The sequence below is a fragment of the Puccinia triticina genome, chromosome 4A (genome assembly GCF_026914185.1).
Source record: "Puccinia triticina chromosome 4A, complete sequence".
Taxonomy (NCBI): Eukaryota; Fungi; Basidiomycota; class Pucciniomycetes; order Pucciniales; family Pucciniaceae; genus Puccinia; species Puccinia triticina.
This window is the reverse complement of record NC_070561.1, coordinates 1,482,709-1,553,657: the sequence shown is the minus strand read 5'-3', so window position 1 is coordinate 1,553,657 and position 70,949 is coordinate 1,482,709. Positions and strand designations below refer to the sequence as shown.

The window sequence follows — 70,949 nt, the reverse complement described above, 5'->3', positions numbered from 1 at the left end:
ACTCAAAAGTGGTAATGAAACCCTTTTGCTGAATGGTGAAGGGTATGATGAAGTTGCAAGCTCTGCCCTTCTGTTATCAGTCAACAAGACCCACCAAGCTCAGCTTGGCAAATTTTATTAAGTGATAGGTCTGGTCTGTTCCAGATGAAATCTGTTTTACTGGCAACGTGTAAGTGTTTTAATTACTTTGTTATAAGGGTTGAATTATTGTTATAAGGGTTGAGTTATTGTTATGAGGGTTTTAGGATTTGAGTGTGGATGAGTGTTGAGTGACTTGTGAGTTCTGGGTGAGGAACTGGGGAGCAGACCACTGGGGGTGGAGAGAGCTCCTTTTATAGACAAAAGTGGAGCCCCAAAGGGGCTTGTGGGTTAGGGTTTTAGCTAATCTAGACAACAGGGTGAGGGATTTTAGCTGGTGGGAGTAGATACAAATGATGTCATAACCCCTCAGGGGCGCATGAGTGGTTTCAGAATATGCAACAGAACATTCTAAACATGCCAGGGGTACATACATGATGTCAGAATATACAAAAGAACATTCTAACGCATGCATAAGGTGACAGTAGACTGCATGAGCTGTCATACAGGGTTAATTAGTGTATACACAAAGTCTGAGGCTGCAGAAACAGTGTAAATGATGTCATACTATGTATATAAAGGAGTGTATGTAGTTAATATTTAATGAGTGTAGCCTGACAGGGAGATGTATGTTTGTATCCTGTGATGTGTATATGTGTACTACTGTGAAACTTGGGTTGGGGCAGGTGACAGCTGGGTTACTGGGGCTGGCCGTGTGATAGGTGTCCATGAGGTGTAACTTCCACACTAGAGGGGGTCAAGGGGTGCTTCCAGTGGTGACTAGGGGTGAAATTGGCCTTAGAATCCATTTCTGGGGGTCCATTTGATGGTATCTTGAGTCCTAGTATGAGTAATTATGTGGCATAGCAAAAACTTTTTATTTTTCCACTTTTCCGTCTACCACACCGCATACCTAACGTACGCTGCAAAACAACCCCTCTCAAACTTTGGTTGGATCAGGAGCCCCTGGGGACTTCCTTTTACCCGTTTGGCACCAAAGCGGTCGTACACATACCCAAGGAACGCCGACGCAAGCTGGATCAAAGAGGATGGCTTGGGTACCTGGTCGGCTACCAGGACAATGAGCGTGGATGGTTCTTTTGGAACCCGTCGACCAAAAGGGTCATAAACTCAGAGTGTGCTGAGATCATTGACTTTCAAGGGAAATTGCTAATCCCTGCTCCCAAAATTCACTACCAAGATGGATGAATTTGCGATGTCGTATATTGATCAATTTATATTGATCAATTTTTTTTTTTTTATTATTCCTCTTGATACCTTTGTCTGTTTTCCATGTCTCCTTGATACTATTCTATAATCTCTCTCCTTCTGCCTGTGTTAGCTTCAAGCCACAGGATTTTTTTTTTTTCTTTTGCCTGATAACATTCATAAATTTCTACATACACCACTCAATTCTTCCTGAAAAAAATACGTTGCAAGTTTTAGGATTAATCCAGGGTAGCTGAGGGGTCTCAATTTTTTTTTCTTTTTTTTTTTACTTCAACAATTGATGTTATCAGAAGTCTCCAAATCGACTTTTTTTCAAAGGAGGAAAAACATTGACCCCTGACCTCTCTCATGATACCACCCTGCACACATTTTTAATTTGGTTGGTTGAACTTGCTCAAGATATTGCATATCATACTTGAAGTGCTACATGCATAGAAGGCCTTTTTGAAATTAGTTTACCATGGTTTAGCATATTTTTGTCAGGTTCTTTTTTTTATCTACTTTTGTTATCAACCACAGATTAATGAGGAATATTTCCACATAAAATTTCATCGGACGATTTTTCTGCATATAAAACCCAGAAATATTTTGAAAAATATAATTTATTTGGGGTCGCATCCATTAGGCAGCAGCAACAATGTGATCAGTTCCTGGTGTTTCTGCCACTATATCTCAGCGCAGCATGGGAGTTCTTCCATGATATTGGTACCAAGATGGTCAAATGCCCTCAAAGATTGATTGATTACCTCCAATGAGCACAAAAACCCCAATTGTAGCAGGCACAATGTGATCAGTTGCCAAATATCACTAATTTGGTAGTTTCTTGGTGTTTCTGCCACTATATCTCAGCGCAGCATGGGGGTTTTTCCATGATATTGGTTCCAAAATGATCAAATACCCCTGAAGATTCATTGGGTACCTTGAATGACCACAAAACCCCCAAATTTAGCAGCCACAATGTGGTCAGTTGCCAAATATCACTAATTTGGTAGTTTCTTGGTGTTTCCGCCACTATATCTCAGCACAGCATGGGATTTCTTCCATGATATTGGTACCAAAATGATCAAATGCCCCTGAAGATTCATTGTGTACCTTGAATGACCACAATACCCCCAAATGTAGCAGCCACACTGTGATCAGTTGCAAAATATCACTAATTTGGTAGTTTCTTGGTGTTTCTGCCACTATATCTCAGTGCAGCATGGGAGTTCTCCCATGATATTGGTACCATAATCATCACACGCCCTCAAAAATTCATTGTGTACCTTGAATGACCACAAAAACCCCAAATGTAGCAGCCACAATGTGATCAGTTGCCAAATATCACTAATTTGGTAGTTTCTTGGTGTTTCTGCCACTATATCTCAGGCCAGCATGGGAGTTCTTCCATGATATTGGTACCAAAATGATCAAATGGCCCTGAAGATTCATTGTGTACCTTGGATGACCACAAAACCCCCAAATGTAGCAGCCACAATGTGATCAGTTGCCAAATATCACTAATTTGGTAGTTTCTTGGTGTTTCTGCCACTATATCTCAGCTCAGCATGGGAATTCTTCCATGATGTTGGTACCAAAATGATCAAATTCCCCTGAAGATTCATTGTGTACCTTGAATGACCACAATACCCCCAAATGTAGCAGCCACACTGTGATCAGTTGCCAAATTAGTGATATTTGGCAACCATTCACATTGTAGCTGCTACATTTGGGGGTTTTGTGGTCATTCAAGGTACACAATTCATCTTTGAGGGCATTTAATCATTTTTGTACCAATATCATTGAAGAATTCCCACGCTGCGCTGAGATATAGTGGCAGAAACACCAAGAAACTACCAAATTGGTGATATTTGGTAACTGATCACATTGTGGCTGCTTCATATGGGGGTTTTGTGGTCATTCCAGGTACTCAATGAATATTTGAGGGAATTTGATCATTTTGATACCAATATTATGGAAGAAATCCCACGCTGCGCTATGGAGCTCCGCTCGGTGCTAGGCCGGCGGCAGCGCTGGGAGGGGAAAAGGTGTCGGGGTGACTGCCCTCACGGATTGGTCCGGAAAAGAGTTGTAGGGATTCGAGGTGATAGCTGGGGGGGAAGTGGTTTCGAGTCGTTTCGCCGGGGTTCGGATCCTCGGCGGCGGTTTGGTTTGCTGGGAAAGGATCTAGGAAAGGATTCTTGATGGGAGGCGGTGGACTCTTGGAAGGGACTCTTGATGATGATTCGGAAAAAGTGATGGCCTTACTTCTTGGATCAGAATGCCATGCCTCTCCCATCCTCCAAGTTCGGCGAACTTGGACTCAGGGAGGCGACCTGTCACATACATTTCATCATCTCCTTGCGCGCCATGCGCGCACACAACACAACAGACAACAGGGAGAAAAGAAAAGAAAACAAAAACACAAGACAAAAAGGAGAAACCAAAGAGATGAGGCAGAAACATACACAAAACAATCAACCACCAATGGAAAGAGAAGAAAGGGAGAAGAAGAATCAAAACCACAGACAAAACAAAAGACAAACCCACAGCACATGCTGTGTTGGGACCAAGAATTTGAAGGGAGTGGACCAGAGGGGGAAATGAAACTGGGGAAGAGGATGAGAAGGATTGGGAGGAATAAAATGAGAGCTTGAGAGGCTGAGGATCTTGAGGTCTTGATGATTGAAGTCTTGAATCTTGAAAATCTTGAAGGGTGAGAATGAATCTGATACTTGCTGATCTTGCTGGCAGCAGCGGCAAGAATGCTTCTGACTAGCGGTCAACCAAATGGGCCACCACATCCACCCACCACTTGGAGTCTGTCCCCAGACTCCTTCAACGGTCTGCGCGGCTGAGAGAGAGGGAAAAACCTAAAGAAAAACAGAAAGAAGAGGGGATCCCGCGGGTGGCTCACGACAGTGGCTGGAGTAGAGCTTACGACAATGACGGCAGTAGAGCCCGAGGTGCATACTTAAGAAGGGGACTTACTTCTGGTCTGAAATGCCCCACAAGGAACCTGTAAATACCATCCTTCATTCTCATCAAAATGCAACAAACCTAGTTTACCCTCATTGCGGAGACAACTTTCAACTGACAATAGTTTATTCTCATTGCGGAGGGGATCGGAGATCAAAGCTGACGGTAGTTTATCCTCATTGCGGAGGCGTATCGGAGACGGAGAGGAAGCCCAAGAATTGGTAGGATCAGAAGATTGGGACGACTGAGATCGATCACCTTGAGGATTGGAGGAAGATTGAGGAAAAATGAAAGATGAGGATTGGTATTTTGATGTGGGGGTAGGATCCAAGGAATGGGATAAGGGTCGCGATGATAGTGTAGCCTCATCAGAGAGGCAGATCGGAAAAGACACCAAGGGCTCCGTAGTCGGGCGGAGCTGGCCAATAGACTCGGAATCTGAAGTCAGACTGGGGGAAGAATTTAGAGATACTTTAACTTCTTCTCGGAGGCTAGTCGAAGATGGGATCAGACGCTCCACGGTCTGGTGGAGGCAGGAACTAGGCTCGGAATCGGGAACAGAGCTCAGAGATGGATCGGGAGATAGTTTAACCTCGTCTCGGAGGGAGATCAGAGGCTCCGCCATCTGGCGGAGTGGGCGACTAGAACGGAGATCGGGAGGACTGGGGCATAGTTTAACCTTGTCTCGGAGGTTTGATGGTGAGATCAGAGGCTCCGCCATCTGGCAGAGTGGGTGACTAGAACGGAGATTAGCAGTTGGAATCGGGGAAAGGCTGGAACGTAGTTTAACCTCGTCTCGGAGGCTTTCAAGATTGGAAGACGCAGCCAAATTTTCCGCCTTTGGGCGGCGCTGGCGAGTAGGAGCAACCTTGAAAACAGGATCGGGAGAGGGAGCCACTCGATCTTGGTGCGGACAGGCAAATGAGAAAGAGCTTGATCTAGAGGAACAATGTTGAGACTGCTTCTTCCTATGCTCCACAGCGACAGGAGACATAGTAGCGAGCTTAGAGACCGACAGGCCTGGAACCAAGACATTAGCAATCTTCCTGAGAACAGTGTCCACTGCCTTGGCGGACCCAACAACACGCGGCGAGGAAAATAGAACAGACGGCTGGAATTTGGATTGGCTTGGTGGCTTGCGGATCGGATGATAAGGACGGGACCGGGGAAGCGGCGGAGCTTGGGAGGACGTTGAAAGCACTGGCGGATACCCTGGCTTAAGAGAGCCTCTGTGAGCCTTATATGGTCCGTACCAAGGATGGTGTGAGGGACTTGAAACTTGAAAGGACTCCACAACGGTGCGGATGGGTCGGCTAGGATTGAAAGGGATGGGAGAGCTGCTTGGAAGGAAGAAGCTGCTTCCCTTCTGCTCAACAAGAGTGGCCTTCTTATCTCTCCGAAGATACGGGCAGCGTCTGAAGCGGTGACCGTCGCAATGACAATAATAACACCTAAGCGGACGACGGACAGTGGAATTAAGGGCGGATTCGGAGGCAGACGCGCAGCCGGATCGCGCTTCCATCTTCTCTACAACTTCGGGATGAAAATCGGATGGGCTAGGAGACTGGAAAACTTCAGTTGATTGCTTGGAAGACTTGGAAATAGCGCTCCAATTTTCTTCTTCCAACTCAGGGGCCGCACGCGTAAGCTCCTCAGCCGAGCTAAGGCCTATAGGGCGAGACGAAAGCAATTCATTTGATGGCACAAGGACTTCTGTGTGATTTGAAGCCTTGATTGATTTCTCGGAAAGATACAGCTTGGAGTCTTTGTCCTCGGAATTGAAATCTTTGTGACCTTCTTGGGCAAGGGCAGATGAATAGCTCTCAATAGAAGGTGCAGAAGCAACCGGACTAGAGCAGGAGGACTGTGGAGTTGATGCCGCGTCGGTGTGATTTGGATCTTCAATGGATTGTTCAGAGGAACCCAGCTCGGTGTCCGTGTCATCATCAATAAACTCTGTCGCCGCACGACAATCAAAAACCCAGGCCTTGTTTTCTTTCGCTGACGGAGGGAAACAAGCAGCAAGTGATCGTCGGCAGACCCGGAAGAAGGCTTGAGAGCAAAGATCCTGGGTGTCTTGTGAGTCCCAACATTCGTTCCTGAGTAGATAAGAAACAATCGGCTCGAATGATTGCCAGAAAGTTGGATAATCTCGCGGCCAATAGATGTATTCTTTTGCTGACCAAGATTCTAGCAAGTCGTCCATATCTTGAAGAGTGAATTGAGGGGTTTCATCTTGTCCCCAGTACACGAGCATCGAGGCTTTCAGATCTGACCATCTGCGATGTTTGAATCCGTCAAATGTTTTTATAACCTCGAAGACTTCGTCTGAACGGATGAAAAATGCCATTTGCCAGGCCATGTCGTATTCGGAGGCGCCTTCCCTTTTTGCTTTCGTCTCATACGCTTCCAAAAAACTCTTGACGTCTGTGCCGTCAAAATCTAGATCTAGATCTTTGTAGTTGGCTTCAATCGGAGCCGGTGGGATCGCGCCCATCATGAAAAGCTTGATTGGCTCGAAACTAGAGCAGAAAACAACAGGGTCCGAGTGGCTCACAGAGTGGCTAGGTTGCTTTTGACAATGTGTAGAAGAGCCCGGAGGTGCACTAATGGAGGGGACTTACTTTTGTCTCTCCTATGCCCCGCCGCTGAACACCTATAAAAAATAAGAAAAAGAAGACAAGGCCTGAAACTTCCTGCTCCTATGAAACGCGCGCTAGTTCGTAGCCGAGCTTCCTTTAGACCTCCGATCGAGAGAATGGAGACTTGGGCTTTTGCAGAGAACTCTGGTCCGTCCAACAGCAAGATACCCCCACCGGGGAGGTGTGCAAGCTGAAAGACGCCAATCCTTCGAGTGGAAAGAAGCCGCACAGGCTTGGTTGACAATGTGTGAGGCTAGAAGATCAAGGTCCTGAAGCGTTTTTGATCCAATGAAACGAGCGTTAGATTGTTTCCTGAAACGAAATCCAGACGAAAAATGTACGGGGCGGATGTCGGATCTCAAGGGTTTGGAGGGAAAGGAGACCCAGGACCGGTTCAACTAAGATTCTTGAATTTGAAGAGATCGAAGTAAAAGGAAAAAAAAGGAAAGAATTATAACCGCCAAACGCCTCAAAACCACAGTGCGAGACTGTAAATCTTGAGGTCGCTGGTTCGATCCCGGCTCGGGGGACCAAATATGGAGCTCCGCTCGGTGCTAGGCCGGCGGCAGCGCTGGGAGGGGAAAAGGTGTCGGGGTGACTGCCCTCACGGATCGGTCCGGAAAAGAGTTGTAGGGATTCGAGGTGATAGCTGGGGGGGAAGTGGTTTCGAGTCGTTTCGCCGGGGTTCGGATCCTCGGCGGCGGTTTGGTTTGCTGGGAAAGGATCTAGGAAAGGATTCTTGATGGGAGGCGGTGGACTCTTGGAAGGGACTCTTGATGATGATTCGGAAAAAGTGATGGCCTTACTTCTTGGATCAGAATGCCATGCCTCTCCCATCCTCCAAGTTCGGCGAACTTGGACTCAGGGAGGCGACCTGTCACATACATTTCATCATCTCCTTGCGCGCCATGCGCGCACACAACACAACAGACAACAGGGAGAAAAGAAAAGAAAACAAAAACACAAGACAAAAAGGAGAAACCAAAGAGATGAGGCAGAAACATACACAAAACAATCAACCACCAATGGAAAGAGAAGAAAGGGAGAAGAAGAATCAAAACCACAGACAAAACAAAAGACAAACCCACAGCACATGCTGTGTTGGGACCAAGAATTTGAAGGGAGTGGACCAGAGGGGGAAATGAAACTGGGGAAGAGGATGAGAAGGATTGGGAGGAATAAAATGAGAGCTTGAGAGGCTGAGGATCTTGAGGTCTTGATGATTGAAGTCTTGAATCTTGAAAATCTTGAAGGGTGAGAATGAATCTGATACTTGCTGATCTTGCTGGCAGCAGCGGCAAGAATGCTTCTGACTAGCGGTCAACCAAATGGGCCACCACAGCGCTGAGATATAGTGGCAGAAACACCAGAAACTACCAAATTAGTGATATTTTGCAACTGATCACATCCTAGCTGCTACATTTGGGGGTATTGTGGTCATTCAAGGTACACAATTAATCTTCAGGGTAATTTGATCATTTTGATACCAATATCATGGAAGAACTACCACGCTGTGCTGAGATATAGTGGCAGAAACACCAAGAAACTACCAAATTAGTGATATTTGGCAACTGATCACATTGTGGCTGCTACATTTGGGGTTTTTGTGTTCATTCAAGGTACACAATGAATATTCAGGGGCAAGTGATCATTTTGGTACCAATATCATGGAAGAACTCCCATGCTGCGCTGAGATATAGTGGCAGAAACACCAAGAAACTACCAAATTAGTGATATTTGGTAACTGATCACATTGTGGCTGCTACATTTGGGGGTTTTGTGGTCATCAAAGGTACTCAATGAATGTTTGAGGGCATGTGATTATTTTGGTACCAATATCATGGAAGAACTCCCAGGTTGCTTTGAGATATAGTGGCAGAAACACCAAGAAACTACCAAATTAGTGATATTTGGCAACTGATCAGGTCGTAGGGCTACATTAGGGAGTTTCATGGTAATTTAAGGTACTCAATGAATCCTTGGGGACTATTGATCATTTTGAAACCAATATCATGGAAGAACTCCCAGGTTGTGCTGAGATATAGTGGCAGAAACACCAAGAACCTACCAAATTAGTGAGATTTGGCAACTGATGAGATTGTAGCCGCCACATTTGGGGGTTTTGTGGTCATTTAAGGTACACAATGGATCCTTGGGGGCTACTGAACATTTTGATACCAATATCATGGAAGAACCCCCAGGCTGTGTTGAGATATAGTGGCAGAAACACCAAGAAACTACTAAATTAGTGATATTTGGCAACTGATCAGATCGCAGCTGCTGCATAATGGATGTGACCCCAAAAACATTATTTCTGGGTTTTATATTCAGAAAAATTGTCCAACGAAATTTTATGTGGAAATATTCCTCATTAATCTGTGGTTGATAACCAAAGTAGATAAAAAAAAGAACCTGACAAAAATATGCTAACCCATGGTAAACTAATTTCAAAAAGGCCTCCTATGCATGTAGCACTTCAAGTATGATATGCAATATCTTGAGCAAGTTCAACCAACCAAATTAAAAATGTGTGCAGGATGGTATCATGAGAGAGGTCAGGGGTCAATGTTTTTCCTTTTTTGAAAAAAAAGTCAATTTGCAGACTTCTGATAACAGATCAATTGTTGAAGTAAAAAAAAAAGAAAAAAAAAATGAGACCCCTCACACCAGGAAAAAACAATGATCACTTGTCTGCAAGTGACATCAAAAAGTAAAAAGGCCCCTTTGTACTTTGCTATGTCACTTGTTGGCAAGTGATCATTCTTTTTTCCTGGTGTCAGCTACCCTGGATTAATCCTAAAACTTGCAATGTCTTTTTTTCAGGAAGAATTGAATGGTGTATGTAGAAATTTATGAATGTTATCAGGCAAAAAAAAAGATTCCTGTGGCTTGAAGCTAACACAAGGGGAAGGAGAGAGATTATAAAATGGTATTAAGGAGACATGGAAAACAGAGAAAGGTATCAAGAAAAATAATAATAAAAAATTGATCAATATAAATTGATCAATATACGCTATATTGATCAATATACGACATCGCAAATTCATCCATCTTGGTAGTGAAACTTCCCCTGACATTCCATCTGCCCGTAGGACTCTCACCCTCGGTCAGGAACTGACCAAGGAGATTTGCAATGCCCAGGATGCCCAACTTGATTCCATTCAAGCAATTTCAGACACCGATATCCCCATGAACCTGAAGACTGCACTGGCATTCCCCAAGAGGGAGTCTTGGCGTGCGGCTTGTATGACCAAATGGAACCAGCTAGTCCAGATAGACACTTTTGAGATAGAAGAAAAAGAAAAGAAACACTTGAGCGGCACACGTTTTGTGTTTGACATCAAACGTAACTCAGACAGATCTGTCAAAAAATTGCAGGCTAGATTTGTTGTCCGTGGCTTCAAACAAAGGATCACACGGGACGTTGTGGTAAGCCAATCCTGAATATGGCACCAAAATCAAAGTCTTTTTCCCTCAATATAACCCTCTCTGGAATACTCAAGTACCCACCTCCCATAAGGATCAAGGCCAGGACAACTCATACCCATCAACAGGCCCCCCATTCTCTCTTCACCCTTTTTCCCCACCTTCTGGATACCCACCTACACCAACTCAGTATTTCTCAAGCACCCAGCTAGGCACAAGTGGGAGAAAGTCACCCATCAGACAGAGCCAGACTATTAGAAAAGACCCTGGACATTCACCATCTTTTCTTCCCTTCCCAAACCAGCATAACAACCCCAATTAGGATTAGCCACACATGTAATAACCATAGAGATCCCATCTTGGTTACCCCTTGTCCCCTTTGGTTTCAGCCCTTCCCTTTTCAGCCACTCATGTGATATGTAAACCCTTGTTGTGATGTTTCATTGTCTCTCCACATTTCAGCCTCATTCCAGAACTTCCCATCCACATAGCATTTTCAGCCTCAGCCCCTTGATTGAGAATTTTCACTGTTTCATCTTTTCTTCCAACCACAACTCAGCCCCATAATATTTTGTATATAGTCTGCCCTCTTTGGCCCTACCTTTTGTTCCCCATCAGATCCTGTCCCAGCAATCCAGATCACTGGTCACCATTCACTAGCCTAGCTTATGCCATTAAATCAGAGTGGACAAGCTTGATAAGTCTATGCCAAATATATCAGGTTGGACAGACTTTACATTACCTTTACCTTGCTATTAGATTAGTAGAAAGTAAACCCTTAGACATACCTCAAGAATCTCCATAGCCACACCTTTCCTTAAGAGTCCATACTCTTATATTCTTTTTCTTGTTCCCCTGAGAGGCAGCCCTTCAAGCACCAAATACCTCTCAAGCTCTATTCTTCCCTCAGAGTAGTTCCACAACGTGAAGTCCACTTTCGCGCCCACTGCATCCACAACAACCTTGTGGCTTCTTTTGACCTTATCAATTGTCAACAAGTGGAAAATTAATTCGTTCAACGTGACCAGCGCTTTCTTTCACAGCCCAATAGACAAGACAATCTATGTGGAACCTCCTATCAAACTTTTTCCAGACCTGAAAGGCAAGGTCTTAAGATTGAAAAAAGCACTCTACGGGACCCGCCAAGCCAGTTGATGTTGGTGGAAACACTTCAGAGGACTTCTGCAGGCATGGGGGTTCACCTGCAACAAAGTTGAGGAATGCCTGTACAGGTATAAGAAAGATGACTCGATAATTATCATCTGGATCCATGTCGACAACGGGATTGTTTTCAGCAATGATGATGGGGCCCTCAAGATCCTCCGTCAGAAGCTGGAGTCCAATCTACGGGTTAAGTGGGACAACAAACCGGACAAACTAGTTGGTATCAAAATGGAATATGAAGATGATTCGATATTCTTAAGTCAACCGCTGCTGATAGACCAAACGTTAAAAACATTCCAAAGCAAAGTACAGTCAAAGATAATCCCAACATACACTCCCCTCACGGGAGATAAACTCTCAACTTTCTCCAATGAACCACTTGACGCAACATTGTACTAATCTCTGATTGGTTCACTTAACTACATTGCGCTCGGGTCAAGACCTGATCTGAGCTTTGCCGTGAATTATCTAGCCCAATACAGCTCGAATCCAGATGTGACACACTGGAGCGCTCTTTGACATCTTGTGCAATATTTGGCGACCACCCACAACAAACGCCTGAAGCTGGAACATACCAATAACAAATTAATCGCCTGGTCCGACACCAACTGGGGCGGAGAGTTCCAACGTTCCACCTCTGGCTTCATGATGACATTCATGGGCAGCCCCATTTCTTGGGGTTCGCGGCGGCAAAAGGTTGTGGCAACTTCAACATGCGCGGCGGAGTTCATTTTGATTGGCTCCACAGTAGACTTCTTGCTCTTCCTAATCCCAATAATACATTCACTTGACATCAGACCGGAAACCATCCTCAAGTGCAACAATTGAGCTGCGGTACTAATATCGGACAACAACGCATCAAAAGGTAGAATGAAGAGCCTCGAGCGCAATTTCTTCTTTTTCAACGACACAATCCGAGAACACAACATCAAGCTCAATTGGGTTTTGACGTCCAAAAATCTTGCTGATTTCCTCACCAAGCCATTGGGTGCCCGTCTCCACTTGATTTAAATGTCTAAAATCTTCCGATAAGATGTGCTGGTAGCCTGTCTTTCCTGTTTTGTTTGTTTCTCTGCTTTCCAATCTCATAATCACCACTCAATTGTTCCTCAAATTTTCACATTTGTTTTCCAATTTTTTTTTATCTCATTCATATTAGTTGTATTTAGTGGTGTGGAGTCTGAGGGGGGGTATTGGAGTGTGGGGTGGACAAACTCCACATTTGGAGTATCAGGGAGTCAAGAGGAGGTTAGGGAGGATTACAGGCAATCAAGGGTTTTTCCACCTACAACAAGCTATATCCACAGGTATGAGGTGTACCAACATATACTACCTCTACATTTTTGGCTGAGCATGCTGAGCTTGGCTCAGTTCTTGGTACTTACCTCTGAGGCATTTTCAAGATAAAACCCTTTTATTTTTCCCGATACCAAAGCTTGAATCACCCTTGGGAAAAATTTAACATGTTTTTAGTGTAGTAATGGTACTTCAGATTCAAGTTACAGTGGCCCCATTGATCATACTTTCATTGGCTCCTCCTCCTACACAGCTTCAGGCTGAGGATTTTTTCTGGAATTCTGATAGGAGGTGGGGGATTTAGGTGGTAAACAGGTTGGTTTTGGGTTGAAAAACAGCGCCCAAACCCAACCCAATTCAGTACGGGTTTGGGCAAATTTGAAAATATGCTTCCAGAACCCAAACCCAACATCATACTATTTTGGGTTGGGTTGGTTTGGGTCTTGGGTTGACCCAACCTATTAGGCGCCAAAACCAAACCCGACCTGAGACCCGTCAGGTCTTGGGTCAGTTTTGGGTTGGCCCAACCCATTTACACCCTGATGGGGGAGTGCAGAGGGAATACAATCTGGTACTAAAGCAACTTATTTGTAGGAACTTGAGAATAAAAAGGAAAATTCATCATGCTGTCTTTTTGAAGTCTTGGAAAGAAGGTTTTCAATCAAAGCATCTTATTTGAACCCTATAATTACCAAGGGTGAAACGGTAAGGTACATGTATTGGTATTTCTTTTGAGTCCAATACACTGTATTGGTATTGGATCAAGTCACCAAACCAATACAATCCATGGTATTGTATTGCCAATACATTCTGATACAATACAATACAAGTGTATTGCTGGGAGCGGCCATTGGATTGAGCGCCAATTGCCCAGAAAAGGTGTTGTTTTTTTAGATACAATACCACTGTATTGTATCTTTTTTTCAATACAATGCATGGTATTGAATTTTGATTTATCAAAAAAACAATACTATGTGTAGTATTTTCCAATACCGGTCCTGTATTGTATTGTTTCACTGTTGTAAGTACCAATCACTTAAAAAAATCTTTATCAAGCAGATTTGGCACAAGCTTAAAAAAAATAAATGAAACCAGGATTTGGCCTCTTGAAGACCGGAATAGACTGTTCATCAAGAGGGATGTGTCCTCTTGATGACCAGTCTATTCCAGTAATTGAGAGGATTGATTCCTCCATATGGCTGGTGCCTCAACCTGGCCACCTGTTGCTGCAGGGCACCCCCCATGTGCAGATAGTTTTCTTAGGGGGGCTGGTGGCACAAACAGAGGGGATTCTGATGTCAAGTGAGTCCAAGGTAACAGAAATTACCGTGCACAACAAGTTTCCCTCCATGCACAAAGTAAATCCGTATTTATAAGAGACAGACTTTAATTTTGAAAGAGTTGAGCTGTGTTACATCCATCCACCAATGCTGTGTAGGAAATTTAGGTTTTACCTATTCATTATGTGTGGCTTTTTCATCACAATGCATTGGTTTTGCCTGAACTCCTTTTTGCAGGCTCCCCATGCAAAGTTCAATTGATTAGAGCATCCACCACCGTCTAGGTAAATCTTTAGGTAGCCAGCGAGTCTCGCGAGGCTCGGTTGCTTAGCTAAAGAAATAATCCACCCTCGCCAGCCGGTATCGGCTTGGTAGGCAACGTGGATTTAGATAACGACACCAACTAGCAGCAACTCCACCCTTGTGTTTATGTATGTACATACATACACCCCTTGGTAAGGAACACGACACCGCTGATGACACCCTCCAGTCATACAATAGGTGGCCGGTCGGCTTATCGACTGGTCATACTATTGGTGACCGGTCATTGTACCATCAATGACCGGCCATCAACTCGTCTGACCGGTCATCCAATTGAATGACTGGTCATCCAGTCGACTGACCGGTCATCTAATTGAATGACCGGTCATCCAGTCGACTGACCGGTCATCCAATTGAATGACCGGTCATCCAGTCGACTGACCGGTCATCCAATTGATTGACCGGTCATCCAATCGAATGACCGGCCATCTAATCGGATGACCGGCTATCAAATCGTATGACCGTGACCGGTCATCCAGTTGACTGACTGGTCATGCAGTCGACTGAACGGTCATCCAATCGGATCAACGGTTATCTAGTCGAATGACCGGTCGTCCAGTATCCGATTGATGAATGAGATGAATGACCGTTCATCCAGTCAAATGACCGGTCATACTATCAATGGAGGCATCGAATAAAACTTCTCTAATTCTGTTACGTTGCGGTGATCAGACCAAAAAAAAATGTATCGCGAGGATACGGATGAGCCTTGGGGGAACTCCGGATGAGGTGGTGGAATCCCAGATCCCATGTTGACTCATAGATTGGGATGGGAAGTCTATCACAATGGAGCTCTTGGTGCACAGGAGACACTCAATTTTCCTTAAGTCACACAACACTATGAGGATGCTTGATCTCATAAAGGGACGGAGTTGTTCCTACTCGCACTTCATTGTTACCTTTCATCAATTAGGCCTGGAGCCTCTTCGCTTAATTTGCAATCATTCTTGCGATTCAGAACATTTCATTGCTGAAACTTATTATTTGAACTTCATCGCACCCATCAAAACAGATTTCTTGATATTAACTTATATTTCTCATTTTGCCCTTATCACTTCCGTCAATTTACAATGCAACCAACTAAACAGCCGTTGAAACTACCACGTGTCACCTATCAGCAAAGCAAGATGTCTTTTCCCCTCGTCGAAGATATCTATAGCATTGTACCGTTGCCATTTGTGCAGGAGGTTCCAGTACCAGCCAGCTTAGAAGACCGTCCCAACGCTTTGCGTCTTGTCCGATATCTTGGGGGCCGTCCCCCCCCTCTTCCGTCCAATCCATATACGTTTACAATTCCCGGTCACACTCTCAAACATGCCCAAGACTTTGCCCATGCCATGGAAGGAACCGTGCGTTGGACTACTCAAAAGCAAAAACCCGACAAACACTTGCCTCAATCCAGTTCAGCCGTCAAGGCCGGTCCGGGCAGGCCCACCACGAATCGCTTCAAACTCGAGTTCAAATGTCCCCGCGCTGGACATGCAATAAGGCCAGTAAACTCACGGAAGACGCACGACTCCCAAAAGATTGGCTGCACCGCACGTTTCACGATATCCCATCACATCACCACCAACACACTCCGGGTCTTTTGGCTGTGGGAGCACAACCATGACCCTTTCTCTAAAGAGGAGATGTTAATTTGCCGCGCTCCAAAAGCTGTTGAGAAGTGGCTCAATGATTGAGTGGTCGATGGTTTAGGGTGGGATTCAATTGACCGTCTTTTATATGTGCCTGACTTGTTTGACGATGTGAGTAACTTTTACATTCACTTCTCTTTTAACTATTATTTTGGTAATGATTATTGACATCAGCTTCTATCTCCACTTTCAGCTCAATCCTGATGTCTTCATACCTGAAGCCTCTCGACCCATGTACAATAAAGTAAGAAACTTGCTTCACAAGCGAATCAACATCCTGTCCAAGCGGGACCCAGATGTCTTCAAATCCATATCTTTGTGGAACATTGCGCTCATCAAGCTTGGCTGGGACACATATCTCCCTTCACGGCTGCAGAGGCAGTCTCAGAATTCCGCAATTTGCTGTATTGTTGCTCACCTCATCCGGAGACGCGCTGGCGAGCATTTTCAGAAAAGTGGAGGGTTGTCAGCCCTGCTTTTGGAAAGTATTTTGAGGACCAGTGGCACTCTCACTACGAAAACTGGGCCATTTTCTACCGGACCGTATGTCGTATTCACCTCCCTATTTCCCTGTGTATCATTTCTGCAGCCCCGCTAATTTGAATGACATCGTTCTTCCATACATTATAAATGTACACAAAACTCATCACATAGACTTCGCATCAAGGGGTGCACACAAACAACTATGTAGAAAGCTGGCACAACATATTGAAATCTAAGTACATTCCAGGACCCAAACATCGTCGAATCAATGCAGTCATCCAAATTTTCAAGGACGAGGTGCTGCCGAGGTATCAAAGGGAGCATGTTTGTGTTGAGATGGGCTTTCGAAAGCAACAGACCAGCAAATTTCAGCTCCATGCAAAAGTGCTTGGCAAGGGATACACGCGGTCATTCTTAGCTTTCATTGGGGTTCAATTTTTTGCCTTTCCTACCTATGTAAGCAACCTACAGGCTTGCTGAACTGCTGGTGGCGCACTGTCGCTGATCACTGACTTACGTGCATCGATGCAGTATCAAATTGGTTCCTTCACCAATCCGACTCTTCGCTCGTACACAGTTGCTTATGAACCAGGAGCAGGTTCAAGGAAAGGGAGACTTACTGGTTGCACCTGCCTCCACTTTGCACGGTCTGGAAGTGGGTGCAAGCACATGTACTTCATTTCCAAGGACCAACAGTTACTAGTTGTTGAACGAGTTACTGCGCTGGTACAAGAGGAGTACCCACGCGACCGGATGGGCATGGAAATACGACCTGCCCTTCCAATAACGCTCGATTCGGATGTCGAGGTGATGCAGGATGGATCTGATGTGGAGGTGTTGAATCCCACAACTTATCGGCAATTGCGCGACCAACCCAACATCTTGTACACTGATGTGGAGGTGTTGAATCCCACAACTTATCGGCAATCGCGCGACCAACCCAACATCTCGTACACAATGGCTCCACATCCGAGCATCCCTGTTCCCATCGCTTACCCACCGGTCTTGCTGGGTACTCACAGCGGTACAATTCCCTGCCACAAGGTTGAGAGGATTGTCAAACTTGACAAATACTCGGCATCTTCAGCGCTGGAAAAGGCCGACCTAATAATGTCGACTAAGAAAAACCGTTGCAGCATGCTAGAGAAAGCATCAATCATGGAAATCAATCTTTTCAGAGCTGCGTGCGAGGAGGTACTAAATATGGTTGAGTTGAGGTGTCAAGGAATCCGTACCACCAAATTATCTCCGGCGATGCCAGTCGCAGATGTGGCAGTCTTGGGGCGCGTGGAGATGGATGGACTTCTAGCCCGTTGGCAAGACAAGGGATGCAAGTTTTTGAAGCGGACGATAACACTCTTGAACAATGCCAAGCACCAAAAGCAGTTTGTCGAGGGTTCTTCTGTGGAGTCGATTGAAGTATTCAAGAAGAAATCATTTGCGATAATTGGAATGGTCGAGAACACCTGTAGTGGCATGAAGACAAGGGTACAGATACGTTGAGGAGCTATGGTGACATGAACTGATGAGCGGCCCTAGTATGAGGAAGGTGCAAAAGAATGAGGAGCATGGCGGAGGGTAACGGGAGCGTGAACATGAGTTGCTTATATTGCAAAGGTGCTTATCACGGTGGATTGAACTTTGTATTTTTCCTTGCATTTGTGTGGGCAGGGCTCATCCTGGCTCATCTCATCTTCATGGCTGTTGCCTGCCGTTGCTGTCTTACGATTATCCAACAATTGTCAATCTCTAGTTGTTAAGCCACTTTTTTCTCCTACTTCATTTGCGTTGCAAAGATTGCCAATTTCTATTTAATTCATTACAATTAAAGAAGTTTTATTCGGGGGTGCCTATCAATGGCCGTTCAGACGGCAGTCTTTCAAGTGCAGTGTGGTGGTCTTAATATTTGACCGGTCAACCTATTGAATGACTGGTCATGACTGGCCGTTATGAGGACTGGTCATCCTATCATGACCGGTCATCCCATTGATGACCGGTTGATCGATGACCGGTTGATTGATGACCGGTTGAGGGGTGGAGAGCTACTGGCATGTATGTATTTATCTGCTGTGTATGTACATGTGCTGGGTCTTGTGGCGAGGGCAGTTGGCAGGCTCGCTAGAATGGTCTTACAGAGGCTCTGTAGCCGTTGGTAAATCTAGCGAGCCTTAAAGATTTACCGAGCAACTATTTAGCTAAAGAGCCCTAAAGAGGGCACGGGGGTAGAAAATTGCTTACATACTCGGTAAATATGCCTTACCGAGCGGGTTTACAGAGACGGTGGTGGATGCTCTTATGTATTGAGCAAATTTTTTATCCCAGTGGAGATGGAAACTGTGGTGTTTGTCATATTGCCAGGTCACTGGACTTTGAGATGAAATTGGTTGATGACAGGGGAGATCAGAGGAGATGGTGAAAGAGATAGCAGATAATAGGGTAACTTGAGGTCATACAAATATAGGAATTGGATGTTCAACCCAACTTTTCTTTGGAGGGTTGCTGCTCCGATTAAAGGGGGCCTATGTGTGTACAGGAACCGTAACCAAGCCCCTCCTGGTCTGACTCGGCGAATTTCACACAACCCAGCATTGCTGACTGAACCCAACCACCAAGCTCAACCAACAACGATGGCTCGATTCAAACTAGACGTACAGAAGCGACAGCACAGGGAGCGGTCTCAACCCTTGGCGAGACAGCGACTGGGATTACTCGAGAAACATGCCGATTATGTCAAACGAGCAAAGGATTACAACTCAAAGAAGGATCGTCTCCAGAAACTTCGACTCAAAGCTAGCCTCAAGAACCAGGATGAGTTTTACTTCAAGATGATCAACTCGAAAACTGTCAAAGGTGTCCACTATAACGATAAGACCAATACCCCTCTCGATAATTCACTTGTCAAGTTACTGAAGACTCAAGACTTTAATTATATTAAAACCTGTCGAGCGATCGAAGAGAGGGTAAGCATATCTACGTAGATAACACAACTTTCTGGGTTTTGAAACACGGTCTTGGATTTTTTGTTTTTAGAAAATCACGAAAATCAAAGACAGGCTAGGACCAATGATCATCCGAGTCCAGTCTGAAGATTCCGGTGGATCCTCAGACTTACAAGAAAAAGCTATCCAGTTGATCAATCAAAGCATCACAGCCACACACGCCAAGAATACCGCCAACTCAGACCAAGCAGGATCAGAACTCGATCATGATGATCAAGCCTTAGTCAAACCCGGGAAAAAAACAATTTTCGTGGATTCAGTTGAAGAGGGTAAAATATTTCATTTTTTCATCAGACTCATCCTGCAAAACTAAATCCTTTGCTCGGTCTCTTTCGGACACAGTCAAAAACTTCAGCATCACTTCTCTAGGAAAGAAAACGAAGAAGGACAAAGCTCAATCGACCAGTAAATCTATTACGAAGAAGGAATCTCAAACCAAAGGAGCTTTTACCGAAGAATTCTCGGATGGGGAAGATCAACTGACGCCAGATCCAGAGGTAAAATCATAAATCCAAATCTTAACAAAGAAAGAACCCCTACCCGAGTCAAATTATTGATGTACATGTTCTCGTCCGTCTGATTTTCTTTTACAGAAACACATGCAGAAATTAATGGTTGAATTACAAACGAGGTTAACGAGACTGAGAGTTTTACAGACGGCGGAGAGAGAGATGGAGTTGAAGAGATCGCTGATGGGCAAAGGGTCGAAGTTTCTGAAGTTCCGGCCCTCGAGTCAGAAGCTCAGACAGGATGGCTTGGTCAACGGTCGCGACCTGAGCTGGTACGATAAACTGGATAGGAATCAGATCGTCGAGGATGAGCTCGAGCGCGAACGGCTCGAGAAGGCGAATTCGGGTATCAAAACTGGCGCTCAAGTCTGGGTTCGTCTCATCCCAATCCGCCCCTCCTGTTTTCATTCTGCTAACACACCTCCTTTGTTCCTGTCTTTTTTTTGTGAACATCTAGAAATGGAAGCAAGAACGTAAAAAATAATTCAACGACTCTCTTCCATCTTTTTTTTGTTTACGTTTGAAGTGAGAATACCTGAGTTTGTAAAGTTGTATTTTTGGACTGCAATGTCAGCTTCTTTAAGCTTGTCATTTATCAAGCTTAGCAGCCTCTCTGTAGCTGTTGCGGGGCAACGGCTTAATCTTTGGAATTTCTGCCTAAGGTCATGCGACCGGTAATTTATATAATGGCAACGATCTCCGGTCTGTCTCTCGCGCGACTCCGCCTGCGACTGCTCTCAAGCGTAAACAACGCGAATCTCGGATTGCGAAGGCACACTCCTTAAGTAATTACAATGTCAAAGATATATCAAAACTCAAAACGAAACCCCCGGTACGACGACTCCGACAGCGCCTTGGAAAACCCCCGGAGCCGACGACTTCGACTAATCACAGCTGACCTCGCCCTTCTGGAGAAAAAAGATAATCTGACGTGCCATGTCGTACTCAGAAGCACCATTGACTCGGGCAGCCGTACAAATCGAGAAATTCTTCCACCGCCGTACCATCAAAACAAAGTTCCCGGTCTTGAGGAACAATTCTGACCATTCGAAGTAACGTCCGCCATGACCAGTGTACTGGCTGGGACAGCCGGAAGAGCCCCTATAAATGGAGGGGATATTGTACACACTCAACCGGTGATAAAACAATTCTCTGATCGCCCTCAACCGTTGATGTGGCAGCAACTGGACTCGCCGCGCTTGGCCCTGGTTCTATCTCCCTTCTTTTTCTTGCGTCTGGTTTCAAGCTCACCGGGAAAAATGAAGTGTCGCTAGATGTCAAGTGGCATCAGGTCAAGTTCATCCCACTGTCCAGCATCTGCAATGCTTTGTTGAAGCCACGGCTATTATGCGAGGTGGCCAAAGAAGTCCTCAAGGAGGGCTAAGAGCTGCTAGCTTCGGTGGAAAAGCACACACGGCATAAGTGACTGAGGACAGCTCACATAGACAACTTGAAGGCTGTTTCACATTTGCTACTTAAACACTGATTTTATCAAATCTTATCACAAATTTTTGAGTCATTGGAATTAGTGGTTTCAGATCAATCTGAAGAGTTTGAAAAGATTGCAGAATTTTAATGTTCAATTTACTCATGGTATATTTTCTCAAGCTGCAGAAGATGGCAAAGATGGAGAGTAAAAAATTGGCTTGAGAAAACACAACAGTACAACCAGTAGCACACAACATAAGTATCACACTTATTCATCAGAATTGATAAATTCATTCTCCATTTATTTCCTTCTTTATGTACAATTTTTTCTCCTTCCTTCTTCATTTCTTCACCCTTACAAATCACTTTGCTCCTTGCTCTATTATTTTTACACCTCAAATTCTTAGTAGATTTTAATCAAAAATTCTCCCTGATATTGTATTGAGATTGTACTGGAATACCAATCCAATACATTTATCTGTAATAACATGTATTTATGGTGTTCAAAGTTGGAATTTATGCATGCATAAATTCATAAATCATAAATTCATAGAAATATTTTGGCTGGGACACCAAATATTAAATAAGCAGTCTCCTGCAAACAAAGTTTTATGAATTTATGATTTACTCATTTATGCATGCATAAATTTCAAATTTGAACACCATAATTGCCTCATCAAATGTATGTATGTGTAGTGGATTGTTGTTATTTAAAATATGTGTTCCTCATGATAGTATGTATTAGGGATGGCTATTGGGCGGGCTTGGGCCGGCCCGGGAGGACCCGGCAGTTAGCTGGACAGGTTGGGCCGGGCTAGGTTCTCTAAAAAGTGAGCCCGCCCCGAACCCGTTTAACAATTGGGCCACCCATGGGCGGCCTGTGGGCTGCCGTTGGGCCCCAGCTAAATTTTGGAATCATGAGGAAATGAAAATTTTGAGGGTTGGTCATTTAATTTAATACCTTTTTAACACTCCCTACCTCATGGTTAGGGAGGGGACATACACAAACAATAGAGAGAAATCATTCTGAGGCTGCTGGCTTTGCTGCGAGGTTGTATCCACTGCTGGTGCATGCAATTCAAACCTCATAGAACAAAGAACACCGCTACTACCACATGACGCTTTGGACCAGACACGGATGTGCAAAAGACTTTGTCGATCAATCAGGGGTTCAATCTACTTGCCACGTTATTCTGCGCCCAACCACTACTCTGGCCTTCTGCATTGAAGTGTGGATCCCCCCGCCCCCCAGAAAAAAATGACCAATTTCCGCTTCTTTACTTGAGTCTCATCCTGTGATTTGCTTTGGCTATCGGCAGGTACTGGCGTCTGAGAGTCTGCTTGACTGAGATCTTTGGTTGTATCAGCTTGAACCGGAATGCCGGTTTTGTCACGGGTACTGGTAGACTCCATATGGGCAAGACCCATGGTCGTCAGGCGTGGTGGTGGTCACTGGTGGCCGGGTGGCAGTGGGTGTGGATTTGTGGCAGCCTGAGCCTGCCCTCCTGCCTTGGCCCTGGCCCCTCACCCATGATCCCCACGCTTGGGATCACCCCGGGGGATGAAAGGGGCCTGCCCAATGGGCGCCCATCGGGCTACCCAAGTGTTGAGGGGAACTTGGGTGACATGAAGACTAAGTGAGAGATGACAAGATGTCAAGGACATAGTCCAGGAGCATTGAGTCAATGTATAATAATCATTCAGTGAAGTGAAAGAGAAAACAACTGAGACAGGGACTGGACTACATAAGATGGTACATGATATGGGCCAGCTTGTGGGTGTATATGAGTAGAAGCATACAAATCTAAAAGAATATAATACACTATCTTAACACCAAGCCCGCCCGACTAGGCACCCGGGTCACTTGGGCTGGTCCAACTTCACGAATTTTCCTAATAGGGCGGCCCAAACCCGACCCAAAACCGGGCGGGCTTGGGCGGCCCGTCGGCTAGCCCACCCAATCACCATCCCTAGTATGCATCTGCCAAAAATTACAAATGCATGCATTTAATTTCTGCACCATTAGTGTTAGAGAGCTGATAATCTGCATGCCCCTGGGGTGTCACAACCCCTACAAACCTAGACTACACCATGGCTGCAAGAAAAGTTTCTTGAGGCCAAGTTGTAAAGTTTCCAGGTTAAAGCATGGTTACAGAAACATTTCAAGGTTAAAATACCTTGGTTTTGGGCCCTTTCTCACAGAGCATTTTTGAGTATGTTGCAAAAAACCTATGACCACGGCACCACTGACGTTGCGTTAGTTTGCAGCCATGGTGTATATACAAGTTGTTGCATAAACCTCTACAGGTACCTGCACAGCTACCCCATCTACCCTTGTGAGTTTGTATAAATTCTTACAAAACCATATTCCTAGGAATTCCCATAGCAACACCTATAGCTCCCTGAAAATATTAAAAGAGAACATAAGAGTGTCGGCATTCCAAGCCGGCTGTGGTCCCCACTGGCAGGTTGTGGTGGAGTTGCCACAAAGAACACCCTTGAGTACATATTAGTGGGGTTCACTTAAGGCGGGTTTCAAAACCATCACCTGCAGCTTTTGGTTATCCTGAGAAAGCTACAAGGTTCTGGTGGGCAGCTCCCCTTTGGAAGAAATTTACCATGTATAAACCTTACTGAAAGGTCACCACAAGCAGACAAAATCAGCAGTGGACCTTGGCCAAAATGAAGTGCCCTGTTCATAATGCTCTTATGTATATACATACCGGTCTGTATGTGTGAGCAAACCCATAAATTTAATCCAGCTGTTTTGGTGAATAAATTTGATTTGAAAAAAAAAACAAAGTAAGGAAAAAAAATGATGACATGTTGGCCCAGAGCCTCCACATTTGGGGTTCTCAAAGTTGTGACATAGCGGCATATGTCATGAAAACATACCACCTTATTTGCAGGGACTGTCAAATGCTTCCCTGCAAAAAAGGTGTGTATGGCAGTATGTCACATTTTTATGTTTTCAACTTTGAGAACCCTAATTCAAGCTACATGTTATGTATGATTTTGTTTTGGTTATGGTTTAGTACATTCCTTTTGATAAAATGCGAAGCCATGACTTACCTCCACATATACAATCCATATGATTCTGATGGTTGTCTGACCATTATTGATTCAAGAATAGAAATAAATATGTTGCGGATATGTATGTCACAGAATGATTTTGAGTTTTGAGAAGTATGAAGAGCCTGAACTGTGGTAATCTGTATCTACCAGTGAATAGTTACCACAGTGCTGGCACTCTGATTTGGCACTCTGATTTGGCACTCTGTCTGACCGATACATACTCATACATAGCTCCGGAGCTGGGCGGACTGATACCTGACGGCCGTCTTATAAGGGGTTTTTGGAGGACAGACGGAACTGAGACTACGTCATACCCCAACAAGGCAAGCTTGATTCACGGGGCCGCCTTGGACAAGGCTGGCCGCGGGGAGTGACTACATAAAACGATAAGCTTATGACAGCAGTGGACATGGTTTCCGATTTTCTGACTGATCGTCTGGGGGGATATGTGGCGGGTTTGAGTGAGAGATACATGGTCGATCGAAATCTGTTTAGCCTGTGGTTACCAACGATCACCCTGGTGGTGATGGGTCTCATCGTCGTTGCCTGGCTGGCATGGATTGGGTGGACTGGGAGAGATGTGCGAGTGTGTGAAGCTTGCCAGGCGACAGCCCCGAGGCTCCTGTTGGGCGATGGCGGCGACTATGGCTCTGGGGATGAGGGGGTGCCTAGTTATGTATGTGAACTCGAGAGGGGGAGCTCCCCAAAGAGAAAAGTGCTGGATCTGGGTCTGGGTGGGTTTGGAAAGTCCAGTGGCCATCGCCATCGCCTCGACCTGGCAATGGCATCGCTGCTGCTCCCCATAACCCCATACTTCAACACACATCCCTGAAGCTCCCCTGGCGCTGGAATATGCACTTACTGCCAGATAACCCCATACTTATGTACTTGTCAAACCCAGATAAGATTTGTGAAGTCAAAGTGACGTGCCCACTGTTTCTGCGCCCGCCCAAGCTGGTCCAATCCCTTCCAGTTCAGTTGCAGCTCTCTTTTGTTGCGGTTGCTAATTTGTAATTTTCTTCTTCTTTTTTTCGCAGCTGACACTTCGCCGAGTCCATCCTATTTAAGCCCAGCCACCACTGACACTCCGCCGCCTTCTCCTCCCCTGACTCAACCCCAACCAGCACCAACCACTCTCAACCACTCTCCAGGCGTGCTCGAAATACCATCCAGTTTACCACAACCACTTCAATCCACAATGGGCCTCTCTCCTCCCGACCTTCATGTGACTCGTTGGTGGTCCAATCAGCCACCAGCAGAAGGCTACTGGGGTCCATCGTAAGCACATCTTGACACTCCAGAATATTTATCCTCAGAAACATAAATTGATTCCTCAAATTCATTGATTGATTGCTTCAGAACTTCTTCCATCGATTGGTGGTCAGTCCCCGCCCCCTTCAGCTTATGACTTGACCTCCAGCATCTCACTCACTCTCTTTTTCCAAATACAGTGAAGCCAACTATGCCATCACAAGATTTATTGCTGAATTTACGAACACACTCTCAAATTTGGTTTTTGGTAAGCCATTTAATCTCATTGAGCGGAACATGCTCGCAAGAAAACTAAAACTGATCTTGTCTTGCGACTCTGGTTTATGTGTTAGTTTCTTGGGCCCTCTAGTGAGTACATCTTGTTTCTAGATAACGGGTTTATGGCGCGCTGTTCTAATTAACTGAATTGGATGTCGTGTGTAGCGGAGTGAAGAAATGCAGAGACGAGAAACTACCACTTCCATTGGCGTTGTGTCAAGTAGGAATCGCACTCGTAGGCTTCGGAAGCTTCCTGTAAGTCACCATATAGCCCCGGCCCACCAGAAAGCAACAAAAAACACATCAGGTGCTGATGGTCTTTGGGCTGCTCAGGTTCCATGCCACATTACGGTACGAATGGCAACTCGGAGACGAGCTGCCGATGATCTTCTGTTGCGCATTCATCACCTACGTCGCATTCGATACCGGGAGCGCAAGCCTTCCCCGGACCCCATTCGTTCGCTGCCTGCCCTACCTCCTCTCCATCTACTCCTTCGGCGTCAGCCTTATCTACCTCCGCTACCCCAACCCGGTCTTCCATCAAGTCGCATACGCAACCATCCAAACGTCAGCCCCGGTTGAATATCCTTTCCTGTATACACACCTGCTCATCATTCTTATTCTTCTTCTTTGCGCGTTCAAACACAGACTCGCCACTTTCCGCTCAGCTTACACCGTCCGCGCCGCGCCTGAAGGAACCTACAGGGAGCAGAAGAACAAGGCCGATGCCATCCGCTATCTGTCCATCGGATCTGTCACCTTTATCACCGGGTTCCTGATCTGGAACATCGACAACCTGTAGGTCTTCTTCTATCGCGTTCGCCTGTACTACCTTTCTTATTCTTACCTCTGTTTTACTCCAATCTTTCCATGCAGATTCTGTGATAAAATCTCACACTTGAAAGAATATTTGGGCACACCCCTGTCGTTTGTCTTGGAAGGACATGCTTGGTGGCATCTAGCCACAGGCACTGGCTCATATCTGGTAAAATCTCTCTCCCTCTTACCCAAAATCACAATCGATCATCAATTGGACGAAATTGCTGACCATAATTTTGTTTTTGTCTTATGTTACTAGATTGTTGTCGGATTGCAATTGATGTCCTTGAGCTTGAAAGAAGGCGCAGACGGCTTCGAAATCAAGCGCGGCGGGATCTTCGGGCTCTGTCCTTACGTCGCCCGCATTCCTATCAAGATTGACCCCAAACTCCATTAACCTTTCCCCCCTCCAGTCCTTCTCCCCCGTCGAACTCCCTTTAGCATATCTTATCTCCTCCCAACATTTCATTCCCTGTTCCTATTCGATATCCTTTCTTGTCCAGCTTTTCTTTCTCAATCATCATGCCCTGCAAATTCCCGTCTCAAACTACACAAAAAAAACACTCTAGAAAATGTCTGTCCATACATCTCCTTGTCTATTCCACGTTCTTACTTTTTTGATTCTTTTTTGTTTTACATAGACCCCGCTTCTTTTTTCTGCTGGAAATTCTTTGATTACTTTGCCTCTCTCTTTTTCCTCCCCCTTTTTTCCATTGTTGTTGTTGCCGGATTCTCCGCAGATGTTCTTATATCCCGCATATACAATGTAATGTAACCTTTTTTGCATGTCGTGTTTCTTTTTTCTCGTCCTTGAGAGTTATGGTCTTACAAATTAGCTACTTTCAGATGAGCGCATACTACATCTGATCAAGACATCTTTGTTTTTGCGTTGCGGTCGTTGGATCTCCCTTGCTATGAAAATCCTGGATCAATCTTATGTGACTCCTTCAAAATGACACTGTATTACTATCATTTTGTTGGTGTTTCAGTTAAACATAATAATGCTATTCTGACAGTTTCGAAATATCTCATGCAGATCTCATTCCTGTTGTACCTGGAGGCTCCAGTCTATGCTACCCACCCCTTTCTCGCAAAAAAGCAAAACAGTGTCCAATCTGGTTCCTAACTTTCAATCAAAACTTCACGTTTTATCTCTCCTCTTTGTCTTCACAGATTCCCATGTAACTGCGATTAGGGTACACAATAGCCCGGTTCACGTTGGTGACTTTGAACCTATTTTTATCTGATTTTATCATAAAATTTTGACAAATTTTTCAATCATCCAAAAAAGTGGTTTCAGAAGAATCTGACCAACTTGAAAAAAATGATAAATTTTAATGATAAAATGGATAAAAATGGACTTAAAACTCCAATGTGAACCGGGCTAATAGGGGGGTTCACAATTGAAATTTACAAAACTTTGGGACACATTTTAAGGTGTTTACGAACATTTTTTAAAAAAATTGATAATTTGCACTGACTGATCAGTATCACCTGCTGCTGTGCATTTTCCCAAAATTTTAAAATTTTGTTCACAAGGGCCTTAAATTTGGCTCCAAAGTTTAGTAAAATTCAATTGTGAACCCCCCTAATGTAGGAAGGACTCGTTTATTTTACATCTAACTCATCACAAGCCCTGGTGGGTGCTGTGGCTGGCAGCGGCAGGGAGGGCGGCTTGGAGAGCGCTCCGCGCGGGTCCCCGGACCTCCATTCGAGTGGCTTTGTTTAAGCTAGATTTTACACAATTTTTTCATGGTCGGTCGGCCCGCCGGGTACTCGCGAGCCGGCGAGTGGGTTTGAGCATCGTGCCGACCCGGCCCGCAATTATGTGGGTTAAATTTAGATCTTAATCTACATCTTACAGCTGGAGACGACATTGGTGTTCAACGACTCAAAATAGCACCAACCCAACATTTTTTACCTTCTCACCGGAAAGAACGGAGTTGATTGTTTGCGTCGGAACTGCTCCGGGACGTCATGAGGATGCAGCTTGCTGGATCTTGAGGGGCTTTTCTACCATCCAGGTTGGGGTGCGTAAGAGCCTGGCTGCTGTCTAAAACGATGAAAGAAAAGGGAGCTGCCGACTGAACAGGTCGTCGGCTTGGAGGGCAAGTGTCGGTCTCTTGAAATATGTACAATCTTTCACATAATCACCAGCGTCATGGGCGGGATGGGTTACACCGGGTGGTGGTACTGGTGGCTCCCCCTCCGATCGAGTAAGAACGAAGAAAGCAACGGACCAAGTATGAGCACCGAGCCGGTTGTTAAAGAGCGAAAGAGCGCCCATGGGGGGGGGGGGGGGGGGGGGGAGGCACGAGCAAAGGTGTCAGAAAATCTTCCCTCCATCGAGGTCTGCCGGCTCCTGCCGGCTCTTAATACTTGAATGTTGTTTGGGTCGGAGTCCGACTGTTCCCCCATTTTCATTTTCTCCATTCACTTTCTCGATTATTTCTTTCATTATATAACAAGACCCTCCACTCATTAGCATAGATTAGGCGACAGTCATGCACTCTCTTACACTGACAATCTTCTGCGGACAACAAGAAACTCCATTCCTTACTTGATCCAAGTCCACCCGATCCCCAATACCCTCATCATAGCGAAATTTTCCAACAGGTCTGTTTTACCAAAAGTACAGCTGATTTCCCGTCATAATCATCATGATTTTCACAAACGAGAACACAATCTTCCAGACACATGCAGTGCAGATTCTGCTATTGTATTGCATCTTCCTCAATCCAGTTGGTAGCATGTTTTTAACTGGCGGAAGGAGTGCAGACGGGTTGGGTGCAGTAGTTAGAGGTATGAGAGGGGGAGACAATCTGAACTCGGCAACCGGCGCTGGAAAGTTGGGCGGTACCCTGGATACAACTAGGCTAGGTGACACCGGCACGACAACTTTGAATACTCAGGACCTCACGACCATGAGAGACGGTAGGACAGCCATGCCATTAAAAACAGCTGAAGACACCTCGGGAATTGACAAGGACGCCACGAAATTTAATCGTCTCGATGCGGATGATTCAATTCCTAAGTCGAGAATTCCAGCCGCGACCACTATTGACCAAGCGGCCGAAAAAATCCAAGTGGCCACTGTCCCGAGCACCAAGAAGGTGAAATGGGCGGATGAGGAGAGAACAATCTCGGAGGCACCATTAGCCGTTGCGCCAGTGTCAACCGGATTACCAAAGCAGTTACCAAAGTCTGTCCTCCGGAACAAACAACCTGGACCCCTTGCGCAGCCTTCGCGACCCAGGTGGACCTTCAAAGCAATGAAACAGTATTTCTTGAAGATATTTTTTCCATCAAAGAAGACTCAACCGGGGCGATCTCCAGTGAAGAAATTGACCCGCTCGCCCAGATTCAAGATACAACCGGAGTCATTAACGGCAGCTCTGGACAACGCTGTCAAGGCCACTTGAGCCACCTCGATGACACAAGTGGCTTGAACTTCCAGCGACTGGTATGCCGACACCTATTTTGCTCATGTAGTCAAGTTTCCATTCATTTGTAGCTGAAGACAATGTCTATGTTGCCACAGGTGTGTTTGCCAAGAGTGGCCTATACAGGGTCCAGGTGTAGGGGTTTTATCTCCCAGAGCTATCTAAACCCTTAAAAATTTGTCTTTTCTTGTCTCATCCTCAACTCAGCGGTTTTTCTCACCATGTATACCTCGATCAATCCCTACCTAGGCTGTTTCAAGCCCCATTGTAACCCATATTCGTCGATTTGTGGCTTCTAATGTTGCTGATTTCTGTCATAGATGAGGCAGCCCATCCTCATCAGATCCTTTGCTTACAATGTGTAATCACAGCCTCAGGAGATTGCTCCTTTCATTCAGACAGTTCTCTTTTATCTTTATTTATATAAACATTCTCATACATAGCTAGTCACCCAAAGAATTAGACCTATTCAACAGTCCAAAACTGAGGGCAACTCATCCCAGCGGAGGAATGTTAAGCATCAAATAGGGTCGCAAGGCCACAGCGGAGAGGACTCCGCAACCCTTCTTGAGATTATCAATTCAAGGGTATACTTCCCTTAGGAAGCAATAAACGGGAAGACCTCCATGATCTCTACTGTGATTATGAAGTGCAGAATGGTCCTATCATACACAAACCTCAGCCCTCGTAGAAAAATGTCAAGGCTTTGGTTACATATAAGACACTCACAAGAGATCCAACTTTTCCGATTAGGATTTGTGAGGCCAAGCATGTCAACTTGACTTCATGATAAAAGGAAGAGTTCAAAGCCTGGATTTTTTGATTGAGAACAAGGGTGATATCAATCAGATCAACCTGCATGTATTGGGGGAGTTGTAACTTGTAATTGAAAATTTTGGAGCAACTAAAAGTTTGTTTTTCTTTGTCTCAATGCCATGTATTTACAAGTTTATAGTTGAGAGAGAGAAAAACAAAGTTACCTAAAAGCAGCAAAAATGGGTGCTTAGCTTTAAGGCTGATGAGTTTCTTGGGTTGCTATGTTCTGAGCACGTGGCTGGAGAAGTGTCAAGTATGAGTCTAGGGAATGCACCTTTGTTAGCGCCTGCTCTCATTATCCAGGTGTGCTTTGAGTTTGTGCTCTGGGCTTACCAAAGCAGGAGCCAGTCAACAGGACCCTGGAAAGCGCGGCCAGAGGTTAGTAACCAAAATGTATGAATGCTTTAAGCCACTTTGGCTGGCAACCCAAAATGATAGCCCAATTCTGAAAAGACGGGCACATGTACGCTTGAAGGGAAAATAATGTACTGCCATTTCCTCCCCAGCATGTTGCAAGATTTGGCAACGAGAGCAAGAAAACCTCTTTCAAAAATGTATGAATCCCACAATTTTGAATTGATTTTGGTTACTAACCTCTGGCCGCGCTTTCCAGGGTCCTCAGTCAACTAAGGATTCTGGTCTTATCCTGTCTATACGGATTTGCTGGATCTGGGCCTGATTGTCAAACGGAGTTTGTGATAATTTTAGCTTTATGATCTGTCTGCATATAAGAGATGCGTTGACTCACCGCTTGCGGTGCTGGCCGTTATCCTATCAAGTAGGGAGGCTGGGGTCTGATTGCTGATGCGTTCTGCAAGGAATCTGCAAGATTAAAGTTAGTCAGCTTTGTTATGAACTGCAGCTTTAACTCTCCTTGAGCACGTACTTGTAGTCTGAGTATCTTTTTCCTTTTCACATTGCGGGTGCCAACGCTGTATTCAATATGATCCATGTATTTGTATTAGCAAGTAGCGCATTGGAATACATTTGGAGATCCGTGGATCTGGATTGGAGCGCTTGAGCAATGCGCAGCGCTTTTTTTTTTACAATTGTGTATCTGCCCCCTGATGCAATACAGGTTTTTTGGGATCCATATATTGGCTTGCCCAATCCTATACAGAGACAATACCCAATGCAATTGGGTGTATTGGGTAGGGTGAGTGTATGTATGGATTTAAATTGGAAATCTCAAACCTCAACCTGATAGCGCGCTGCTTTCATTCCATCGATCCAGCCCAATCTCTTTCCTTCCCTACCCATCGATCCAACCCAATCTCACCAACTCAAACCTGATAGCACACTGCTTTCCTTCCATTGATCCCATCAATCCAACCCAATCTCACCGACTCAGAACCATCAAATAAGTAAATGACTCCAACACATCCAGCTCAGAACTCACCCTCTCCACAGTGCAGCACCTTCCGTTGACCGCTGGCCTCAAGGCAATCGACTTGGAAACTACGGGTTTGACCAAGGTCAAAAAAAGTACCCTTGACTATGTTCCTGGCCTGGAGACAATTGGTGAAGAACTTGAATTACCCAACAAGGCCAATTGGTTCAACCCTGATGTGGATGAAGATGGCGAGGATGTTGATCTGGATGATGATGAATCGGAATCTGATACTGATACCAAGACCCCCAAAGCGATGAAGATGAATGATGTGGCTCAGCTCAACCCGGCTTATTGGCTCTCTATATTCCAGGTGTGCTTCCCAGACCATCACGACTACTCCCAAGGCCTTCTTCAGCTGCATTACGACCAGCGAAAGCTAGAAGAAGAATCCAAGACTGGTTCAAAGCAAGTGGCCCCACCAGCTCAGAGTCAACCTTCAACTAAACATTGACAAACGGTATGAGAAATTGATTTTTTCCCAGATGCAACCAAGGCTGAAAATGTGGACGAGTTGGCATTGTATATTACTGGAAAATATAAACTTCCAGCGGATAATGCAGACAAGTGCCTTAATTGGTGGAGGGTAAGTCCATAGATTCATCACTTGATCAATAAAATTGATGAATTGGCTAATATCATTTTACAATTATTGATTTGGGACCACCATCAAGAATTTCCCATCTTAGCGTCAATTGCAAGGGATTACTTGGCTTGCTCGGCAACCTCAGCAAGCTTCGAACGTTCCGTCTCAGCTGCCGCTGATGTATGTGGACACGACCAAGGAAGTTTGGCAATCTGAACCATTGAGAGATGTGTCAGCTCTCATCAATGGTTACGACAAGGTTCCAAGGCTGAAGGAGACTTTGCCAAAGCTCAAGGTGTTATTGACCAAGCCTTGGCAGAGGCCGCGGAATCAAAACCCAAGCAAGCTAAAATCAAACCCTCCAGCAACGCTTCAAGTAGCAAGACAAAGGAACAACCCGACTAGAATTTTATTTTATTTATCTTCTTATGTGTTCTTATCCTCCCCCGCTTTGCTGCAGTCTCAGAATTGTTTTTATCCCCCCCTCCACTCCTTTCTGAGAAATGTGAAGAAATTATGTGCCAAGAACAATCCTCCAGATACGGGATTGGTATATGATTGGATTCCTGATCCTATACATGATATCTGTGATTCATGTATTGGGTAACTAATACATTGGATTGGGATCGCATCGCCTGCGCGATGCAATCCGTAGCTTAAAAGATATCATGTATTGAGCATTTGATACTATCCGATGTATATGCATATACAATACATGGATTGTATCGAATACAGCGTTGCGGGTGCTGTATCTGCAAGTGAGCGAGTGAAGCTTGTCAGCTAGAGATTGGGTTAGGGCTGGACTGCTAGAGGGCTTACCTCTTTGCGCAGCTGGGTCTGGGGTTCTGGGAAACCGCGCTCTACGAGCAGCTGGTTCTGGGGCCAACCGCGCTAGCTTCCTTGATGGTGTAAGACTCAAAAGTGGTAATGAAACCCTTTTGCTGAATGGTGAAGGGTATGATGGTGTTGCAAGCTTTGCCCTTCTGTTATCAGTCAACAAGACCCACCAAGCTCAGCTTGGCAAGTTTTATTAAGTGATAGGTCTGGTCTGTTCCAGATGAAATCTGTTTGAATGGCAACGTGTAAGTGTTTTAATTGATTTGTTATAAGGGTTGAAATGTTGTTATAAGGGTTGATTTATTGTTATAAGGGTTTTAGGATTTGATTGTGGATGAGTGTTGGGTGACTTGTGAGTTCTGGGTGAGGAACTGGGGAGCAGACCACTGGGGGTGGAGAGAGCTCCTTTTATAGACAAAAGTGGAGCCCCAAAGGGGCTTGTGGGTTAGGGTTTTAGCTAATCTAGACAACAGGGTGAGGGATTTTAGCTGGTGGGAGTAGATACAAATGATGTCATAACCCCTCAGGGGTGCATGAATGGTGTCAGAATATACCACAGAACATTCTAAATATGCCAGGGGTGCATAAATGATGTCAGAATATACAAAAGAGCATTCTAACGCATGCATGAGGTGACAGTAGACTGCATGAGCTGTCATACAGGGTTAATTAGTGTATAAAAAAAGTCTGAGGCTGCAGAAACAGTGTAAATGATGTCATCCTATGTATATAAAGGAGTGTATGTAGTTAATATGTAATGAGTGTAGCCTGACAGTGAGATGTATGTTTGTATCCTGTGATATGTATAAGTGTACTACTGTGAAAATTGGGTTGAGGCAGGTGACAGCTGGGTTCCTGGGGCTGGCCGTGTGATAGGTGTCCACAAGGTGTAAATTCCACACTAGAGGGGGCCCAGGGGTGCTTCCAGTGGTGACTAGGGGTAAAATTGGCCGCAGAATCCATTTCTGGGGTCCATTTGGTGGTATCTTGAGGCCTATTATGAGTACTTATGTGGTATAGAATTTTTTTTTTCATTTTTTCCACTTTTCCGTCTACCACAACGGTTGCTGTGGGTGGCCTGAGCTTGTATTTCTACAGTAATGATGTGTGATATGTGGAGGTGTTGCACTATCAAATCTGATGGATGCTTGAATGGAGGAGAGTGGAGGTCATTTAGAGAGCTCTAGATGCCTCTCTGAATCCTAAAATAACACAACTATCAGACCAATGACCAGTGCACATGAAAATGATGAATCAGAGGGCTAGGAAAATATTTTCCTTTTGACCAAAAATTAACAAGTAGTTTGTGTCAATTGAAATCTTCTGTGAAGCCCCCGCCCTTGACAGGGTTTCACACAAAGGGTCACAGTATTACATGACCCCTGGCGCAGATGAACACTTATACTCGAGTTCCCACTTCCCTAGTCCGGCAGGGACTCATTCCCTCCCGGCTAGGTAAGCAGTCTTTTCTGATTCCTCTTCCTTTTCCCTTGTCCTCCTTCTTCCTCTCCTACATAGTTGTACTTACCAATTAAGGGACTCATTCCCTCCCGGCTAGCTTGCAATACAGATTGGACCTAGAACTTCCGGCTTCCGCCCGCTCCACGTGCCTTTTCCTATCATTTTCAGTGAGGGTCCACCGGACCCTTATATCTGAGGGGCTTGCAAGTTGCAGACCCAACTGGGAATCCTCCACTATGGCAAGGGCCGCTGAGCACCTGGCCTTTCAGAGGAGCCAAGGGACAACAGAAGCACATTTTAGTTATTTAGAATAGGAGAAGTGTAACTAATTTTCTGGGAGGCTCCAAACTCATCCTGTATCTGTATCTTGCCTCTAATTGCTCCAATTTCTAAAGTTATCCAAGGGTTAAAATTGTGGAATTGGATATTTTCAGTCAAGCTTGGAATGGATATCATAAAATGAATGTTGAAATTCCAGTGTCCCAGTTTCTCTTCCCTCATCTGTCCCTTCCCTGTCGCTCATTTCCTCTCCCTGTCACTCTCTCATTCCCTCCAGATGCATATTCATTGTTCACCTTCTGTCCCACAAATCAGCCCCAAAGTCGTGATAGATTCAAGTCCCTCAGCTTAGATGGAAATGAATTCATCTTCTTCTGCGCGTATTCCCCTGAGGCCTCTACAGGATACAATCTTGTAGCGTGTGCGCTCCCCCGCCACGCAAGCTAGCAGCTTTTTGCCCTCTTTGAGGGCTCCCTTGGCCCCTTTTGTTGTCTCACTCAGAGTATCTCTGAGCTTGTTGTTCCTCAGGCCCTTCCTCCCTTCCTCTCAACCTCGACCTCAGTTCACAGCTTCAACAATGAAATTTTCTTAGTTGACATAAATTGCAGTGTACCAACTGCCTGATTGTGGAACTTAACTTTTATCCTACAGCCGTATTTTTGCTAATTTTTCCGACGGCTTGAAAAGCCTCGGACCCAACATTGTTGACCTTTTTGCCACAAAAGGACGCGTTGATTGCTTGACTATTGGGCTGGAGCTGCTCCCTGGCGTCAGGAGGATGGAGCTTGCCAGATTTTGAAGGGCTTTTCTTCCCGACATGTTTTGTTACGGAAAGGACCTGGCCATTGTCAAGTGACAAGAACAATGAGAAAAGGGAGCCGCCAACCAACCATGTCGTTGGCTTAGAGAGCAGTGGTCGTCTTTTGGAAGAAGCTTAAATCATTGGCATAATCACCAGCTTCATGGATATGAGTTCAGCCATCCATGTTACACGGGGTGGGTGGCGCTGACAACTCTTTCCCCTCCGACTCCGAGTAAGAAAAAAGAAACCAAGTACAAGCGTGCACCACGGGTTGCGGTTGATTGGGTGCCGACGTAATGAATTGCGTTGGCCCAACCCCCCCAACCCCACCCAAAAATTTGGTTGGCCAATCTAATGTTTCATAGCGGGATGTATCGGGGTTTTTCATTGGCGGATCTTCCGACGGCGGGCCTACAGCATGCCGGCTGTTGGCTGATCTTCCAACGGCAGGCCCACGGAAGGGCAGCTGTCGGCGTATCTTCCGACAGCGGCCGCACAAAACAGTGGGTGTTGGCTGGTCATCGAGCTTGCCCATCAAAAAGTTCACTCATTGGGACTCAAACGTCAGCCACAACCCTCGGCCAGGCCGTAACGTCACCACTAACCGCTACGGCACAAAGCATTGCCCCTGGCACTACGGGCAAATAGGTGTTGTTGGGGCCCGCAGCATCACCTGACGTTGCATTTGGGGTCGCGGCCGCAGTAACTGCGCCTACTTGTGCAGTCACGCGGGCTTGCAACGACAGGGTGACGCTGCATGCCGCAGCAACAGCTACATGCCTGTAGTGTGACTTCCCTGTTTGTCGTATATACACAGCAAAACATGTATTCCTGTAAAGTTTGGAGGCTTTCCTTCTTGACATGTTTGTTTGTTTTACTTTTTTTTTTGTAAAATTTTGAACTGTGTACACCATGGGTGAAGCGCGTCGAAATTATTTTGATTGCCCACCGAAATGCTTTTGGTTGGCCCGCCTGCAAGGGCGGACCGTCCATTGACGGTCGGCAATTCTCCAGAAAGCAATCCAGCGGTTTACTGGATGGGATTCCGAATTTATTTCGGATTGCCAACCCCATTCCGAATTGCTTTTGATGGGTATTCGGAATGGTGACGGGTTGGCGCGGGCTGCTGAAGGCTCGAAAATGCGAGTGGGCAACTGGTCAAACAAAAGGGGGGGATCGAACCAGCACCATTTGGCTGATCCATCCCACAGGAGCTGCTTGACCACTATCACCACCGGCAAATGGGTGTGGTTTCCTCCGCAGCCACACCCAGTGGTTTTCGTGCGGCCCCCCGAAAACTCGTGCGGCCCCCGGACCCCCTAGCTGCATATCATTCGGGGTGCTTGTGGGGCCGACCGGTCATCAAGGCATACACCTCGATGACCGTCTCAATCAAACGGTCATCAAGGTGTATGCTTTGATGACCGGTCGGCTCTTGATGACCGGAGCCAGCCGGTCATACATCTCGATGACCGTCTCAATTGAACGGTCATCGAGGTGTATGCCTTGATGACCGGTTGGCTCCGGTCATCAAGGACCTCGATGACCGGAGCTGGCCGGTCATCTGAATACCACACCTCAATGACCGTCTCAATTGAACGGTCATCGAGGTGTATGCCTTGATGACCGGTCGGCTCCGGTCATCAAGGACCGGAGCCGGCCGGTCATCTGGATACCACACCTCGATGACCGTTCTCGATGACCGTCTCAATTGAACGGTCATCGAGGTGTATGCGTTGAAGACCGGTCGGCTCCAGTCATCAAGGTACCTAAATATGTACCTCAAGGGCCAGCCAGCTGGCCGGTCATCGCGGTGTATCGATGACCGGAGCTGACAGTTCATCAACGCATACACCTTGATGACCGGAGCTGACCGGTCATCGAGGTGTGGTATCCAGATGTCCAGCTGGCTCCGGTCATTGAGGTCCTTGATGACCGGAGCCGACCGGTCATCAAGGCATAAACCTCGATGTCCGTCCCATTGAGATGGTCATTGAGGTGTGGTATTCAGATGACTGGCCGGCTCCGGTCATTGAGGTCCTTGATGACTGGAGCCAACCGGCCATCAAGGCATACACCTCGATGTCCATTCAATTGAGACGGTCATTGAGGTGTGGTATCCAGATGACCGGCCGGCTCCGGTAATTGAGGTCATTGAGGTCCTTGATCATGACCGGAGCCAACCGGTCATCAAGGACCTCAATGACCGGAGCCGGCCAGTCATCTGAATACCACACCTCGATGACCGTTCAATTGAGATGGTCATCGAAGTATACAGATGACCGGCCGGCTCCGGTCATCGAGGTTTATGCCTTGATGATTGGTTGGCTCCGCTCATCAAGGTACTATGTACCTCAATGACCAACCAGCTGGCCGGTCATCGAGGTTTATGTATACCTCAATGACCGTTCAGATGGTCATTGAGGTACATTTATACAACCTCAATGACCAGCCAGCTCGCCGGTCATCAAGATTTATGCTGATGACCGGTTGGCCCCATAAGGACCCCGAATGATATGCAGCTAGGGGGTCCGGGGGCCGCACGAGTTTTCGGGGGGCCGCACAAGTTCCGCAGGAAAACCACTGGGTGTGGCTGCGGAGAAAACCACACCCATTTGCGGGTGGTGTATGCTAGACACACTATGCAGTCAGGTGTGTGATTAGTGGATATAAGGCTGCATTTGTGGGGCTTGCCCGGTCGTATATGAAACTATTCCGGGGAAAATCCAGGAAAGAAACCGGAATGAGATTCCGGTCTGTTTCCTGGAATGAAGTCGAATGAATTCCGACTTCATTCCGGCGCGGACCCATCTTTTCAGGTTTGGGTTTAACCCGAATTGCGATCGGAATGATTCCGGTCCTTTGACCACACCGGAAGCATTCCGATCGCTTTTCGGTTTTTCTTGCCCTCCAGTATTTTTACTGGATTCAAACTTTAAAACTTCACCTGTGGTGTAGCCTCTTTCTCACAGCAAAAGAGGCGCATCCAGGTGACTTGATTAAAAAAAAAAAAAAAAGAAGCCCAACCAATCGTTTAGCTAACCCGGACGGCGAGCCGATCATGACTGAGGCTCGACACAGGTCCAACCAGCTGGCGGCGTTGGCTTGCTCAATGAGACAAGCCTTCGTCCGCTGCGGAGTCCTGTTGGACTTGGATTTGACAGGTGATCAAGCTGACGGAGCCAATCAGGCATGTCCAACCTGATGACACTGTTGGTCTGCTTGCCAGGGCTGGATGGGGTCGGCTGGGCAATCCATGACCCCTGATCGACCCACGTGTCATGCCGACACAATGTGTCGGCGGTGTTGGCTTGACATGCGGGTCGGATGGGTCAGACCCACGTAGTTCTGACCCATCGCCGGCGTCGAACCGTCTCCGTCGTGAAAAGCAGGGAGGAGAGGTCATGCCAGACCTGTTCCTGATCCCGCAGCCGAGCCCACGCGCTGATTCAAAATTTATCGAGCGGTGGTGTAAGAGCGCCCTTGAAGTTGCAGGTGTCAGCGGATTCTCTCGCCATCCAGGTCTGGTATCCTGGCTCTAACTCCTCATGATCAACCCAGCCTCTGTCTAATGGGTATTGACTGAGCCGTGCTTCCCCCTCCTCCAGCATTGTTTTTCCTTCATTCACTTTCTCAAATATTTCATTCTTTCCAAGCTCCCACTCATTTAGCTCAGATTAGGCGAAAGCTTATCATACACTCTTGGACACTGACAAATTTCTACCGATAACAAGAAAACACATTGCTTACCTCATGCAACTTCAAGTCCATACAAGTCCACACAATCCCCAATATGATACCCTTATCACAGAGTCACAGAGAAATTTTTAACAGGGTATTTTGCGCAAAGCGCAGTCTATTTCCCATCGTAATCATCATGGTTCCCACCAACAGCAACCCGAGTTTCAAGACACTGGCAGTGCAGGTTCTGCTATCGTATTGTATCTTCCTCAACACAGTTTACGGCATGATGTCCTTCAAAAGCGGAAGGAGTGCAGACGCTTTGGTTGAAACAGCTGGAGGACTAATAGGGACAGACAATCTGAACTCGGCGTTCGGCGCTGGAAAAGGATTGGGGACTTCCATGCAGGACACAACCAAGCTAGGTGGCGCCGGAACGACAACTGTGAAGACTCAGGATCTCGCGACCATGAGAGACGGTAGCACACTAAAGAAAGATGAAGATGCCATGAAATTTCGTGATCTCAATGCAGATAAAACGATTCCTCTCGAGCGGCCAGACCTTCGATCCAGCGAGGAAACGATTGCAGAGCGCATGAAGCAAAGTACAAGTGACGTCCGAGGGCAGGGTGCTCCCCCTGAAATGGCACCCTCGTCCCAGGCGCAATTGGAAAGTTCGAGAATCCCAGACGCCGCGAGTGTTGGCCAACAAGCCAAAATGCCCCAAGAGGCCAAAGTCGCCAGCACCAAGAGAGTAACTTGGGCGGAACAGGATAAACCGGACCAGAGGGTGGCTGAAGCACAAGTAACCGATGTACCAGCGTCAACCCGTAGTTCGAGAGGAATGAAGCAGGATTTATCAAAGATATTTTCTCCATCAAAGAAGACTCAAACGGAGCAGTCTACAGTGGGGAAATCGACTGGATCAACCAAACTCCAGATACGACCCCAGCGCTCCTCGCTGAGTTTGGATCCAGACTCAAAGGCAAGAAGGACCCGAATGAACCAATTGAGGGCCGCACTGAGCAATCCTGAAGAGGCTTAACGACTGGCTTGGTCTTCCCTCATTTACTAACGATGATTATGAATTAGATTTTTCATGAGTCTTGCCGATTGGTGTTCATCAATAGTTTGTGAAATTGTGATGGCGTAGATTTTGTAGCTGTGAATGATGTGATGACATGCATCAGTGATCGGACGGGTTTACCGGTATTTAGATTGCTTCCGATCTGGATCTTTACGATGATTATCTTTCAGCTTGATTGTTGTTGTGATCAATGACTCCTCGGCTCTGTTTCTTCCTCTTTGTTTTTTGTCCCCCCTCTTTATGTACTCCTAATCGTGAGATTCTTTGCTATCGGTTCGTCATTTACTCAAAAATCATAGGCCCCGTTTGTCAGCGGTATATGGCAAGGCAAGTGTAATCAGTAATATAGTGCATCAAGTGTGTCTCAAGCCCAAGTTTGGGGGTAAAAAGGCCAAACACGCTGGGCACTCACCCAAAGCCCGCTTGGCCGAGCCGAAAGCGTGCGTGGCACACCCAAAACCCCCACCCGGCACATCGCCAACTTGGCCGGGTTCGAGACAAAGCCCCGCTGGGCCGAGGCCAAGGGAGGGTGCCACACCCGCCAAAAGCTGTGCGGGTGCCGGCCATCGAGGAGAGAACTTTCCCCCCTCGATGGTCAGTTTGGAAACGATTCATCGAGGGGGAGAGACACCCTTTTCGACGGCTGGTTCAAGTATCAACCACCAATAAGGGAGTTGTCTCTCCATGGCTGGTTTGCAGATCAACTGTAGAGCCCGGAAAGAGGGGCTCTTCACTAGCCAGGACAAAGGAGGACTCTATAAACCCCCGAAGGAGGTGGTTAACCTAAATGTATGAATTTTTACATTTTGTTACAAAATGTTAGGCACCAAATTGGTATGAATGGGCTCTGAAACCCCCAAGGGTATGCAACAAACATACCATAAATGTATGAATCTCCGCGGAAATTCAGTTGAATCCACTAAAAGCCTGCAGAACCCCGCTTGTCATTGGGGTTTTTTGGTTCCCCAGGGGGATTTTGCCCCAAGCATAGGCACAAAAATGTATGAATCAGCCAAAATAATCATTCCCTGGTGCCCCCCAATGTATGAATTTTGCCAAAATCTTGGTTACCCACCTCTATAGGGGGTTTCCAGGGTCCTGACAAGGGGCACTATGACTGAGTAGAGATGGCCACGGGTACCCGCCTGGCGGGTGTGGGTGCAGGTGTTGCGTTTTGACAGGAAAAAAAATTGGCGGGTACCCGCCTGATCTTGCGACTTGCGAACTTAACCCAAGTCCCTTGCTGCTGCGGGCGTCTGGTCTTGCGAAGCAAGCCTCCGATAGCCCTTGGCAGGAGGGACTTGCGCGCTATTGCCCCTTTTTGGTGTGCCAAGATTCTGAGTTTGGCTGGGTGGTTTCTCCAAACCATCACAGTTTCTTGCCCTCAAAACTTAAAAGCCTAAAAACTTGCTTGGCAAAAAGCCTTGCATCTTGTGTGTCATCCCACACAATCTGAGTTGTGTTACATCACCTCTTCAAGGTTAAATAAATTATCAAATTAAATAGAATCTTGGAGCTTACTGAAGCCAAGTAACAGAAGGGATCTGTGCTGATCCGTGCTCAATGACTTAATACATACATATTTTTTTTGACTTACAGTCAACGTACAACGCCCTGGATGACCGGTATAGACCGTTCAATAAAGGGATATGTACAACCTCTCAATGACCGGTCTGTGCCGGTCATTGAGGGGACTCGACAATCTTGGTGGCCGGGATCAACCGGTCATCAAGGGGATACAGCCCTCTCAATGACCGGCACAGACCAGTCATTGAAGAGACTCAATACTATCAATGGCCAGTACAGAACGGCCATTGAGGGGACTCAACACTCTTGATGACCGGGATCAACCAGGCATTGAGGGGACTTGACACTCCCAATGACCGGTATGTACCGGTCATCAAGAGAGAAGACTCAACCCTCTCAATGACCGGTACTGTACCGTTCATTGAGAGGGTTTTATCCTCTCAATGACCGGCACATACGGTCATTGAGAGTGTTGAGTCCTCTCAATAACTGGCACATACCGGACTAGCAAGCACGGTCCTCAAGCTAGCTGCATGTCAAACACGCTATGTATTAATCAGAGAGTCCGTGCTCTCATTTTGTGACTGATTTCTGCAAGTCTGGGTTATAGACTTGGTAACAGTCTTAAAGTTTATTTGTCTTGTTTAATTTTTCAAGAATTACTTCTATCAGTACATAAAGAAAAAAAAATACAAGGCTCAGCACTTGCATGTTGAGCTGATCTGTAGCAAAAAAAAAACAAAAGCTTTTTATGGAATCAGGGAGGTACAAGGGGAAAGGTGAAAAGAGGGGTGAAAAACCCATTCTCCGTGCGCCAGAATGGGGAGGTACGGTGCAAGTCCCTCCTGCCAAGGGCTATTGGAGGCTTGCTTTGCAAGACCAGATGCCCGCAGCAGCGAGGGACTTCACCAGGAAAAAAAAATAGTCACTTGATGACAAGTGACATTGTGCCAGCTCCAGCGGGCTACCCACCATCTACCCATCATCTAGCCACCATCTACCCACCATCTAACCAGTTTAAAAATTTCCACAGGAGATCCTCAGTTTTTGCTGGGCACCACTGATCCCCATTTCTGGTCAGCTGATACTCAGCTTTAGCTCCCAGCTTATGCTCAGCTTTGGTGCCCAGCTCATGCTCAGCTTTGTTGCCCAGATCAGAACCAGTCCTGGCCCAGCTTATTTTCAGCTTTATTCCAGTCATGGCTCAGCTTAGACTCAGATTAGGACTATCATTGTGCAGGAATTTGAGATCAACAACTTTATTGCAGCTAATACCTAATGCTAATAGTAGTAGATAACTAACAATAAAGGAAGAAATAGAAAATGAGTAAGAAACATTATGATAAAAATGAATGAAATCACAATGTACCTTTGGATATTCTAGACCTTACTACGACCCACTGAATAGACAAATATGATTGTAAAGGGAGAGAGAGATAACAACAAGCCTGGGAGAGAAAAAGAGGATCAACAAGAGAGAATCAGGAGGAAGAGAGAGAGAAGACAAAAGAGAAGGGAGGGTTCGGCAATACCTCCACTTGAGTTAAATCCAGGCTCCTCCTGAATCGTCTTTGTCTAAACGGGCGATGAATGGGATTCTAGAATTGTGCAGTCGGGCTGAGATCGACAGTGAATTAAGGGAAATGCGGATAGTCGGCAATTTTTCGGAGTTCTTCTCGAGTCTAGAGAATATTCACAAGCTCCGCTGTGGAACTACTCTTTGGGGGAATAGAGCTTAGAGAGGGATGAGTGCGTGAAAAGCTGCCTCTCAGGTTGGGAGAGTAATATGGGACAAGAATAAGAGTATGGACTCTTAAAGAAAAGTGTGGCTGATGAAGTATTGAGAATAGTGCTTTCTAGACGAAATCAAGGGGGAAAATATACTGTAAAATATGTGGTAAAATAGGCTATGTAATTCTTATTCTGTGACCAGGGATGCAAAGTGACAATCTGATGGGGGACAAACAGAATGGGCCAAAAGGCTCTACATTTATAGTGAGGGGACAACAGGTGGTTCTGAGACGAAGAGAAAGATGGGAACAGGGTACAAAAAGCCTCCAACAAGGTGACAAGGCAACAAACCAACAAGGCATCTACTACATGGCTTGGGATGACATAAGAGGAAAACAATAACCATGGCGCATCAGCCGCCATGCATCTGAGAAAGAGTTACGCCTTGCTGGAATATAGAGGAGTTAATTCTAGTGAACACTCAGGGTCCTTCCTAATAGTCTGGCTCTGTTTGATGGTGGACTTTCTCCCACTTTGACCTGATTTTGTACATATTTTATTACCCATTGTGGAGGGCCATCCATGAAAGTGAATACTGAGAAGTTGAGGCGCCTTGTAGAGATGGTTCTAGGCTATTATGAAGTGTCTGTGGGCGTGGATTACATGTACCAGAGTGATTTCTAGAGGGCGTTTGGCGGTGATTCCTTCCTGGTGAGTGTCTGAGTGATGTAATAAGGTTTTGATTAGGCTCACCACACCGCGGACGTGGACTTCAAGGCTGAGCTCATTTTGCATATTGCTCCCCGCACATTCACTATGCATACATCTTCACCATTACTGACCCGGAGCACCTATTTGACACATTGGCCCAGCCAATGCTCAGCTTTGGACCAGTATTGGCTCAGCTGATTTTCAGCTTTGGATAAATCTCGGCCCAGCCAATGCTCAGATTCTGAGTCTGACCACTCCTGTAACAGCTTATGCTCATCTGTGGACCAGCCTTGGCTTGGACCAACCTTGGCTAAGACAATACTCAGCTGTGGACCAGCCTTTGCTCAGCTGATGCTCAGCTGTGGACCAGCCTTTGCTCAGCTGATGCTCAGCTGTGGACCAGCCTTGGCTCAGCTGATGCTCAGCTGTGGACCAGCCTTGGCTCAGGTGATATTAATCTTTTGAATAGTCTCAAAACATCTGATACTCAGCTTTAGAACAGCCTTGGCTCAGCCAATGCTCAGCTTTGTACCAGCATTGGCTCAGCTGATGCTCAGCTTTTGAAAAGTTTTGGCCCAGCTGGTGTTAATCTTTGGAACAGTATTGTCCCAGCTGATCCTAAGCTCTGCACAAGCCTTTTCCAAGATGATGCTCAGCTTTGGACCATTGTTGGCTAAGCTGATGCTCAGATTTGGAATATTCTTGGTCCAGCTGACACTTGGATTTGTTTCAGGCTTGGAATATCCAATGCTCAGCTGTGGCCCAGGATCAGCCAATGCTCAGATTTGGCCCAGGCTCAGTCAATTCCTACTGCTCAGCTGTTCCTGGGAAAAAATTAGGATCAGCTGACTGTGCCACATTGAGTGCTCTGGTGCAGTCCTGCAAGCTCTACAAGTGCTGGTGGAGCAGACTTGGAGCAGCTCTGGAGCAGAAACCAAAGCTGCATCATGTCACTTGCCATCAAGTGACTATTTTTTTTTCCTGGTGCTTGGGTTAAGTTTGTGCGACTTGCGACTTGGGCTGGAAACTCCGAGACCCTGTGCCGCAGCTGCAGACAGCCATGCTTGGGGGACCCGGACAACAGGAGAGCCTGCAGGAAGGCTTCCTGCCGCCAGCCCAAACCCACCAACCCATCAGCAACCCACAAATCAATCAATCAATCACCACCACCATGGCAAGGGGCCAGAAGCGCCGCAAAGCACGTTCCCCACCTACATCATCACCCTCCAGTACTCGGGCTCAATCTTGAGAACACATTCAAAAAATAAGAAAAACAACTCAGAGTGTTGCTGACGATTCCGGCAATGATATTGACCTCAAAAGGGCCACTCTTGGAGGGACTCAAAAATTGAATCAGTTGCATATTCCGGATGAACAGGAGCTTAGTAAGTCTATCTGAACCTCCAACCTTGCACACTTCTGAAAACTAAAGAACATTCACCATTTTCAGAAAAGGCACAAAGTTTATGTCAAAAACAGATGAGCTTGACTTACGCATACTACAACCCCCCACAGTTGTCTGACCAACTAGACAAAAATGGTTGAAAAATGATTGCCTACCTGTGTAAGAAGTATGTCAATTTTCATATTGGACTGTTATGTTTATCTTTGTTGATCAGGTTGGTCTCCTCTTTTAACTTACAGCTGCGGAGTCAAAATTCACCGCCCAATTTATGACAGCTCCACAACCAACCTCTTGAAACATGTGGCCAGTTGCCTCAAAAAGCAAAAACATCAGCTTGAATCCCAAAAACTTGTCTCCTTGGGGATATCTGGCACCGGAGATATCAATCCGCGCAAGGTAAGTCAAGACCATCTCGTCCCCTCATCTTTGAATGAATGGAGACTGAAATTTCCAAATTAACAGGTGCCCTAGCTCTGCGCTATTTGGTGTGCTGAAGGGGCTCGGCCTTTTTCTGCTCTTGTTGAAGAGGCGCATCGAGGTATATTGCACCCAGTTGTCTTGAAGAATTTACCCTCAAGAAAGGTTTTATTGCGGTACATATGTATGCTATATAATGCAGTGCAGCCATCTTTAATCAAATTGCTTCAGGTTTGTATATTTTAAATTCTTTTTTGATATTGTTTGTGTGATTAATTTTTTCTTTTTTTTCTCCACTAGAATCAGATATCGAGGTGGGATGTATTTAGGGCTTGATGTGTGGCAGTTGCCAAACGGGTTTGACATTCTAGGAGCCGTGATCTACCGGTTGGTTGAAGGGGAGCTTGGCGAATTTCAATTGGAAGCCATGCTGCTGGATTTTGTTAGGTTGAAAGAACAACATACTGGTGTGTATTTGGCAGAAGCAGTCCGTCTCATAATTGAAAAATTTGGAGTGCAGAACAAGGTAAGCACACAACAGTCACACTTTCAAATTTTTATTGCTGATGGCTACTTTGTTCTCATAGATACTTGGTATTGTCACCAACAACGCCTCCAACAACAAGACAATGATTGATGAGATCAAAAAATTTAGATGGCCTTGATTCAAAGGCGAGGCACCATGGGTGAGGATTTTTGCACACATCTTGAAGCTAATTGTTCAAGTTATCCTGCTTCCCTTTGGAAGCCATCGTGCTAGCTCCAGAGATCAGTACATCAACTCAGATGATGAAGAAGAATTTGATTTGGAAGATGTACAAGATCAAATTGGGATGTATGTATTTGCACATTTTTTTCTCCAGTAATTGATTGATGAAATTTTTGAATGGTCCTTATACATAGTCTCCCAGACGCCAACAAGGAGTCTGAAGATGAAGACAATACAAATGGCAATCTGGCCGCTGATCTGATCAATGATGACGAGATAGAAATGGAGAATGATGACATCTATGAGTTAAGTGACAAAGAGGAGAATGATAAATACACTTCTCAATCCTGCAAGGAGACTTTGTCAAAGGCAAGTTTCCCTCACCTTCCATTTAATTGTTGAAGCTATTAGTTCCCATTAATAGCGCGTAAGCTGAACAAGTTGCCCAACTCCAAGGCACTTTTTGTCCAGATTTATCAGGAGGAAGAATGCTCAAAGCCGCATAACATCAAGCGTGATGTGAGGACACAATGGAATTTGACCTTAGTGCAACTCGTGAGCATACAGAGATGTTCAAAAGCCATGTGAGTGAACATAATTCCCATCCAAGCCATTGGTCCATGCTCACATCCTCTATGAAGTCTTGAGTGGCAGAAAAATAAGAGTGTGAAGCCCCGCACGCCTTGCGGGGTTCACCAGGTGTCACACCACCTATCACATAAGATCATCAGCCAAGTTATAGTCTTGACTGCTCCCCCTCCTTCCTAGCTCGGCAGAGACCCCAGACCCTTCGACACTCTCTCTGCCGTGCTAGGTGAGTTCCTTCATTTCCCTTCTTGATCTCTTCCGATCTTCCTCAAGACCAGTTGTACATAGACTAACAGAGAGACCCCGGACCCTTCGACACTCTCTCTGCCGTGCTAGCCTGCAATACAGCCCCCCCGAGGACGTTGGAACTAGAACGTCCCCAGGCTTTAGGCCTTGTCTCTCTGTGCCACTTGTCTCCGAACAGTGAAGGGTCTCCCGACCCTTACACTTTTTTTTTCTAGTCCCACCAACCTCTAGGCATTTCCGGTACACCCCGCACTGTCCCTTTTTTTTTTTTTTCTCTTTCCTCTTGATTTGGGTCAGTCACCTTAATCCGCGCTCCCCTCAAACCGTCCGTCCGCCCATTCATCCAAACCTCTGTCCATTCCGTCCGTCCGCCCGACATCCGTCCGTCCGTCCGTCCAACATCCGTCCGTCCATACTCTTCCCTCCGTCCGTCCGAACATCTATCCAGTCGAGCTGCTCGGTCCGCCGCAGTTTTCCTTTGAGCTTCAAACTACTTGGACCATCGGCGGCCACTCAATCTATCATTCAGTCCATGTCCACAAGAAGAAACACGGCTCCTGAAGATATCACCCCCATTTCCGATCCCGACGCCATCATCCGGGCAGCCAACGCAAAGAAGCGCCTTCTGAAACAGCTGGCATCGTCGAGTGACGCGGCCCTCAAATCAAGCGACTCCGACCCCAGTAGCTCATCGTCGTCCGACGACACTGTCAGACCATTCATCCCGCCGACCGTCGAACAACCAGCGGACGAGTCAACTTCATACGGCGCCAACACTAACCCACTCCCTCCGTTATCTGCACCACCCGCCCCAAGCGCACCCCCGCTCCCTTCTTGCTCGCCACACGAAAAACCACAGCCCAGTAATCCCTCACTCATGGACCAGCCGCAGCGTGACCAAGGGGGAAACCCCCCGCCAGACTACATGAAGATGCTGGTTGACGCGCAGTTGGCGACAGTCGAGCAGGCCCGCAAGGATCGGCATGCAGCCCGGGAAGAGCGGGAAGCCAACGCAAAACGTATGGCACGAATGGAGGAAGCCACTCTTGCACTCATTGAATCGGTTCGACAGACCCCCGCCCCGCCGGCCCCAATGGCACGATCCGCTGAGACAGAACTTCCGCGTATCAGGACTTCCGATGGACCCCGATATGTTGGTCCGGCCCAAGCCGTCGAGCCCTTCCTGAAATGGATCCATGGGGTACAAGTTTTCTTCGCCACGAAGGCGATCGAGTCTGACATCAACAAGATTCAAATAGTTGGGAGCTTCATCGACAAAACCAACCTCCTGTCAGTCTACGCCAACGAGGTCGACTCGTACGTTGGGAAGTCATGGCAGGAATTCAAAGACCGCCTTTTTGAGGTGGCGATCACTCCAGAATGGCGGGAGGAACTATACGAGCAGATCGTCCAGCTGAAGATGCTCGACTCTGAGGACTTTCTAGGCTACAGCATCCGCGCCCAAACGCTCCAGCGCATGGTTAACTTTGACAAACCGCCCCACTTGGACCCATCAGCCTTGGGTGACCTGGAGCTTGCTTGTCTTGTGATGTTTGGTATGCCAGACGACCTCAAGGCAATGGTGAAGAACTTCAAGCTCCTCAAGGCGACACCATTCAAATACGGGGATTTTGAGATGAGTACCAACCGGTACTTCCAGTCACTCCCCAAACGACAAACCTTCCGCCCCCGAGTCACAACACCTTTGGTCAACCAAACACCCTTGGGATCCACGAACGAAACAGTCTGGCGGGTCCATGCATTCTTGGACTCGCAAGGCCGCTGCCATTTCTGCAAAAAACGCTGCGGGAGCGCACCCGGGGCGTGCACCAACCCCATCAACAGATCATTCATCCAGATCCCCGACTCCTTCGTTGCCCCGCCGAAACCGGCGGATTACCGCCGTCCAGCGGCTTTGGGCCCCTTGGGTCCAACCCCGGTATGGAGCTCCGCTCGGTGCTAGGCCGGCGGCAGCGCTGGGAGGGGAAAAGGTGCTCTGGGAGCTGCCCTCACGGAAGGTCCTGATGAGTCGTAGGGGATTTGAGATGATAGCGTTGGGGAAGTGGTTTTGATTTGTTTCGCCGGGGGTTGGATCCTCGGCGGCGGTTGGTTTTGTTGGGAAAGGATTCTGGATGATGATCGGACTCTGGGACTCTGATTCTTGGGACTCGGAAAGATTCTTGAATTGATAACCCCTGACTTGGATCAGAACAGGTGCTATGGCCTCCTATCCTCCAAGTTCGCCGGGAACTTGGATTCCTGGAGGCCTGTCACAAGCATGTCATCATCTCCTCGCGCGCCGTGCGCGCGCACACACCAAAGACAACAGAAAAGAAGAAAGAAAACACAACACAAAAATGAAGCAGAAAACAGACAAATATGTGAGACATGATAAATGGAAGAGTGAGAGAAGAAAATAATCCAGAAATAAGAAACTTGACAGAGAGGCAAAGAGAGGGAAACAGAGCCAGAAGAAACAAAACAAGCAAATCAAATCAAAAATAAAAAAATAAACCCACAGATAATCTGTGTTAGGACCAAGAAATGTGAAGATAAGTGAGTGAGAAGAGGGAGGAGTTGGAAGTAAAAATGAAGTGAGTGGGAAATGAGGAAGAAAGGGAATCTGAGAGAAACTGAGGGAATCTTGAGGGTTGAACCTTGAAGCTTGAGTCTTGCGCTTGAGGGTCTTGAGGGCTGATCTCGAAATTGAAGCTGACTACCGTTTTGGCCGCCACATCACCCCACCATTTACAGTCTGTCCCTAGACTGCCCCGTTCCTCGCCGTAAACTGAAAGAAGAAAAGCAAACGGGTCCCACGCATGGCTCACGACAGTGGCTAAAGTAATGCTTACAACAAACGGAGTAGTAGAACCCGAGGTGCATACTAAGGAGGGGGACTTACTTCTGGTCAGTAATGCCCCCGCGCGGAAAGTACCGCTTGACCTGATCCGCCGCGAACCGGCGCTTGAGTTCCGTTCCATCGAGCTCCGAAAGAACATGAGAGCCGCCCTCAATCTGCTTGACGATCCGATAGGGCCCGTTCCATTTATGGGCAAAGAGCTGGCCCCACTGGACCTCCAACGACCGATTGTAAGCGAGGACTAGCGTTCCAGGAATGAGGGAATCGCGCAGCCGATCCGAGTTGCGATCCTGCCAGTATCTGATAGCTTCGGCCCGAGACTTCATCATTTGGTCATAAGCAACTCGCCGGGAATCTTCACTGCGCTCGAGTTGCTTCGACCGCGCCACTAGCAGGTCAGAGGTATCGCACACCTCCTCCCAGTCCACGCCGAGGAAAGACTCGATGTCCAGATCAATGGGAAGAGCGGCGCGCTGTCCAAACACCAGCTCGTACGGGGAGTAACCTGTTGTGCGCTTGGTGGAGATGCGATCCGCGAACAGCACCAACGGTAAGAACTTTCGACAGTTCCTGCCGGACTCTCCTGCTAACTTGACAAGGGCTGCCTTGAGTGGCGCGTGCCCTCGCTCGACCATGCCCTGCGCTTCGGGATAATACGGCGTTGAGACCCGATGCTGGCCCGGCAAAGAACGGAGCATATCCGCCAGAGCCCCACCAAATTCGGACCCACCGTCAGTTGAGTACGAGCGCGCCAGACCGTATCGCATGGTCCAGTGCTCTTGAAGGAACGCAGCGACAGCCTCAAAGGTGATGTTGTTCAGGAATTTCGCCTCCACCCAGCCCAAAAAATCGTCACGCGCGACGATAAGGTACTTCGCGCCGCTAGCCTTGATGTGTACGACGTCCATGGAGACTCGACCGAACAATGTGCGCTCACCCGTCGGGTAGCGCATTTCCATTGGCCGTTGCAAGTCCCTCTTCTGGCAGGACTCGCAGCTTCGGCACAAGAACTGAACCGACCTCTTCAACGCCGGCCACCAAAAACGTTCTGCCACCCGCCAATAGGTTTCCGCCGAGCCCCTGTGGCCGAGATCCTCGTGTAGACGACGAAGAATCTCTTCCTGCTTGCTCGGGAGGGTGACCACAATCCTGGGCAACGGGCTCCCTCTTTTCATGAGACGTCCCGCCTGCACAAAGAAATCGGAGGCTTTCCTCCTCAGCGCCTGATAAGCCACTGCGTCTAGCCCATCAGGTTGTTCCAACGTTCTGAGATAGTCCTCCAACTGCCGCCAGAAACCCTCTTGGAAGCCAATGTAAGGTGGCGGCTTGGTAACCGAGAAAGACGACACAGGCCGGATGACAGGTGCCTCCTCGTCGAACTCTGACAAAGGTGGGTTGGAATCGCCGTCGCCTTGCGGTCTTCGAGACAGTCCGTCCGGCATGGTAAAAGATTTGCCCGGACGGTGAGAGATGTCAAAAGAGAAAAGGTGGATAAAAGAAACCCAGCGCGTCATCGGCGCGTTGGGTAGACTGGGCGCGTTGATCATTTGCACGAGGGACTGCGCGTCGACGAGGAGCTCGAAGTGCTGCCCCCACAAGACAATCTGCAACTTCTTTAGAATCCGCGCAACGCCGCAAAGCTCCAGTTTAGGCTGGGAGTAGCGCGATTCGACGTCGGAGAACAGCAGAGATTCGTAAAGAGCCGGCCTGTCGGCGCCACTTGCATCTTGTTGAGTAAGAACGGCCCCTACGGCGTGATAGCTAGAGTCAACGGCAAGTTTGAGCTTCCCTGCGTCGGGTCTGTACGCCACCTTTGCCAACACAATGTCCCTACCCACGAGCGCTTTAAGTCGCTGGAAAGCGACCTCGCAATCCTCGGTCCAGACAAATGGAGCGTCCTTACGAGTCAGCCGCCAAAGGGGAACACAAATTTGTGAAAGCGCGGGGATAAATATCCGCACGTACACAACTACTCCCAAAAACCCACGGACCTCAGTCGCGTCCGATGGAGTTGGCCAACTCAGGATCTTGTTAATCTTGCTTTTTGCCATTCGACGGCCCTCCTTGCACACGACGTGGCCGACAATCTCCAGAGCCGGCACGCAAGCCGCTAGTTTCGTGGCGGACACCGTCAACCCCGCCTCCTCAATCCAAAAGAGCACCTGTTCCAGGGTAGTAGCGTATTCCCACACAAAGCGCCGTACCCCAGGATGCCATGACAGAACTTCGTTATTGTAATCTGAAACTGGACCCTTGATGCCCCCATCATCGATGAATACCCCGGCGTGATCCGGAATCTCCTCCTGCAGGACCCACATCATCTGCGCTTGATAGACAGCGACAGAGTTGGTGGCGCCCTGCAGGAGGCGCGTCAGCTGGAACCGGCCCAGAGGCGTATCAAAAGTCGTCAAAGGGCGTGAGATTGGATCAAGGGCGCGCTCATCGTAACCACCCAAGATATCCCCGAGGCCGTAGCAAACCCGACCTGAGAAAGACTTGACAAAATCTTTGGTAGCTGGGGGAACTCCGGCGTCCTTCACGGTAACCTTGTTCAGAGGTTGAAGATCGTGGACGATCCTGAGCTTCCCGTTTGATTTGAGGACGCAGAACACCGGGCTCGAATACGACGAGGTGGATTGCTCGTACAACCCGGTGCGGACTCGCTCCCTCAGGATCCTGGTGTACTTGTCCAGCTTCGCCGCGGGTATCGGAATGCGCTTCTTCTGCCAGGGCTCGTGTTCGACGACCGGGATTATGTAGGGAAGGCCGTACGACTCCTTGAGCAGCCCACGCTCCAACTCATCAAAAGCAATCGACCGGTTACGCTCGGCTAAAACGTTCTTGATGAGGTTCAATTTGTCCGGCCAAAGCCAGCCATCCGGCCCAAAATTCACCACTTGAAGACGATCGGCGGTGACGCGCCCCTTTGGAAGGAAAGGGCCCGCCAACGAGCGAGGAAGGGGTCGATAAGGATCTCGAGATAGAGGAGGCCTCCGGAGTGGGGGGTTGAGAGATTGAGGCATCGGCTGATTGATAGGCTTGACTTTCCGAGAGACCGGTTTGTACTTTGTTGCGAATACCACGAATTCTCCGGCTTTCCAGGTGCCCAAAAGCACGGATTGAGAATGAGCACCCAGGCCGCTCTGGAGCAAGCTCCACGTCTGTAGCTCCGAAAAATCCTCGAAAGGAACCTTGTCTGCGTAAGAAAACCTGGACGGCGGAGAACGGCTCACAAAAGTGGCACGAGGTAGAGCCTCGACAACGTTTGGAGCATCACGCCCGGAGGTGCATAATCAGAGAGAACTTACTTCTAGTCTCCGATTCCTCCACGGTACACCTTGTTCCTCCACATTCATCCAAATTTCCATACTTGAAGCGAATAGTTTCGCCTCATTGCGGAGGATCTTTAGTTTATCCTTGTCGCGGAGGCTCGGAAGTTTAGCCTCATTGCGGAGGGTCATTGCAGACAGGCCTAGTTTAACCTCGTCGCGGAGGGCCACAAAGGACGAAACTAGTTTATTCTCATTGCGGAGAGAAGGATCGGAGGATAGTTTAGTCTTGTTTCGGAGACAAGGTTGATGCAACGAGATGGTGCGGGAGGACGATGTGCCTAGAGAGGGGAGAAAGCGAAATTCCGACCAGTCGCTCACGTGTGTGGCACATGGTAATGTTTTTGAAAGTGCGGTAGTATCTACCCGGGGGTGCATACAGGGAAGCGGACTTACTTCTGGATTCTGTGCCCCCACGGAAAAACCCTGCTCACCAAGCCCCATTGCACTAGAATTGCGGGCGTGTCGAGCACTTCTTGAAGGATCACATGAGACGGATTTGGTGGGTAAACGGAGCGGAGAACGGAAATCGGAAAGTGAGATGTTTTCGGTAGTTTTTTCGTTTTGCTGATGTTTTTGGTTTTTAGTGTTTTCTAAGAACGGAACTGAAGTGCACGGCGATGAATCGGAAAAAACAAAACTTGGGTTTGGAATTGAAGTCTCTAGAGGGGGAGTTGATCCATCGAACAGAATTCGAGACGCCAGACTGCCGACCAACGGATCAACTCCTCTCATAAAAAAGATGGATCAGGCGATCCCTTGGGCAACTCCACAATTCCCCCACAATGTGTCATGACCGCCTTCTTCCCATAAGCCGGAAATTCCCGCTCCCATCGTCCCTTCTCCGTTGGACAAAGCAAGAATTCGATGTTGCGGCCTTCGGGGTCCGGAAGAATGATCCTCTCCCCTCCCGAGGGAGAGAACAATAAGGTGGCTTCGAAGTCAATCAAGAATGGCCGACCCAGAATAAATGGGCTGTCTTGACGCGTGATCCAAAAATGGCACGAGCCCACAATGCTCCTCCCTACCCGAATTGGGACGTCCTCCGCCACCCCAATCAACTCACAGGCTTGATTGTTGATCCCGTAGACGGCGGAGGAAAAGTTGACCCGTGGCGTCAGATTGAAACGCTTTGCCATTGCATCCGAGATAATGTTCAGCTGGGAGCCCGAATTGATCAAAGGAGACGCCGGGTGCTCCCCAGCTCCGACCAAACATGCGAGGTAACCCAGCGGGCAGGAGTATAGGTTAGGATCCGGTGTCGACTCCGCGAACTCGGTTCCTTCGGCCAAAGTCCCAGAGTGGACCTTCAAATCCTCCGGGCCCACCTCAACACGGCGTCGAGCCACCCACTTCTTCATGCCGTCTGCTACGGCCGGGGAGATTGAGCAGATTTCCGCCACCGTCATCAAAACTGGTAGATCCGAAATTTTCCTAAGGACGGCTTCCACTGCGTCAGGGTGATCTCGAGAAACCTCCCGTTCGAATCTGACCTTGGGGGGTGCCGCTGCTTTCGGCGGGGTGGCCGGTCGCACCGGCACATCTCTCTGCGAGGAATTCGGCGGGTCCGGCTCGTTCATGATCCAATCGAAAAGCTCCGCCTCTTCTTCCACATTTGCCTTCTCCGGGTCCGCCGGAGAACCGGACGCTTTACGTAACGGCCGCTTCGAGTGACTAGACGGCACCAGGGGGGCCTTGTGAATTCGAGGCTCCTCATGTCGCTTCCTTCCAGCGGGATCAGCCTCATAAGCCCCAGCGAAAGACTGGGAAGTAACCGCGGGTGGGTACCAGGGCTGCAGTGATCCGCAGCTCGTCTTATAGTCAGATGACACCGCGTTAGAAGCACTCCGAGTGGGGGTCGTTGATCTGGGCGGCGCTGTTGATGACGACGGCTGATATGAAGCAACTACGTGCCGAATTGGGCGACTGCGATCAAAGGGGATAAGGGCTCCGTTTGGAAGGAAAAAGTTGGTTCCTCTTTGCTCCACCAAGCCCGCCTCCTTGTCTTTGACCAGCTCCTGACAACGCGCGGTCCCATGATTCTCACGGTGGCAGTAGTAGCAGACTAACGGCGGGCGCTCAGCTGACGTCGAGGCCTTTCCACCCTCCTTTTTCATGTATTGTTCAAACGCTTTGAACATCCTGGTGAGTTCTTCCATCGAAGGATCACTCTTAGGAGCGGCAGGTGGAATCGTGGGTCGTTTCTCTTCTCCCATTTTCTTCATGACATCGTTAGATACTTGGAAGGGAGACGAAACTGGAGCCGACGACCTTGTGTCCTCAAAGGTCAGGGAAATTTGACCTTTCATTACGGTGTCCACCGCGTTCCGAAGAATCTTGAAAGATGGAAGGCGGGCCCGATTATCCGAAGTTACGATCAGGGTGTTGTCTTTGATCAGCTGATCCCGGATACGCGACTGAAAACCATCAGAGAACGCCTGATAAAATGGTTTCTTAAGTTCTTCGGCCGACTCGACGTGACTTTTCAAGACGAGATACGCTTGAACGGGATCCCACGCCTTGCGAAAAGCGTGATAATCCGAAACCAAAGATACACCTCCTTTCTGAACCCACTGATCCACCAATGTTCCAACGTCGCGCTCGGTAAGAAGGGCTTTATCAACATCCACCCAGTAACTCAACATTGCGGCCTTGAGCTTCGTCCAATCTGGAGGCTTGTAGCCATCAAGAGTCGCTAGAATCGTTCGGGTCTCTCCAGACTCGACGAAGGCGCCGATTTGCTGAGCCTTATCATAGTCGGGCACACCGTCCAACTCTGCTGCCAGTTCATAGTCATCGAGAAACTGCTCGACGTCCGAGCCCGAGAACTTCAACGCCTTATCTTGAGGTTTGATTTTGACCATCCTCGCGCGAGGAGGATCTGAAATGACACCGTCCATCTTGAGGGCGGTTCTGATGAGAGAAAACAAGCGGAAATCAAGGGGCGGCTCACAGCGGTGGCAATAATGCTTTGACAGGAAAGTAGTGCTTCGGAGGTGCTACTAAGTGGAGGGGACTTACTTCTACTACTCCTCTGCCCCGCGACTGAACACCTGAAAAAAAAAAGAAAAAAAAGAAAGGGATAACGAAATGGGAGCCTGAAACGTCTTGCTCCTTTGAAACAAGAACTAAAGCGGCTCGATCGATCGGGATCGTCCTCTTATGAATGTGCGGGATACCAGTCGGGTCTCGTGAGTTGGGAGAGGAAGGAGACCCAAGTTGGTTCAGCTGAGATTCTTGAGTTTTAGGAGATTGAAGTAAAGGAAAAAAAAGAATTATAACCGCCAAATGCCTCAAAACCACAGTGCGAGACTGTAAATCTTGAGGTCGCTGGTTCGATCCCGGCTCGGGGGACCAAATATGGAGCTCCTCTCGGTGCTAGGCCGGCGGCAGCGCTGGGAGGGGAAAAGGTGCTCTGGGAGCTGCCCTCACGGAAGGTCCGGATGAGTCGTAGGGGATTTGAGATGATAGCGTTGGGGAAGTGGTTTTGATTTGTTTCGCCGGGGGTTGGATCCTCGGCGGCGGTTGGTTTTGTTGGGAAAGGATTCTGGATGATGATCAGACTCTGGGACTCTGATTCTTGGGACTCGGAAAGATTCTTGAATTGATAACCCCTGACTTGGATCAGAACAGGTGCTATGGCCTCCTATCCTCCAAGTTCGCGGGAACTTGGATTCCTGGAGGCCTGTCACAAGCATGTCATCATCTCCTCGCGCGCCGTGCGCGCGCACACACCAAAGACAACAGAAAAGAAGAAAGAAAACACAACACAAAAATGAAGCAGAAAACAGACAAATATGTGAGACATGATAAATGGAAGAGTGAGAGAAGAAAATAATCCAGAAATAAGAAACTTGACAGAGAGGCAAAGAGAGGGAAACAGAGCCAGAAGAAACAAAACAAGCAAATCAAATCAAAAATAAAAAAATAAACCCACAGATAATCTGTGTTAGGACCAAGAAATGTGAAGATAAGTGAGTGAGAAGAGGGAGGAGTTGGAAGTAAAAATGAAGTGAGTGGGAAATGAGGAAGAAAGGGAATCTGAGAGAAACTGAGGGAATCTTGAGGGTTGAACCTTGAAGCTTGAGTCTTGCGCTTGAGGGTCTTGAGGGCTGATCTCAAAATTGAAGCTGACTACCGTTTTGGCCGCCACACCGGGGAGGGCAACGCAACCGCCGGCGGGCCGTCCAGGGCCTCGGGCGGCATCAGTGGCCGCAGCGTCCGAGGTAGAGGGGGGGGGGATGATCACCCGTCAAACCTCTTTCCGGATAACCTTGAACTCAACGAGGGCCAAGTGTCGGCTTTGGCGGAGATCCGAGAGGAGGAGCTCCTCGAAGAGTGGGATAACGGGCCCCAGGCACCCGAATTCGAAGCAAGCTCGGTGGCATTGTATGCGCAGCTAGCCGGGATGAGTTTAAGGTGCGTTCCGACACCGGTGCCAAAACTCAACCATTTCCGGCCGGCTGCGTGCTTACGACGGTGGATTGTTTCAGCTTTGAAGATGAATCTGACGACGGAGCGGTTACTCAAGCGGGCCCGATCCCAATGGACACTGCCAATCCGGGAGACTCTGCCAACCCAAGATTCTCAGCAACCACCAACACCAACTCCCGAGGCGCTAGCGACATCTGAGCCCCCCACAAACGGCCACGATCGCAAGCTATCGACCGCCTCAAAAGCTCCACCAAGACAATCGACCCCAGGGACAAAGTCACACGACCACCACCGGCCAATGAACCCTTCCCCATTGTTTTCCCTGCTTGTCTCGTCACTTCTCCCCCAATCCACATTCCAGTTTCTGTTACTTCTCCCCCTTCTTTTATCTTTTTATAGGGGGGGAGACTGTGAAGCCCCGCACGCCTTGCGGGGTTCACCAGGTGTCACACCACCTATCACATAAGATCATCAGCCAAGTTATAGTCTTGACTGCTCCCCCTCCTTCCTAGCTCGGCAGAGACCCCGGACCCTTCGACACTCTCTCTGCCGTGCTAGGTGAGTTCCTTCATTTCCCTTCTTGATCTCTTCCGATCTTCCTCAAGACCAGTTGTACATAGACTAGCAGAGAGACCCCGGACCCTTCGACACTCTCTCTGCCGTGCTAGCCTGCAATACAGCCCCCCCGAGGACGTTGGAACTAGAACGTCCCCAGGCTTTAGGCCTTGTCTCTCCGTGCCACTCGTCTCCGAACAGTGAAGGGTCTCCCAACCCTTACAAAGAGGCATGGCACCTTACAAGCACATCACATTGATCAGGCCAATATTGACTTGGCGGGAGACCTTGTTAACATACTGCAGATTTTTCAAGATATCACGCTTCAAGTCTCAATCCGTGGTGGGGCTTGAATATCCAAGGTTGTGGTCTTTATCAACCAGATCACCAGCCTATCATCAGCCATTGGCGATCAGCAACATGGTTACCCCCCAGATTTACAGAATGCTTGCCGTGCAGGACTTCAACTGACAAACAAGTATTACACCCTTACCGATTGCTCACCCTTGTACCAAGTCTCTATGGGTGTGTGTTTTTGATATTTATTTGTTGCTGTATGAGAGACTGATTTTGCAATGATCAAGTTCTCCATCCCTCATTCAAGGATGACTACTTCAAATTTGCAAAGTGGAAACCAGAATGGATAACCAAATTGATCAGGCTTACCTGTGAGATGTGGGAAGCTTAATCTAAACAATCACCTCAGCCAGCACCCGCCCAAGAGTCTAATCCCCGCTCAAAGGTGAGATTATTTGAAATATTTTTTTTCACCTCCTACCTTTCCAAATTCAAACTAATGTGCCAAAAACCAGCCTCACAAAGTTATTCTTGCTGGGCTTATTGGGGCTTCCGAAGCACGAGCAGGAAATATGTCTAGCGATACGCTCAATGTGTGGCTTGCAGGAGGATTGAGCTTGGATGCTGAAGGGAAGCCAGTCAACCCACGCAAATGGTGGATTCAACAAGGGCATGCTGGTAATAGTCACGGCGGTCTTCTACAGATGGCATTGGATGTACTCAGTTGCCCAGGTTTTTATTTTAAATGTACAATTTTTTATTGTTGACCTCATACTAACAAGATGATTTTGACAACAGCAACCACAGTGGACATTTAAAAATCATTCAATTTTGGACGAGATTATGTGTCCATCAGAAGACACCGCCTCAGTTCTGCATCCCTCACCAGAGGGATGACCGTTGCATTTTACTCTCAGAATGGTAAGATACCAACAGGAGTGCTTTGGAAATGGAATTTGGATCAGGGCAAAAAAAAAAGGGGAAAGGGAAAGAAGATGAGATGGAGATAGAAATAGTTGGCTGAAATTTTGTGACCAAAATTCACCAAGAAATAAAAGTGAGACACTCATGTGTCATTTTTCTGAGCAAAAATGTCCACACAACATCATCGTCCTGTCCCTTTGCACACAAACAGACAGGACAGACAGCCACACCATTGCTGTTGGCTGACACCCGCGGGTACAAGACTTCTGCACCCGGGTCACCTGGGTACCCACTTGGCGGGTGCGGGTGTGGGATTTTACTGAAAAACTAGAGGCCAAGGCGACTTCGCCGCTGCACTCCCAGGTCCCAGTATCTGAGCTTTATGGAATACATGTGGTACTCCTGGAGTACTCTCTGGCTTGTCTATTTATTATCATGCCACAATTATACTCCTAGCCTAACTCTGAAAATTGAAATCCTCTTCCTCAGGATATACATACATACTTTGGAAAAAGATTAATTTATTGTAGACCTTGATCTGATCAGACTACTGTTTTCAAAGTTTTATTTAATCCACAAGGAGGTTGAATATATTTCTGTGATTGAGAATCCAAAGTTTTCTCAAGCTGGTCTTTAGGCTGTACAGTTGCGTGCAGCATTCCTCTGTACAAAGGTTTTGGCTGGTCCCAAATGTTGGCACCCAAAACCTAAAACAATACAGTTTTTTCAAGTATTTTTGGGTGGCTGGGACATGGTATGGTGTCCTAGCTATGGTTTTAGATCGACCAGACACTCCTGGAAACACTGCATGACAGTTTCTGCCCTTATGTGTGGGTTTAGTGCCCAACCAGAAGGCATAAGTATGGATTTAGGAGCCCGTACATATGTAATTATGCCCATATTTGGGAAGTGGGTCCGAAATATGGGTTGTGAACCAGAAAAAAAAATTGGCTGGACCAAATTGGTTGCCACTTTAGATTTGGAATCTACACACTCTGTAGACTCCAAAAACATACTCTGTTAGATTGCTGGAACCCCAACTAACGGTGGGTAGTTACGTTACGTTACGTTATTCACGTAATTTGGGTAGCGTAACTACCCTTGCTACCCGCAGCTGCCCGTTACATTATTTGTAACAAGGTCTTTGCAGGCCTTGCACATAACGTAACGGGCTCTTTCTTCTGGTCGTTACTGCGCGTTATCCACTAGATAACGTGTAGCCGGCCCCAATTGGCCGTTAGCAGGCGTTATCTGGCGCTCCGCAGGCGCCAGTAACGTAAATAACATCAATATTTTTCTGTCATGTTGCAGTGGTACTGTAACGCACTGCCGTTACAAATAACAGTAACAATAACGGCTGAGAAATTGTTACGTTACCATTGTGTTACCGTTATTGGCAACATAACTGCCCACCATTGCCCCAACCCAGTCAGGGCTTCAAGTTTTGCGAGTAGCTCTGTAAAGTAGAATGCCGCACACAACTGTAGATGTACCTTTGAATTGATGTCAAATTAATATTCTCTAAATCAAAAGTAGGATGAGCCTAAATGTACTCCAAACTTGTACTAATTCTTGGCTTTGGGGGGGGGGGGGGTGGGTTAGGAAGGTGGCACTCCAAAAAATCTGGAGGTATTTTACTCTTAACTACATTTTGTTGGAGCGCATGCCTGGGCACTCCAAAATACACCAAAATGGGATGCATTCCACCCTGATTTGGGCTTTGCACTCCAGTGTGCAAATATGAACTGGAGTGGCCACAGTAGTTATCAAGCAGGGTACACCCCACTTTATGACCAGCTAATGTGCAACTCTTCTCAATGAGCAGCACAGACCAGTCATTGAGAGGTGTGAGACCCCTCAATGGCTGGAACAGATCAGTCTTTGGGAGGTGTGAGACACCTCAATGGCCTGTCCCACTGGTCATTGGGAGGTGAGAGAACCTTTGATGGCCGGTCAGACCGGTCATTGGGAGGTGAGAGATCAATGGTCGGCACCTACCGGTCATTGAAGTGTACTGTACTGCGGAGTCCCTTCAATGACCGGTACCGACCGGCCATTGAGACCTATGAGACCCCTCAATGGCCGGTCCGATGTGGAACTACTCAAAGGGGAGAATAGAGCTTGGAAGGGAAATGGATAGCAACAATAGTACTAATGTAAGCTATGCAAGGGTGCTGATGAGGCTGCCTTCCTGACTAATGCTGAGGGGATGAGAGTAACACTAAGAAAAAGAAGAAAAGGTGTGGCTGATTTCTGCTTGATCTTAGGAGCTAGTACTATGAGCTTAACTACTGACTACTGAGGGTAAGAGAGTTGGAGGAGTGATGAGAGTGGGGAATGCAATGGCAAGGTTCAATAGCAATGAGTTCAGGAGCAACTGCACTGATATCAATGGGTGATGAGTAATTTCTAACTTATAATTTCTGTATATAGAATTCTGCATAAGGTACAAGTGAGGGGGGGAAGACAGTTCTTATAGTAAGGAGGGATGAGCACAGACAGTGGAGGCATTCTGGCTATGGGAATAAAGGAATGTACAAATGGGGAAGAGTGATGTGAAAATAGTAACAGTATGTAATGATGAGCAATGCTGAAAGGGGAATGCTGGTTATGGGAATAAAAGAATGTACTAATGGGGAAGAGTGATGAGAACATAGTAACAACTTGTGATGATGAGCACTACTGAAAGAGGTAAGCACAGATCCAATGATGTAATGTGTACAATAGGTATAGTACATAATGAGAAATGTATGTAAAGGGTTTAGTATGTGAGAATAAATATGTAAAAAGAATGCATGATGTAATGATTCAACTAAGTTACTAACTAGAGTCCAAGGCGGCTGCGCCGCTGCAACCCCCCAGAGCTTGTTTTCATAGCTTGCTTTGTATTTTAGCTGCATAACTTATGTTACGTTGTTGCATGAAACAACTCAATTTCTACTCCTCAACAAAAATTTCATGCAATTAATCTGAATGTGTTGTTTTTGTCACTTGGGATTCTCAATGTTAAAAGCATAAAACCTCTCACATTGGGGAATACTGCTAATTTAATCACCTTTTGCAGGGAAATAAACAGATAATATATGCAGATATTTTGCATTCCCTGAAAAGAAGGTCTTAATCTTCTTTGAAATATGCTAATTGTCAAAGCATTGAGCACCATAAAAAGGTAGACTTAACATGTCAAATGTTTTCTTCAATTATACTGCAAGATTTATTAAATAGTCAGGGGAGATATGGTCCACTGTTGGTATAAGGAAGCCCACAGAGTCTTGATCAGGAAAGCTATGTACATATTCAGAGGAATAATTTTCCTGCAAGAAAGATGAAAATAAAATCATAGTGTAAGAGTCCAACTGGGACTCTTCACTGAAAGGATCAAATGGGGGGTGCTGAGAACTTGTCTTGTGAGATTCAGGGCCCAAGTCACTAACATTTAAGATGAAGGGAGGAAGAACCTAGTGTGGAGAAAATGATCTCTCTTAGTATCTACAACTTTTGGATGAAGAGAGAGAAGAGAGAGAAGGAGGAAAGAAGGCGACTTACCTAGCGTGGAGAGAAGGATGTTTGCCAGGCTAGGTAGGGGGTGGAGGATCCGGGACTACATATGAGCCTCTTGGTACTGCTGGTACTCAGCAACCAGATCCTGCATGTTGGATTCTGCTTCCGTCAATTCCATCTCGTCCATTCTGATGAGGGAACAAGCGCCAAGAGAGAGAGATGAGCAACTCGTTGACATATAAAACATCTGAGGAATGCCTAGACGCACCCTTCTCCAGTGTACCAATGCAGGAAAGCTTTACGTCTGAACATGGCCGTGAATTGATTGGCCACCCGCTTGAACAAATCTTGGATGGCAGTCGGGTTACCGATAAATGTCACAGACATCTTGTGTGCACGAGGTGCGATGTCACAATGAGCGGTTTGGACGTTGTTTGGAACTGCCATGAGATAAAGAGAGGACCGCGATTAGTAGAGTACACAGAGAGGCGTAAAGGGATAGTCATCTGCGCAAAATATGACTTACTCCACTCAACAAAGTAGTTCGAGTTCTTGCTTTGGACTGACAGCATGTTTTCTTCGACTTCTTTCATCGAAACCTTACCACGGAAGTAGGCGGCGACGGTCAAGTATCGGCCGTGTCTCGGGTCTGAGGCAGCCATCATGTTCTTGGCATCGAACATATGCGAGGTCAACTCAGGCACGGTGATGGCACAGTACTGCTGGCTCCCACGGGCGGTAAGTGGAGCAAATCCGACCATGAAGAAATGCAATTGGGGGAAGGGGACCATGTTGACGGCCAGTTTACGCAAGTCGGAGTTCAGCTGACCGGGGAATCGGAGACAGGTGGTGATACCACTCATGACGATCGAGACCAAGTGGTTGAGGTCACCGTAGGTGGGTGTGGCCAACTTCAGGGTGCGGAAACAGATGTCGTAGAGGGCCTCGTTGTTGATACAGAAGGTCTCGTCAGAGTTTTCAACCAGTTGGTGGACCGACAAGGTCGCGTTGTAGGGCTCAACGACGGTATCAGAGACCTTGGGCGAGGGGACAACGGAGAAGGTGGCCATCATACGGTTGGGGAATTCTTCTCGGATTTTGGAGATCAGCAAGGTTCCCATTCCAGCACCGGTTCCACCACCAAGGGAGTGGGTGATCTGAAAACCTTGGAGGCAGTCGCATCCCTCGGCTTCCTTGCGGACGACGTCTAGCACTGAGTCGACTAATTTGGCACCCTGAGTGTAATGTCCCTTGGCCCAGTTGTTACCGGCACCGGACTGTCCAAACACAAAGTTGAGATCGGTGGTACCCTTGTATCTGGATGATGGATCGAGTGGTTCTGATCAGCGGTCTCGATCATATATGGTGGGGAGCTAAGCTCAAGAAAGATCGACGTACTTCCCATCAGTAGCGATACCGTGTTCGTCGGAGACCACCTCCCAGAATTTGGCACCTGAAGAAGACGAATGTTATGTCAGATTGGGTGATTCCGGGTAAGCAGTGAGCCAAGGATTAGTGAGGGGAGCAGTGCTTACCGATTTGGAAGCATCCGTTTGGCATTGCCATCCTCGCCGGGTATCGGATGGAGTAGGAGATTGCTCACCTGGGCGATCAACAGTTGCATAGGCTGGAGAAAGTAATGCTCGAGGTTGAGGCCCTTGACTTTGAGCCCATTGAGCCGGTCAGCAATGGAGTGTTGGAGCATCAAGTTGGCGAGGATGGGGAGGCTTTAGCCGAGTTTCTGCAGCAGTTTCTGAATACCTTGATCACGCCCTGGATGTAGTCAAGCACGATGTTGCTGTTGACCTGAACCTGGGCGCCGGCTGTCTGGGCCTGCCCTCCAGGAGTCCAGTGCGCTCACGAATGTTGTCCCAAACAGCATGATCTCCTCAATGTTTGCAAAGATGATTGCTGCCACCCACACACCAATCAGCGGCTCAAGCTCCTGGCGAAACACCTGCAAGAGGATCTTGCAGATCTTGTCAAAGCCCACCTCTTTCTGGATCAGCTTGTATATCGCTTCCTGTGCTAGTGCTTGACAGACGGTGTGGCAGTTGAGGGTGCGGATGGGGCAGGCGACACCTATCAGGGCCCAAGAGCCACAAACGGAAGGTGTTGCTAGACTCTAGTCGAGGGGAAGGTTGAGTCGGAGCTCAAGGGCTGGTGGCGTGGATTTGAGTTCAAATCTTGGCCCTGAGGCTGGTGATGGGGCTTGGGTTGCTTGGTGGTTTCTGGATATTATTGGCGGGGACTCTTGTTGTTGTTGTCATGCACAGCCCAAAACCTAGACAACGCCTAGCCAGTCAAAACACCACTGTGCAGGTCAGAGGTACCGGAGGGGCATGGCGGTGGCGTAGTTGTCAGGGCTTGATTATTGTGGCAGTCGAGTTGGTGGGTCTTGAGAGCCTTAGTGCTGGATTGTCTATAAAATAAGCTTCAGCTTGCTGGTTTGTGTCCGCCAGGACATCCTCTGCCGCTGTAATTCCAGTTTGCGGTTCGTCCTCACCCTCTCCGCTGTTGCACTTGCGCAGTTTGAGGGGGGGATACTCGGTGGCCCCCCTTTGCATAATACCTTCAATGCGGCGCGCTGGGGGTCATCCACCCACTATTTTAAACCCTGCTAGACAGGGATGGATAGTGGGTCCAGTTTGTGGTGTTTGAATTTTGTGTTAAGAAGGCTTTCTGTGATTTGTTTTTTTTGAAAGGGGGAACCCTTGCATTTTTTTTTTGTGATTTGGTTAACTTGTAGGGGAAACCCTTGATCTTTGTTTCTGTGTTTCTCTGTCTTTAATAAACTTGGATGAAATGAGTATTGTAAGTAATGAAGACTGTAAGGTTTCTGTAAGTCTTTTATCCTCTATAACTATTGATACGTTGAAGATAAGGGGGTACTATGTATGAGTGACTATGGGTGAAATTTGGCGTAGAATCTGAATATGCAATAATAATGAGGTATTTGTGAAGGGTTATGAGGAAAGGGGCAATATAATGATGAATATATGTAAAGAAAAGCAATAAAATACTACTTATGGTTTGGAATGGAGCACCACATCCTCCCCCAACTTATTGTCTGTCCCCAGGCAATGCACCAAAGAGAAGATTGATCCAGAAAGAGTTGAAGAATGTTGAGTCCAAGAGTCCAAAGTCCAAAGTCCAGAGTAGTAGTCCAAATCCAGAGTCCAGTGTCCAAAGCCAATAGAATCCAAGTATAATCCAAGTCCAGTATATCTGAGTCCAAGGTATCCAAGTCCAATCCAAAGTCCAATAGTCCTATGTATCCAGAGTATCCATAGTCCAGTATCCAATCCAAAGAGTCCAGTATCCAAAAGAAGGTCCAATTATCAATGAGGGGTGAATGTTTAAGAAGATCTAACTCTGCTGAAGGCAATATCCTTGAGACAGACACATATTAGACTAAATTCCACTCTGAAGAATACAATAATTTTCCTGCCTAACTGAGGCCAATGGAAGAATGCAATGATTGATGATGAATGATGGGGTTGATAATTGTAGTTTCTGAAGGTTGTGAATGATTTGGGTTTGAATGGCTGAATTTCTGAGTATCTGAGTATATAATGTAGAGTTCTGTGAAGAGAATTTGAAGTCCAGGGAGGTTGATAAGCTGTTCAAAGAATATTCTTGCTCAAATTGGGTGGTTTCTGAGCTGCAATGTGTTGGAAGAAATTGATTATAATGGTGAAGGAATGAATGATTGGATTGTTGGTTCAATAATTCCTAGAATACAGGGTGAAGATGATGAAGAAATTCCAATATTGAGGTGGTTGGATGTCCAGTAATTGCTATGGGATGGTAAGGAATGATGATGGGTGATTGGATTGATTGATGGAGGAGTGAATGAATCCTCCCTGGATGAATGGCTGGGGAAAATTGATCCATAATTCTCCTCATGATGGGGGGGAATGAATGATTCATTGGTTGTGTAGGGCCGGTTAAGGATCCAGGTGAAATGCGCGGGCGCTCATAGTAGTAACACCGCGTAGATATAAGGCAATATGTTTTTGGGCATAACTTGGCTTTCCGTCAATGAAAATTTCTAATTCCGGGCTCATTAGAAAGGCAAGAAGGAGGAGATGAAACTACAACCGATCATTATGAAAGATTAATTCTGCAGATGGGCAGCCGTGAACGCTGAATGAAAACCGTGAATGAGACCGTGGAGATACTAAGGGAACTTGGAGCGAGTATAACTTTTGAACCACTCGATAGAATGAACTGGAACAGAGTTCAAATGAAAGGCAAGATCGGAAAGATTAATTCTAAAACCGGGAATGTTAATTTTGTGACCGGCCGCGTGGTTGTTGAAGTCGTTCAGAGTGTCATCATTATTTCCCGCGGTTTTCATCGTACAGGAGTTGAAAGAAAATGAATACATGATGAAATAATTTTAAGGTAACACCAAGGAGCTGTCTGATTAGACTCCTGAAGCTGGCAATTCGACTGGAAAAGGTTATAGGCGAAAAGAATGACGTGAAAGCAATCCAAAAGCAATCCAAGAACTAATTAAACTGGGTCGAACACCAGAGTCAACAATTAAAAGAAATGAAAGAATAACCGCGCCAAAAGTCTCTGAAAGGTAAAGGCACCCATAATGACGTCATAAAATGAAAAAGAATGAGTATCTTATAAGTTCCAGGTCATCGGCCAACAGAAAAGTTCCGCTATAGCGTTCAATATTCGTAATGTTTGCCTCCAGCGCCATTTCCACGCCCTCATCGCCAAAAGATATCATTGAAAATTCAATAGATTATTCTTCCAATACGTCCATATCATCTTTGCAGCTCGACAAAGAGGCCGTCATTAGACCTTCCTACGAAATCCCCTTTTCTATTCGCAGAGCGCACTCGTTCGTCGACAACGTTCACGCGTACAACGCCGGTATGAGAGACTCTTTTAAACCAGAAGAAGTCGATGCCTTGCGCCGCTATATCCAACAAGGACTTCTTGCCTTCGCTCGGGAGGACCTCGACGACCCGGTTACCGCACGAAACACCCGCCTTAAGTTGTATAGCCGGTTCCACGACGCTTTTGCACATGTATGTTGACTGGATTCTGTATGTATATGATGAAATTTTTAGAGGAGAGAGAGTTGATTATAATACTAACATTTCTACCCCCTGTTTCTATTTTGATTTTTAGATGGATACTCATTCCATAATAGATGCCATGATAGAGGAAACTGAGGAGAGGAATGCCCTGGAATTATTAAGGATGAGGGACCAAGTGGAAGAGGAGGAAGATGGTTGGAGAATAGAAGCAGAAATGGAGAGGATAAGAGCTGAAGGTAAGTTCTAATATATTCTATTTTTATTCTTTATTGAGGACTTTTACTAATGTTATGCTTTAATTTTCTTTTTATGTCTTTTGATTTTTATTTTTTTTAGATAAGGAGAAGGGAAAAGAGAAGAAGAAGGAGAAGGAGGAAAGTGAAATGGAAGAGGGTGATGTAGTGATAAAAGAAGAAGAGGTGAGCTTTTAATTTTATAATTAGTTATTTTATTTGAGAGTGTTTGAAAATGATTTTTATTGATTTTATTTCTGATTTGTTTATAGATTTTATTTTATTTTGTTTTTATGTTATTGTGTAAGAAGATGAGAAAGAGAAAAGAGAAGAGAAATGAATTGATTATTCCTTATTTATTGTTTTCACCTGGAGTGGTATTCCTTGACATGAGTTGCAGCAAACCTTCTGGCCAATTCTGTGCCATCCAATTCTTCCAAGATGTAAGATCCTCCTGGGTTTTGAGCTTTGATCCTGTAAGGGCCATTCCATTTATTTTCAAAGAGCTTGCCAAACTGAGAGTCCAAAGATTTGTTATACACTACTACTAATTGACCTTTCTTTAGTGGCTGCCTTGATGTTTTCTTCTTGTTCCAATAATCCACAGAGTTTTTCCTGGAATCCATGAGCTGCTGGTGTGCTTGCTGCAAGATGGTATCCCTGTTTTCAAGCTGCTGAGTCCTAGCCAATAAAAGATCCTGAGTTGATTCTACCTTTGACCGATCCACTCCAAAGAAGGTTTCCAATTCTAAATCAATGGGTAAGATGGGGGGCTGTCCAAGAACTAGTTCATAAGGTGAGTACCCAGTTGATCTCTTGGTGGAAATTCTGTCTGCAAATAAAACTAAAGGTAAATAATTCCTCCACTTCTTGCCTTCTTTTCCACAGAGCTTGACCAAGGTATCCTTAATTGCCTGATGTCCTCTTTCTACCATACCATTTGCTTCAGGATAATAAGGGGTGGTGACTTTGATTTTGATTCCAGATTCCAGAAGGGATTTTTGAAATTGTTGTCCAAATTCAGAGCCTCCATCCACTGTGACTGACCAAGGGGCTCCATATCTGTAGATCCAGTTGTCCAAGAACCACTGAGAGATTTTCTTTGCTTGAATCTTTTCTAGTCCAACTGCTTTTACCCATCCAGAAAGGTCATCTCTTG

At 46.9% G+C, this 70,949-nt stretch overlaps 5 protein-coding genes across 5 annotated transcripts; 4 read left to right on the top strand and 1 right to left on the bottom strand.

Annotated features, from left to right (window-relative positions):
• Window positions 1–15,465: 15,465 nt before the first annotated feature.
• PtA15_4A164 (uncharacterized protein) lies at window positions 15,466–20,507 on the top strand (the record flags this gene model as incomplete). The annotated part of the gene is made up of 6 exons (XM_053168020.1): window positions 15,466–15,989; window positions 19,049–19,475; window positions 19,546–19,783; window positions 19,857–20,011; window positions 20,108–20,395; window positions 20,481–20,507. The coding sequence occupies 6 exons, from the start codon at window positions 15,466–15,468 to the stop codon at window positions 20,505–20,507; spliced, it is 1,659 nt and encodes a 552-aa protein (XP_053019271.1).
• Window positions 20,508–25,724: 5,217 nt separating this feature from the next.
• PtA15_4A163 (uncharacterized protein) lies at window positions 25,725–27,272 on the top strand (the record flags this gene model as incomplete). Its single annotated transcript, XM_053168019.1, has 9 exons — window positions 25,725–25,804; window positions 25,886–25,906; window positions 25,978–26,045; window positions 26,131–26,146; window positions 26,222–26,311; window positions 26,390–26,623; window positions 26,705–26,854; window positions 26,933–27,041; window positions 27,135–27,272. The coding sequence occupies 9 exons, from the start codon at window positions 25,725–25,727 to the stop codon at window positions 27,270–27,272; spliced, it is 906 nt and encodes a 301-aa protein (XP_053019270.1).
• Window positions 27,273–29,535: 2,263 nt separating this feature from the next.
• PtA15_4A162 (uncharacterized protein) lies at window positions 29,536–30,297 on the top strand (the record flags this gene model as incomplete). Its single annotated transcript, XM_053168018.1, has 1 exon — window positions 29,536–30,297. One exon carries the CDS (start codon window positions 29,536–29,538, stop codon window positions 30,295–30,297), a length of 762 nt encoding a protein of 253 aa, XP_053019269.1.
• Window positions 30,298–40,366: 10,069 nt separating this feature from the next.
• PtA15_4A161 (uncharacterized protein) lies at window positions 40,367–41,215 on the top strand (the record flags this gene model as incomplete). The annotated part of the gene is made up of 1 exon (XM_053168017.1): window positions 40,367–41,215. One exon carries the CDS (start codon window positions 40,367–40,369, stop codon window positions 41,213–41,215), a length of 849 nt encoding a protein of 282 aa, XP_053019268.1.
• A 26-nt stretch (window positions 41,216–41,241) lies between these two features.
• PtA15_4A160 (uncharacterized protein) lies at window positions 41,242–66,057 on the bottom strand (the record flags this gene model as incomplete). Its single annotated transcript, XM_053168016.1, has 5 exons — window positions 41,242–41,332; window positions 64,760–64,931; window positions 65,018–65,808; window positions 65,890–65,944; window positions 66,027–66,057. The coding sequence occupies 5 exons, from the start codon at window positions 66,055–66,057 to the stop codon at window positions 41,242–41,244; spliced, it is 1,140 nt and encodes a 379-aa protein (XP_053019267.1).
• Window positions 66,058–70,949: the final 4,892 nt, after the last annotated feature.